General features: G+C 40.8%; 4 protein-coding genes across 7 annotated transcripts; 1 reads left to right on the top strand and 3 right to left on the bottom strand.

The window, feature by feature from the left end:
- Positions 1–4,500: 4,500 nt before the first annotated feature.
- Positions 4,501–6,186, bottom strand: LOC113009296 (transcription factor Adf-1-like). The gene is made up of 4 exons (XM_026147509.1): positions 5,991–6,186; positions 5,593–5,844; positions 5,030–5,119; positions 4,501–4,858 (listed from the first exon to the last, which is right to left on the bottom strand). Exons 1-4 carry the CDS (start codon positions 6,118–6,120, stop codon positions 4,599–4,601), a joined length of 732 nt encoding a protein of 243 aa, XP_026003294.1. The 5' UTR covers positions 6,121–6,186; the 3' UTR covers positions 4,501–4,598.
- Positions 6,187–11,400: 5,214 nt separating this feature from the next.
- LOC113009483 (sorting nexin-4-like) lies at positions 11,401–27,908 on the bottom strand. Of its 3 annotated transcripts, XR_003270186.1 has the most exons (15): positions 27,564–27,859; positions 26,532–26,656; positions 26,218–26,356; positions 23,393–23,542; positions 23,186–23,233; positions 23,026–23,081; positions 22,295–22,367; positions 21,912–21,973; positions 21,307–21,372; positions 21,116–21,205; positions 19,011–19,110; positions 18,266–18,411; positions 18,048–18,162; positions 17,718–17,960; positions 11,960–12,022 (listed from the first exon to the last, which is right to left on the bottom strand). XR_003270186.1 is itself a non-coding variant. In XM_026147793.1 (14 exons), the coding sequence occupies exons 1-14, from the start codon at positions 27,645–27,647 to the stop codon at positions 17,913–17,915; spliced, it is 1,302 nt and encodes a 433-aa protein (XP_026003578.1). In that variant the 5' UTR covers positions 27,648–27,859; the 3' UTR covers positions 16,565–17,912. The 3 variants fall into 3 exon arrangements, 2 of the variants coding, with proteins under 2 accessions (XP_026003579.1, XP_026003578.1); XM_026147793.1 differs by lacking the exon at positions 11,960–12,022 and having other exon boundaries at positions 16,565–17,960; XM_026147794.1 differs by lacking the exons at positions 17,718–17,960; positions 18,048–18,162; positions 18,266–18,411; positions 19,011–19,110 and having other exon boundaries at positions 11,401–12,022; positions 27,564–27,908.
- Positions 27,909–29,598: 1,690 nt separating this feature from the next.
- On the bottom strand, positions 29,599–48,773 carry pnpla3 (patatin-like phospholipase domain containing 3). The gene is made up of 9 exons (XM_026146758.1): positions 48,460–48,773; positions 42,091–42,323; positions 41,944–42,009; positions 39,138–39,347; positions 33,081–33,141; positions 32,794–32,967; positions 32,571–32,703; positions 32,352–32,459; positions 29,599–32,143 (listed from the first exon to the last, which is right to left on the bottom strand). Exons 1-9 carry the CDS (start codon positions 48,644–48,646, stop codon positions 31,921–31,923), a joined length of 1,395 nt encoding a protein of 464 aa, XP_026002543.1. The 5' UTR covers positions 48,647–48,773; the 3' UTR covers positions 29,599–31,920.
- Positions 48,774–49,982: 1,209 nt separating this feature from the next.
- Positions 49,983–67,122, top strand: sult4a1 (sulfotransferase family 4A, member 1). Of its 2 annotated transcripts, XR_003270192.1 has the most exons (8): positions 49,983–50,360; positions 54,723–54,853; positions 57,158–57,238; positions 57,714–57,840; positions 57,955–58,049; positions 59,106–59,244; positions 63,896–63,967; positions 64,094–64,159. XR_003270192.1 is itself a non-coding variant. In XM_026147831.1 (7 exons), the coding sequence occupies exons 1-7, from the start codon at positions 50,192–50,194 to the stop codon at positions 64,204–64,206; spliced, it is 855 nt and encodes a 284-aa protein (XP_026003616.1). In that variant the 5' UTR covers positions 49,990–50,191; the 3' UTR covers positions 64,207–67,122. The 2 variants fall into 2 exon arrangements, 1 of the variants encoding a protein (XP_026003616.1); XM_026147831.1 differs by lacking the exon at positions 63,896–63,967 and having other exon boundaries at positions 49,990–50,360; positions 64,094–67,122.
- The last annotated feature ends 3,851 nt before the right edge of the window (positions 67,123–70,973 follow it).

Here is a 70,973-nt window from a genome sequence, read left to right as displayed (position 1 = left end):
GCCCACTTAAAGCACTGCTTAAAACGACATGAACTGATTCACAGTGGGGTCAAAAAGCACCTCTGTGATCAGTGTGGGTCATCCTTCAACACGGCAAGTAACCTTAAAACACACAAACGAGTCCACACAGGAGAGAAACCATACAAGTGCAGACACTGTGAGAAAAGCTTCTCATGTTCAGGTAGTCGTAGCAAGCATGAACGTGCACACATGGAAGGAAACTACAGCTGTGAGCAGTGTGACAAGAGCTTCAGTAATCTCAGTTCATACTCTGCACACAAACGATCCCACGTTACTAATAAACTGTTTCACTGTTACCAATGTGCCAAAACATTCACTTCATTATCTGCTCTGTGCAAACATCAGCGCGATCACGCAGCGCTGAAATCGTTCCCATCACAGGACGACAGCGAATCTGAAGAGAGAAAAACATCCTCTTCTGGCGTCAGAGTCCAACTTAAAACCCTGGAGATCAGGCTCCACAGAGCTGGGCTCTCCTTAACGTTCTAATGAGGCAATGAATCAAAATGTTCCTGTAGTTCCATGTTAATCTTTATAAATTGTTCTTCTGCAGTGTTTGTGTTCAGTGGTTACCTTTTTTTTCAGTGGTTGGATGAAAAATCAGTTTCCTGTTCTTTCTGTTTTTATTGAATGTATTTTATTAAATAAAGTTCTTAAATAAAGTTAAAAAACTGTTAAATAAAGAATTGTTTGAACGACAAAGATTTTGAGCCATGATGTCATTTCCTGTATTTCAGAGTAAAGACTGAAGTGACAAATGGAAACATGTTTACAGTCATGGAATAAACACCGATGGGTCATTTGTAGGAAGAACTATTGCTGACCTGACAGACTCGACCTTGTTCACAAAGAAAGAAAGGAACTGATGACATGTGTCAGCAGAGGCTTTCAGGGTTGTTTAGAGTAGAGCTGATAGTCTTAAAGAACACGGGGATTATGACAATTTAACACAATGATCTGAGAAAAACATCTGTTTCTCTCATTTTCACTGTATTCTGATCTAATTTCCAACATTCTTTTAATATTTCAAAAGAAACCTGCAAATTGTCTTTCTCCCACTTCCACTCTGCTCTCCTACACTGACGCCTGACTGCTCGGGTGGATTCATTTAACCAGGGCTGTGGAACACGTTTTGGGCGCCTGGTTTTTAATGGGTTCACAGTGTTCAGGGTCTGAGTACAGGTTTCCTGGAACTGCAAAAGCAGCTCATCTGGGGTGGGCCCAATAAGTAATCTCAGGGTCGGTAAAGATTTTCTTTATAAAAGTGGAGGAGAAGAGAGCAGCGGCGGAGTGGAGCACAAGCTTTAAACTCATGCACAAGAGAAACAGGTTTGTGATGAGAGAACACTGAATCCCCAATTTCCAAATATAAAACAGATAAACCATGTGATAACACCAGAGTGTGCTCCTGCTGGTGTGTAGGGCCTTCAACGGACTTTAAAGGTAAAATGACTGAATACATTTAAAAACTCTTGAGCAAGCAGACCATCAGGGCAACAGACATGAATATTAAAATCACCAACTATTATAATCTGATCCTTTTTAGGCACAAATTCAGCCAAAAAAACATGAAAAGTAATTTTAAAAAATCTTTAAATTACTGCACAAACAACTGGTTGAGAGCGTCCTAGTTCAAATATGCCACACAAAAAATGCTGGGTCAAATATGGACCGAGCCAACGTTGGGTTTTTTCAACTGAACAGGGTTTGGTTACTGGTTTGACCCAGCACACTGAGTTACGATAACTGTCCAGAAATTGTGTTAAATTGACCAAGCTGAGGTTACCAAAAATTGGGTCGAAACTTGAACCCATCACAAGGGTTATATTACAATTAACGTTTGGTTTAAAATGTCACAGCCAGGAGGGTCAGCAGGGCGCTGATCAGCTGTTTCTGCCTTTCTCTCTCTCTCTCGTTCTTTTTCTCGCTGAACCTCATTGCGGGTTCACGCCCTCAGCCCACGCCCCTCGGAGGAAGAAGGAGGGAATCTCCCTTTCAGATCATTTCATACACCTTTGTGAGCAACATTTCACGCTTCCATCAGAGCTAAATGAGTCCATGTCCTGGGATTCATGTATTCCTGGGATAGATGCTAGAGAACCTGGGCGCATGACTTTGGGTAACTTGCATCAAAAACAAAAAAAATGTTCCCAACAGTTCTTCATCAATCAGCCTATTAGTGCTTCCCAAATCTGCTTTTTCAAAAACTCCCAAAGGCACTTTTAAGAACCACGTCAGTCTTTTTTAAATATGTACTTACTGCTGCCCTTATTTGTTCGTCTCTCTGTTTCTGCCTCTCTATTGGTCTCTCTCTCTCTCTCTCTCTCTCTCTCTCTCTCTCTCTCTGTGTGTGTGTGTGTGTGTGTGTGTGTGTGTGTGTGTGTGTGTGTGTGTGTGTGTGCTTATATCCAGGTGAAATGGAGTGGAGCATATCAGGATGGGGCTGGTTTGACACTAGGGGAGGAGGTGGAGCAGTGTCATTCTGTCAAAGATTGCAATTACCACAAAACATTAGTCCAAAGCATGCGAGAAGGCCAAATCCTGCACTAGATTTGAAGTGTCTAACTATGATGAGAGAAAATGGTAACATTACGTTTCCTTTGTTTGCAGGACAGACATGCTAACTCTTATGGCCATGCACTGGAACCAACAAACGTTAGACAACCTGGCCACCTCCCTGACCCACCAATATCAGAAGGTCATGATATTGGTATTGTATTTTTAGATGATTACTCCTCTGTGTTCTAAATATTTGGAGTAAACATGTCTTTAATGCTTTGTTTTTTAATCCCAACTTTTTAATGTGGGCCACAAAAGCTGTTCTAAGCCAGCTTCAGTTGGCAGTGACTGACAGTCAACTGGATGACTGTGATGTAAAGGAGCGGGCAGAAGAGTTGAGCAAAAACAGGTTCAAAAATGTGATGCTGATTGCACAATGACTTTATGTTAAGTGCAACTATCTCATTTCTTCTAAGCAGCAACAACAAGCACACGTGAAGCACAAGCTTCAGCTGTCAACCTAAAATCACTTACGACTTCAGACGTTCTTTGCGAACTGATCTCTAACTTTGCTCTAAATGCATTTCAGTCTGTCAGCCTTACCGTGTGTTCACACCGAACGCGATGGGCGCGTGAAAAAACGCCAAAACGCCCCTAACTTGACGCCTGCACATTCGCGACCTCTACGCGTGTCCAAGAAAAATCGCTCGCGCCCCAAAATATCATATTTTCACGCGCGTGAACCGGAAATGTGGGAGGGATGTGGGAGGGATGTGGGAGGAAGTTGTGCTAGACCGGTATCTTTGAAAGATGGCAGCTGTCGAGCTAGCGCTTGAAGAGAGAGTCTCCCTTCTTTATTTACTGTGGAGAGCAGAGCAGCGGCGTAAGAGACGTCCTCGCCGTACCTGGGTCCATCAGGTCCTCGAGACGCGTGATCAGTTTGGTGAGTTTCACCATTTGCTACAGGAGCTGCGCCTGGATGACGGCAGATTCCAGCGATATCATCGCCTGTCACCTGCTGTGGGAGGTGTGGCGCCTGCTGTGGTGGAGCCGTTGCAAGGCCTGGGTCGTGTGGCAGCAAACAACTCCTCCAGAGAGGCTGTCCTGGTGAGGGAGAAGTTCATGGCTCACTTCTCGGCAGAGGGAGCTGTGTCTTGGCAACCAAAGGAGTAGCCTGTTTGAAGTCTGAACGACTTCCCCACAACGGCTCTTTTAAGAGCCACCCACAAACCTCTAAAGAGTGTTCCTGTCTTTTTAACATTTTCTTAATGAATGGAGCTCTACTCCAAAATAAACTAACCTCTTTTTACTCTGCAACTTGTCTTCACTATGTTCCTATATACAGTGTGGTGCAAAAGTTTGGGCAACCTTATTATTAGTGTCTGTGAAGGTTCACAGTCATTATTTTCCTGTATGAATCGCTGTTACAGTAAAAAATGTTACTTACATATATCATATAGGAGACACACACATTGATATACACTACATATTTATGTTATTCCTCTTTTTTTGTGTTGCCAATTTATGCACCTGCTTCATTTAGTTTAAAGTTATTGCACTTTCTGTAAATCCAGTGAACTGCATTTCACTTCTCAAATATCACTGTGTGTCTCCTATATGATGTATTTAACTGACAATTTTTATTGTGACAACCAACGATTTGTACAGGAAAATAATTACTTTTCACAATGTTGCCCAAACTTATGCATCCCACTGTATTAGTATGTTTTGTTATTGGTGTAATATGAAATAAATTCTACTTTTGTCAAGTCCGGTGCCAATATTTGCTGTGTAGTAGAACAAAGACATTTGTCAGTATAAATGTTTATTTGATAAAATATATAAATTCAGTAACAAAAGGATAAATATATGACATCAACTATTTACAGACAGACAGGAATAAAATATACAAATTCAGTAACAAAAGGACATAAATAACATAAATATATGAGATCTAACTATTTACAGAGAGACAGGGATAAAAAGGACCCAGCTTGGAGTGGAAGAGCCTCAGGGAGAAGGAGGAGAAACATAAGAACATTGTTTCTGCCCTGGAGAGCTGCTGCCTCATCAGTAAACTACTGATCATTAGGGTCCAATGTTTCCAAATTTAGCACAGCTGTGCTGTTTTCAAAAACTGATTTATAAATTTGGAATTTCACGAATTCTCGTGTCTGAGGCGGCATGCTCTCCAGAGCAGGAACAAGGCTGAGGAGGAAATGCTCTGTTGCAGACGGGCGTGGCCTCTTTAGGGACTCCAGGATAGCCAGCTCCACCGCCGATGGACCGTCCTGGGACCCTTCCCTCGCCCGCCTTCGAGCTGTCCTCCTCTGTGGGCCTGTAAAACACAGAACAAAACACCACAAAGAAATGAGAATGCTGCTACTAGATTTTTATTTTTAAAATTGAATAAAACCAGGATTTGAACAGATTGGTTGTAGATATTTAGTAAAGGTGATCACAAGGGGATTCAAGCAAGTAAAAAGCGATCAGTGCTTGATGTTCATACCTGTGGGTGCAGCAGCAGGAGTGGATGGACCAGGGACTGGGGAGCCAGGAGAAGCAACAGGAGAGGACTCTGCTGCATGATTACTTGACTCTATCAAGACAATATTAAATGTTAACAGGTTGAAGACAATAGTCATAGAGAATATTATGTTATTATATACTTATTATTATATACAGTGGTCTCTCATTTATTGCAGCACATGACCAGTAGTCACAGTTCTCACAAGTTGATTCTGAAAGTGCAAACCAAGTCAATTTTAAAACGTTAAAGTATGCTGCGCTTTTTCTCTGTCTGCGGCGCCAATTTTGTGCGCCTTTTTTGCTCCCAGTGCAGGTGCCTATTTCCGAATGGGAAATAGGCACCTGCACCGGGAGCAAAATGCAGAATGCAATGCGCATTGTTGAAAGCTGTACGGTGCAATAAAAAGAAAGAAATCAGCGACAGGCGAGGCCGTGACGGATGAACGGCGGGACTACTGTATACTGTTTATTACTAAACAAAATATATTCCTGTATGACAACACGCATTAATTAACTGCCTACATTAATTCATTGTAAATATACCTTCTGACTGACACTCCCCTGCTGCCTCTTCGGGCTGTCCCTGGTCCTCGGGGGAGAAGTTCTCCACGGTCCGCACCATATTTCCGCTGGTCTCCCGCGGAGTGAGGAAGGGGTCCAGAAACCCCATGACCGTGAAGAACTTCCATCTCCTCCCCGATCCTGCTGCCGACCCACTCCTCTTCTCCTTCTCTGCCCTCTTCTCCTTATTATAGGTGTCCCTGAGGCCCTTCCACTTTCTCCTGCAGATGTCCTCTGAATAAACGCATTATCTGGTTAGCGGAAAGGTATTTGTACAACAGTGGGAAAATCGCGGGACAGTAGGCAGGCTTGCTAGCTTGCTAGCTTTTGCGCGGCTTCATCGGGTCAGTCTGAAAATTAAAAAGTAGGAATGAACTTACCAGGTTGCCCGATCTCCTCACTGATTTGTCTCCAAGCTAGGTCCTTTTTATTCCTGTCTCGGTAGAAATAATAGGTAGCATCGTATAATTCTGGATGATTTGCCACAGCACTGATTAGTTTCTCCTCCATTTTGAATGCAGAATGAATGGCTTTGGCTGGATCTGCCCCTTTGAACTAGGTAACAGCCACGTCACCAGGCTCCTGATTGGTTGTCGCGGCGCGATTTTACGCTGGAGTTCAGATTTTTCCAACTCGAGCGGGGGAGGCGAAACGCGCGTATGCACAAAATGCAACACATAAACTCACGCGCGTGGATTTTTTCGCGAGTCAAACGCCTGAAACGCCCTACACTCACGCGCGTTTCTGGCGTTTTTGCGTTTTCGCAACGCCAAAACGCTTCCGAATTTTCGCGGGGGCCGCAATCGCGGGTCAGCGCGCCTTTCCATTGACTTTACATGTAAACCTGACGCTCCGCCTGCCTCTATCGCGTTCGGTGTGAACACACCGTAGAAGACTCGAGGAGGAAAAGAAGATTGTTGTTAGAGAGATGGACCATCACTGGAAATCTCTTTCAACTTATGATGATACCCTGAAAGAGCCGTCCTGCCAGTGACATATTTAAAAGTATGTATTTAAGTTATGCATACATACAAAATTTCAGTCAGTTCAACTGCACATAATAATCGATCAAAGTCCAAATGCCACCATCTCTATACACTAAAGACAATTAATGTATTGGTCATTAAATTATAGCATATTTCCATAAATTATGTGGTTTAACGTATTTGTCATGACATCCTAAATTTTATACTACTACATAATAATAATAATGGAAACTTTAAGTCTCAACATAAAAAAGTACTACAAGTTCGCACATCTCAATGAACCTTAGATTTTTTTATTTTGACTTGCAGTAGCAGTACTCAGTATAATTACACCAGCCTTCATAGTTATAACTAAACAAAATACATGCTTCTAATGCCAACTTTATTTGAGAAAGTACAGGAAAGAGAGTGATGGGTTTATGGGCTCAGTTGCTGGTTTCAGATCATATTCATGGCAACATGACACTGACTATGTGAATTACAGCCTCCAGTACAGTCAAAGGGACCCGGTTAATGCAGTGATGCGAACCACTTTTCACATTTGACACTCACTTTTTACAGAATGTAGTGAAAAAACAAATGTTGTACAAAACATTAAAATCTTGAATTAAAACATTCAAGAATACAGAACTACTGTTGTAGGTAACAACATAAGATAAAGGTTTTTGCATAACACAATGCATTTAAACAAGTATAAATATGTGTCTAACATTTCTAACCAATCAAACTGCTTAAAATGAACACAGTCAGTTCACCTGTCAGTGAACAGCAAAGACCAATGTGGTATCTGGATGTGTGGATCTTTGGTTCCACATATTTTTGACACTTTTCTCCATAGACAGTACACAACTACAGTTTGCAGGCATTATATTTTACTTGTTTGTAGAAAAACAGTCAACACAACATCATGAAAAGACTTGCTCAGTGGCTGAAGGAGGTGGCACATCAGGCATGGCAAAGTGGGGGATGTAAAAAACCCTGAAATCTGCTGGCAGTTGGAGCGTTGGCAGACCGGACCGAGTTTCGATGCTTGAATCTTTTAGTCTTTATTTTTGGTCCCCACTATTTAAAACTGATTTTCCTCTCAGGCAAATTCGGTAGCTAACTTTTATAAACTACCCAGCGAGACTCTGTTGACATATTTGGCAGGTGTCGCAGACTATAGGTTAAACGGTTATCTGAAAGGTGGTAGTGCTGAGGGCTCAAGCTCGAGCAGATCTTTTCAAAACTACCAGGAGAGAATCTGCTGATATATTTGGCAGCTGTCGCATACTTCGGAAGAAGACACACTAAGTGGAGGCAACTCGTTTAGTGTACGAGTCAACGTTAACTAACAGTAACGTTATCATCACAAAACCGTCATCTCAAAGGTGGTAGCTGAGGGGTCGAGATGACAGAAAAGCTGGAACAGATTCTGTCACAGCCTGACATTGAAGTTATTCAGCAGGTATGATTAAAGTTAACGTTAGCATTACTTTGCCCGGCTACAAGGGAACTTTTTGACACGGCTGCTGTAAATACGCTAGCTGATGTTTGTTAAGTTTTGGTTAGCTAACTGTAATACCACTGGTACTGATATTTAACACACTGGGTTCTCATATTAGCTGTTTACTGCCTGAATAGTTGGTACCTTAAATAAAATTCAGGCTTCGGTTCAGAGTCAAACATTTAGTAAACAATTAAACAAATAAAAGTAAACTGCAATAAATTACAGGTAGTAATAAAATACACTACTAACTATTTTACGCTACGTCCCCACCTACACGGGTATTTATGAAAACGAGGCTGTTTCTATGTGTTTAGGCCTTTCGTCCACACATAAACAGCGTTTCGAATCACTGAAAATAGAGATTTTTTAAAACTCAGCTTTTGTGTTTACGTTTGGACGAGGAATACAGAGTTCGTCACGCAACGTCAAAGGTGTGTGCCTTTTTTCACGTCACGCTGTGCGCCAATTGTTGTTTACATGAGATGAATTTAATAATAATAATACATTTTATTTATGAGCGCCTTTCAAGTCACCCAAGGACACTTTACAATAGGATAAAACACATAGTAAAACAATGGCAGAATAAGAACAATAAAACAAAAGCACAAGACAAAATTAACAAACAGTGGATTCACAGTGAATATGCAGATTTGAACAGATGAGTTTTGAGTTGGGATTTAAACTGGGGGAGAACCAATATTTCTTATTTCTGAGGGCAGAGAGCTCCACAGCCTGGGAGCAGAGCAGCTGAAAGCTCTGCTTCCCATGGTGGTGAGGTGGAAGGAAGGTACAGCAAGCTGGATAGAAGAAGAAGATCGAAGTGAACGGGCAGAACAAGTTGTGGTTAACAGGTCAGAAAGGTAGAGAGGAGCGAGGTTAAGAATGGCCTTGAAGGTGAGCAGAAGAAGTTTGAATATTATCCGGAATTTCACAGGGAGCCAGTGAAGTTCCTGAAGAACAGCAGCAGAGTTCTGAACCAGTTGAAGCTTATGGAGGGATTTTTGGGGGAGACCATGCAGAAGAGAGTTGCAGCAGTCAATACGGGAGGTAACAAGACTGTGGACAAGAATGGACGTAGACTGGGTGGAAAGAGAAGGAAGCAATCTGTTAATGTTACGTAGATGGAAGTAGGCAGAACGGGTGAGGTTATTGATGTGAGATTTATAGGAAAGCGAACTGTCTAGGATGACACCAAGGCTCTTAACCTGAGGAGAAGGGAAAACTGTGGAGTTATTGATGGTGAGTGAGAAAAGGTTCGCCTTCAAAAGGTTGGATTTGGTGCCAATAAGGAGGATCTCAGTTTTATCCTCATTGAGCTTTAGAAAATTAGAGGTAAACCAGGATTTTAACTCGGATAGACATTCTGTAAGGGAAGAAGGTGGGAGGGAGGAATCAGGTTTGCAAGAGAGATATAACTGGGTGTCATCAGCAAAACAGTGAAACTGAAGATCAATCAATCAATCAATCAATCAATCAATCAATCAATCAATCAATCAATCAATCAATCAATCAATCTTTATTTATAAAGCACTTTTCATACAGAGAAAATGTAGCACAAAGTGCTTTACATAGTTAAAAGCAGCCCACCCCACCCTCCAACTCACTCCCCACACTCTCAATACACATATATCCCCCCACCCACACACACATACACACACGCGCACACTTAAAGAGTAAAAATTGGGCTGGGCTCGCATGAGCCAAGTGAGGAAACACTATAACAGGGAGCCGTCTGCACCGGGAGCCGGTCACAGACCGCAGCCTCCAGGCTGGGCACACAGCAGGAGGGAGGCAAAGGAGCCCCCCAGCCAGTCTGAGAGGACCCCAGAGACCCAGCAGCCACGGTCAATAACAGCCCCGGTGCAGAGAGCGCCCTCCGAGGAAACACTGGAGATATGACGCAATACAATATATATAGGGTAAAATGATAAAATAAATAAGAACAGGATACAATATAAATATAAATAGAATAAGAAGATTAAAAAACGAATAAGAATAAAATCAAACAAATATTAGGTAAATCCTAAATTAATAATAGAATAACAGGATAGAATAAATAAGCATTAAATAAATAAACGCTAAGTAAAAGCTAAATTAAAAAGGTGGGTCTTGAGCCTGTTCTTAAAAACATGTACGTTCTCTGCGGCCCTGAGCTCCTCCGGCAGGCTGTTCCACAGACGAGGACCATACCACTGAAAAGCTGCCTCTCCGTGAGTATGTGTCCTGACTTTAGGGACAATCAAAAGGCCAGTACCAGAGGACCTCAGGGTCCGCGAGGGTTCGTATGGTAAAAGCAGATCTGAGCGATAAGAAGGCCCAAGACCATTAAGACATTTAAAAACCAATAAAAGAACTTTAAAATCGATCCTGAAACACACGGGGAGCCAGTGCAGCGATTCTAAAACCGGTGTAATGTGGGCCCGCCCTCTGGTCTTCGTCAGCACACGAGCTGCCGAGTTTTGCAAGAGTTTGCGGAAAATGGTACCTAGAGGGAGGATGTATATTATCAAGAGAAGAGGGCCTAAAACTGAGCCTTGAGGTACACCAGAGGTGACGGGGAATAGACGAGAGCGGAATGATCTTAGTTGAATAAACTGGGAACGGTCGAGGAGATATGATTGAAACCAGGCGAGGGGTGTGTCAGAGATGCCGAGAGAGGAAAGTCTGCTTAGAAGTACAGAGTGAGAAATGGTGTTGAAGGCTGAGCTCAGATCTAAAAGGACGAGAATGGTGAGAAGACCAGAGTCAGCTCCGATTAGAAGATCGTTAGTGACTTTAAGTAGAGCAGTTTCTGTACTGTGACATGAGCGAAAACCAGATTGAAATCTCTCGTAGATGTTATTATTAACCAGGTGTACATGAAGTTGAGCTGCAGCCACTTTTTCGAGTATCTTAGAAATGAAGGGTAGATTGGAAATCGGATGGAGGTTGTTAAAATTTCTACAGTGGCGGATAGAGACAAAATACTGTCAAATATGGTCACCCTAATATTTCAGTTCAAAGTGGGTATAATGTTCCAGGACATAAAATCTATATGTAACTTTCTATCTCTGTTTAGAAACTTTTTCGACCCGGGGTAGTTTTGATACAGTGCAGACAATGCACTGCCTAATTCAGCATGCTGGTATCCTGTATTACCCTGGTGGTTGTCCTCGGTGGGATTCTCGTTGCACACTTTGTGCTGAGCTTGACAAAACCCATGGCTCCAAACACTCCCCTGCAAACATCCTCATGGGGAAACTGGGGAGAAAAGAAAGAGAGAATACCGCCCCCCCCCCCCCCCCCCCCCCAAAACAAAGCATCAAAACTACAGCTTACTGGGTGGGGCTGCCAGACATACAGACATAACAGGTTCAACGACTGACCCTGACATTATGGCGGAACCAACAAGGTTTGACCCCTAAAAAGGGACACTGTAATGCCAGTCCTCGAGGCCAAATAGTAAACTATTCCTGCTGTCCATTATTGCCTTGGTCAGTAGCAGGTATTCTGAGGTTAGAGGAAACACCAAAAAAGGTCTCTAGAGGGGGTTAAGGTCACAAACCTCTTGTTATGAAAAGACCAATGAACCACCATATCACTTCCATATCACAAAAGAACAAGTGTGTTAAACTAAGATATTTTTGTCAGAGCATTATCAACATATCCTTTGAAAAAGTAAAGTATTAATAAAATGCTACAGGCACAACACCTAGCAGGAAAACATTTATTTTAAGGAAAGGGTTTTTAATGTTTATTACACACATTGGGTTTTGGTGTGAGTACTTGGAAGAAGATGAACTACGTGTGTGCATGTATGTGAGCCTTACCCAGCCACATCATGGATATCTGTCTCTTTGTCATCTTCCAAAAAATCCTCTGTATTTTTTTCCTCATTGTTGTCGTCATCGTCATCACCGTCCAGCAGAACAAACGTCTTGTCCTCCTCAAGCTGTTTCTGAAAACAATAAAATAGGAGGTGGGAAATTAAAATACTTGTTTTAACTGGGAATATTTCAAACACAAGCACTACAGCAATAATTTCTACCATGATGCCTTCACTGGACTTCAGGGACCAGTAGGCAAGTAAAGTGTCTTGCCCAAGGACACAACGACCGAGACTGTTCAAGCCGGGGCTCGAACCGGCAACCTTCCGATTACAAGGCGAACGCCCAACTCTTGAGCCACGATCGCCCCTGAAGACCACAACAACACAATACAGCGGCTTGCAAAAGTATTCGGCCCCCTTGAACTTTCCCACATTTTGTCACATTACAGCCACAAACATGAATCAGTTTTATTGGAATTCCAGGTGAAAGACCAACACAAAGTGGTGTACACGTGAGAAGTGGAACGAAAATCAGACATGATTCCAAACATTTGTTACAAATAAATAACTGCAAAGTGGGGTGTGCATAATTATTCAGCCCCTTTGGTCTGAGTGCAGTCAGTTGCCCATAGACGTTGCCTGATGAGTGCTAATGACTAAACAGAGTGCACCTGTGTGCATCTAATGTCAGTACAAATACAGCTGCTCTGTGACGCCTCAGAGGTTGTCTAAGAGAATATTGGGAGCAACAACACCATGAAGTCCAAAGAACACACCAGACAGGTCAGGGATAAAGTTATTGAGAAATTTAAAGCAGGCTTAGGCTACAAAAAGATTTCCCAAGCCTTGAACATCCCACGGAGCACTGTTCAAGCCATCACTCAGAAATGGAAGGAGTATGGCACAACTGTAAACCTAAACTCAAAGGCCGAACAAGGAGAGCGCTGATCAGAAATGCAGCCAAGAGGCCCATGGTGACTCTGGACGAGCTGCAGAGATCTACAGCTCAGGTGGGGGAATCTGTCCATTCCCCCACCTGAGCTGTGGGGGAATGGACAGAGGGGGGAATGCAACACAGAGCTGCTAATTAGCGCTTAGTAACAGACTAATAAAAAAACAGAAACTCTACAATTAGCTCATTTAAAAGCTTTCTTCTAATAATAAAATTGTTTCCTTCTCTGTGTTTCATTAGCTTTTGCTGATATCTTTCTGTCAATTACTTTAAAGCACCTTGAGTCGATGTAGTCAGATGTTTTTTTCCCAAAGGGTTCACAAAAAGCTTGAGAACCGACACCGAGAAGAGCAACAGAAAACCTCATTTAGGAGCTAAACTCTAGATTAACTAAACTCAGATTAAAGTTAGCTCACTGAATGTCTCTTCCCTTTTCTTACGTCCTTAACAAATGCCCTACCAACTTTTCAAAGAGGTTAGGAATTGGAGATCATAGGTACTTTTGGCATGCACTCCTGGTCTCCACCACTACTCCTCACCAGACTGTTATCCTGATGATCTGGTTGTAGCGCAGAGCTTTTACATACCTGATTTCTCAGTGTTGATTAGCTACGTATCTTTGTGGGAGGTTAGGTTGCACTGTGGCTAAGTTGGTTAAAGTGCCAGCCTAGAAAGCAATATAGTAAGCAGGAGGTCCTGGGCTCAAATCCCAGTAGTTCCTAAAAGATAGTAGATGCTGTCTGTCTGTTCTTAGTTGTCAGGTCATTGTACAGAAAAATGATGGGACTTCTTTAAGGGATAACTCCTGTTAGTGTTAAAAAAGCAGCCTTTTGCTTTTAGAACTGAAGAAGCCTCTTGGATGAGAGGTCTCATTGTTTCTTTTATTTGTTCACTCTGTATAATGAGAGCAGGTCATTTCTTCTCAGGTAGGACTGTAAGAATCAGAACACTATATTGCTCACCAAACTGAATGTAACAGAGCTTTTAACTGAGAATTCATTTGTTTGAATTATTTTTTTCTTGTATTTTGGAAACTTCTTCTCACATTTGACCCTAAATAAGGTGATCAGTGAACAGCAGCTGCCGGTAACATAGGTAAAACACTGATGAGACCTGGATCAATTGCTAACTAAACAAGGACTGCATAAATTTTCATAGAGTTAACTAAGGACCACATGGTCTCCTATGGAATTTGAAAGCAGGCCCCCTCTCACCCAAAGCCAGAATCAAATCTCTAAACCAAACTGACAGACCTGTGTCACCAAGACAGAAGCAGACTCCGGGTGGACAGGTGGAGCACTCTCAGCTCAGTTTTTATTCAATGAAAACTGCTTCAGCAGCAGTTTAATAATTTGTAATAGCTCCAATAATAATAATAACAACAACAAATTGCATTATTTCTGCAAATATTGGTTTTGAAACATCCTTAAAAAAGACAGAAAAGTTTTGCTTTAATGTTCCCAGTGTAAGCATTCACACTTTGATGTAATAGCCTCAAGAAGTGTTTCAAATTCATGGATATCAAAGGATTGAACAGTGAATGTTTAAGTTTATTTATAAGACCTTAAGTTCAAAATTACATCAAATCACACAAGACAAAGGAAAGAAAAAAACAACAACCAAACAAACCCCACAAAGCTTAGTCAGTCCAAATCAAAAGTACAGGAGAAATGCAAGAGTCTGAAGAAGATCTTCTGTGTTCGTTAGACAGGGCAACAGAGAGTCCACAGAGTCCAGAAGAGTTTCTACAGCACTACAGGTGCATCAGCACAAAAACCCACAGACGCAAGAAGTTTCTTCCCAAAGGCTATAACCACCCTGAACTCACACATGCACCGATAACACATTTCCCTCTATGAACCACCACTGTGCAATACCATATTCTATGTGCAATAACCCAACTGTATATACATAACAGTATTTATTACATATTTACTTTTTTTTTAACACCAGTTTGTATATTTGTACATTTTATTTAATTTCTCTCTGTTAATACTGTTCATATGTATATAGTGCTGCAGAACTGCCAATGAGGTTAGGGAGCAGCCTAGCACTGCAATTAAACTATCTATCTTTACTCTTAAGCCATAAATCAGGTTATATATGTTAAACATATTTAACATATAATATAAGTTGTAATCTGGCATTTCATTGGCCCATCAAGCGTCCAATATCTCTGCTTCCATGTCCTTAACCAAGCATCTCTGCTGTGGTGCTGTAAGTGTACAACGTGTAGTAAACTGGCTGATTAGGTAATAATAATGATAATAAAAGTCACTATGAGCAAGGGGCTGATCCAGATGGGAGAAAGACTGTTTAACAAAATTCCTGATAAGTTCCTGATTTGTAAATGTTGAAATAAATGAGCAGAGGGGAGCATAAATTTGATTGCTGCTGAGCAAATGAAGCAAACAATTGTCGATGTAGACGTGCTTAATAGTGTGAAGACCTAAATCTGACCAATGCTTATACACGGGGTCCATCAAGCCAAGTGAAAGAGAAAGGTTTTAAGTTACGGGGGTAAAAAAATGATAGGTCTGGAAGGCACAGAGCATCCCTAACTTGCTTTAAGATCCTGACTGAGTGACCAAGGACAAAATCTTTACTCTGAAGTTTGGTAGGTACGGTAGGTTTAGAAAACAGAATAGCATCAAGCGATGTACTAAAAATGGATTCAGGTATGTGCGCCTCTATAAAAGGCCAGGAAGGACCGCATCCCTTCTGAACCGCAGGAACAGCTGAAGCATTATTTCAGAAAACCCACGTTCTGGCATTGCAAGCCCAATAACATTCCTGAAAACTGGGAGGCCTAATCCGCCCTCTGAGGTGGGTTTCTGTAACTGTGCCTTTACAATTCTACGTGGTTTATGTGCCCAGGTGAAAGGCATCTCAACTGAACAGTCTGCATGCATTAGCTAAATGTTAGTGTTTTATGTTCTATGATTATTTGTAAAAACATAAACAAACAAAAACACATTACAGGCATTGTAGGACAAAAGTATTGTTTTCAGTCCTCGTGTATTTTTGATAGTGTATTTGTGAAAAACTAATATCAAATGTCAACTCTTAGCCTATATACAAGGGCAAATTATTGTTTTAGCTGTTTGCATTGCAGCCAATTGTACAACTGGGAATTTTGTACAATGGGATTCACAGGAAGTGGAACTGTGCTGGTAAATTGGCTTTGATATGATGCCGATGACAAAACAGTTCTGCTCACAGTCACCAGCACCATCACCAAAAATGATTTAAACCATCAAAATGAACAAAGATACAGTTTGCAGTGTCAACCCTTTTTATTCAAACAGACCAAACAGGGGCTACACCTTCACTCAGCTTCAAAAGGAAACATCGCACTCACAAAGCTTTTAGTGCTGGCAAGCATTTCCAACAAATCACATGTTGTTTAAATTATACACCGAATATCGAAGACAAAACCTTCAGAGAGTTTCAGTCAAAGATATCGTTAGATCAGAATCAGAGAGACTTTATTGATCCCAGAGGGATATCATACAGAGCTCAACACATTTATTAGACCTGTCATAAATTTGAGCCAGCGCAGGAACGTACAAATGTATTAAGCATCAGTTCAAACAATAAAACATTTTTGTCTGTTAAGGAACAAAAGTGAATAACTGCAATTTTGCATTGTCAAAAAATTTGTTGACAATTTTAGTATTTAACATTTTTTGGTTGTTTTTTTGAAAAAAAAATATTAGTTTAAAAATTCATGGAAAAAACAAAAATGATACATCAGCATTAAAAACGATTGTTTCAGTTAAAGAGCTTGTGCATACGTGTGCGTTAACCATAGCAGAAATCTAAAAAGGATTTCGGTAATTAGTCGTTAATCTACCCGTTAGCTGTGGCACACACCTCACATTGGGTGGTGGTCTAATAAATTGTTAAGCACGTATGTGTTGTTGCTACTTCAACATCCTGTAGCCTCTTCCTTTTACAGACAGAGCAAGAGAAAACGTAATGTGACTTTGGTTGTTTTAAAATTAACATTTTGTATTTGTTCAGTACAACATGGACTCTGGCTTCATTAGTCCAATACATGTGCTTTATATAACCTCAATATTCTGACCAGTCAGCTCCCTTCACACGTGTAGTTCAGTTGGTTCAGACCAAGAAAAAACATGACACACTGTTGCCTGGTAGCACTGGTCCCCACTGAGATATAATGAGAGATATACGACAGAAATGTCTGACACCATGATGGAAAGGCAACTTTAGCAGTGTGAGCTGTAGTTTTATTATTCCACATGGCAAAATACACATCCCTGTAAACATTTATTCATGTTGTAACCAAAGACTGTAGATAAAATCAACTGATTTTGATGTTTTTCTGCTTTCATGTAGAAAAACGGAGAAAAAAGAGAGACTGGAATGCGAGGAATGCTGCAACTACGAGTAGCAAGCTTAGTTAGCAGGCTGCATTCATGAACTGCAAAAGCGCTACATAAAGACACAGCTGCTCGTTAGTGATTAAAAGCACATCAATAATATTCTTGTATTTCACTCATCCAACCTCAGTCTGTGTCACACAAACATTAAAAATGCTTCAAAAGGCACAAAATCCAGGGGAAGGTTTGGAATCATCAGTTATCAGGTGAAGTTACTTTATCGTTTCACTATGTTTATGCCTACTTTACTTTCACAAAAATGAAACAAACTGCACTTTGGTTCAGTTGACAGGTTTCAACATAAATCAAACCTATGGGATGGTCCAATGCAGAATTTGAACTCATAAAGTGGATAAAACAAAGGTGCCTGAGATTCCACCAAGGTTTATGTGTGGATCTAAACACCACGTATTCTTACATTTCTTTGCCAAACATGACTTTATCTGCCCCAAAGCATACTCACGCATCCCATCAGCAGTTATCCAGCTTTAAAAACTGAAAGAAGCAAAGCACCAGTTTAAAGTTAGAAAAAACGTCTCAGTTAAGTCTGGGAAGATTACACTCCAGTGTTCAGGTCTTTGAATGATCCACCGCCTCCTGGCGTCATTTTCCCAGAATCATCCTAGAGGGAGAAAATCTTCGGGATATTTCCTCAGCCTCACATCTTGAGGAAACATTCCTTGGCATTGCTCCAAACCTGGATTCCCTGCAGTTAGAGAGCAGAAACAAAATCATCCAGTAAACTTGAGTGCCAGTTTTCCTTTCAACCTTAGCTAGCTGATGTGCGACGTACCTTCTTGCACATGCTGATCTGCATGACAGCGTAGTTGATGAGAGCTTCCCGTAGGTCTTTGTCTTTCTGCTCCTTGAAGCGCTGGATATCCACCCAGGCCTTTTCCACGTGCTCTCTGCAGTCAAAGATATATCATCTTTAAATCCGCGTCGATCTCGAAACATTTCCAACTGCTTTTACCCAAAACCTTCCCACACCAGGCAGCTTTCAACACTCACGCGCGCTCAATCGTTTTCTCCTTGACAGTCTCTTCACCCTCTGCTATCAGATCCTCCAGCAGCTTCAGCCTGGCCTCCCTCTGCTCAGGTGCTTCTTGTCCAAAAAGCTTGTTGGTCATGCCTTTGAAGGAGAATGTCCGCACGATCTGAGGAGGTGAAGGGGAGAAGGGACAACACTGAAAATTGCAGGTGTCTCCTAAAACTAGATCCTCCTCAAACTCGGAATCTTTAACATTTTAATCTTTGCTCAAGTGCAACTGAAGAGCGTCAGTATTTTCATGGATCAGGTTTCTGGCATGCAGTTTCCTATAAGCACGTCTTATCCTGCAGCTGATGGGTGTTCAGTTACTTGGAATGACAAGTTTCTATCAGAATGAATGTGTAAAAAGCAGAGATGGATGCTCAAAGCACAGTGACAAAGCTTTGGCTCTGTCCTCTACTGGGGAAATTATGGTTCAGCAAACTGGGAACCTACTGGGAGTCCACAGCTTCAGACTGGTCTGCTTGGATTTACCCAGGTATACAAACTCAGCGATAAACCTGAAGTTTCCAAGCTCTGCGCTTGGTCCAAAAGTTAAAGACATAACACAGTCCCAAAAGCTCACCATCTTGTTCTGCCTTTAATTCACAGATAGGTAAATCACACATCTGCAATGTGAAGGATTCCATATATGTTTCCTATGTAGCCGTGTGTAAGTGTTAACAGGCAAGGAAAAGGAATACATGTAGAACATGAGCAGTGTACCCCTGTAGCCAGCTCTTCACGCTGCTGCTTCTTCGAGATGAGATCCTGCGAGGCCATCTCCAGCTCAAACTGGGTCAGCTCATGTTTCCTGCACACTGCCCTGCCAGAGCGAAATACACAAGAATGCATCATGAACTACATGCTGCATGTTCAAACAGGAGCCTTTGGCATTGTAGAGGAACGAAAAAGAGGAGAGATACATAGACATATGTGACACATGCTACATCTGACTCTGAGATGCTCTTCAGCATCATGGAGAATCCATCACCACAGCCTACGCAGTAAAAGGCTCATTGGCCCACAGAGGAGAGCCTTTTTACCTGCGGTAGAGCTGGGCGATATATGTTTTTTTTCATTTCAGGCGATAACGATATCTATCACGATATCAGCCAAATAACTATATTTGTAAGATTTAAATGTGCCGTTGCTCACAAGTAAAATGTGAAATAATCAGCAGCTTGTTTTGATTTAAATATTTATTTCCCATAATAAGTTCAACAGGGTAGATGTACTTAAGGAACACGAGACTTTTTCAGATAAATAAAGGCAAATATTGCAAACTACACAAAAGGCAGCCGCTAAAGCGTTTAAGTTTCAAAATAGAACAAACGAAACAGACTAAACTGTCAATTCCACTTAGAAACAAAATATTAATTCTAAAAATAAATCTTAGTTTGTTTTACAGAAGAACAGACAAAAATGACTAACTTTTGTCAATATCAAATAAACTGAGAACTAAAAGGAAATTCTCGATCTCTCCTTGTTGTATAGCTGAGCTTTTCAAACAGTTGTAACAGTTACTTCAGTCTGACAAAAGCCGAATGACGAATCAGTGCTTCCAGTCAGAGACTGAGCTGCACCGCTTTATTGTATTTCCAGACTTGCTTTCGGCACATTTACAGTGCAGCTGCTCTGTTTTTGTCAGACTTGAAATAGCAGAAATACCTTCACACTACGGGACTTCTTTGGCTCTTCCGTTCGACAATCTCTCCGGCGTTGGAACCATCATCTGTTTTCTCTTCGGTAACCTTCGGTCACGCTCGGTTGATTTTTCTAGTCGGCACACTCATTTCCTCCGTTACCCGGGCGGCACGGCGGCTGGCTGCTTCCCAAACAAATACACATGTGCGGCTTGGCACTTGTGCTGTACGTAACAAGTCACCTGACGTGACGCTGCAGCTGTGATTGGTTCGGCTCTGCGCTACTTAATTTGGATTGGCTGTTCTTTTTTCTTTTTAAGAGGACAAGAGCGGCGAGGTCTATCGCGACAGTTTAATTTTTCTGTCGAGAAAAAGTTATTTCGCAACACATATCGTTATCGTTCTATCGCCCAGCTCCAACCTGTGGCTATTAGACTGTAAGACTCTGATTTTAAAACTCTACACGTGCACATCAACATGTTAGAATAGCATATATATAAAACATATCATTGTTTTGGCAGCACTCACTGGATTGACCGATCTTCAGAACAATAGGAAAGTAGCTGCCATCACCAGTGTGTGACTGTGTGTGTGAATGGGTGGATGACTGGTTGTGTAAAGCGCTTTGGGGTCCTTAGGGACTAGTAAAGCGCTATATAAATACAGGCCATTTACCATTTAAAGTCCAAGGAACTGAGTAAAAATCTAAGAAAGTAGGAAGGTTCCTCAACAACTGCTTATTCCAACATTGTCAGTTCAAAGATCTTCAAACCTGACTGAAATGTCCCGCTGCCCATGTGGACATGCCAGATGCCTCGTGGAGAAATGTTCTCTGGTTAAACAAGACAAAGACTGAGCTATTTGGCCACAATGACAGGAGGGATGTTTGGAGGAGCAAAGGTGAGGCTTTCAGACCTAAAACACTGGCAGCTGTAAAGAGCAGCGGTGTTAGCATCGTGCTGTGGAGCTGTGGTACTGGTACAAAGTAGACGGAATAACGAAGAAGGAACACCTTAGATTCTTCAACTTTATTACAGATCAACAGCTAAATCATTGCAACTTGTGCACAACTGGATACTCCAACAATGATTCCTAACAAATACTGAAACTGGCTTTGGAATGGGTAAAACAGGCTAACACGGAGCAGCTGCTGGAAAATCGCTCGGTGTCGCAGTTTGGTCTTACCTCAGAGCTTCGGCATAGAAAAGATATTCTTTCAGCTGGTCTGCATAGTGTTCCTCCTCCTCTAGGATGTCATCTATTGAAGCAGCATATCTGCAACCATGTGACAAAACACAAGATCTCACTTCAGCAGAAACACAGCTGGTGGTAACATCTGTAGCACTATGTGGTAAATCTATGTCAGGGAAACGTACGCATCCATATGATGACCCGCACTTTGCAGTCCATCTCCCATCTCTTTTTCAATGGCACTCCACTCACTGCAGTGAAGACATGGATGTGCACACATAAGTATAAACAGTACGCCACCCAGTGCAACATCTGACAACACAGCATCTTAAAAATGACGTTTTCTTTCCTTTTACTTAACACAAAACGGCACGTGAGCAGGGTTAGAAGAGTCTGTTACTCTGTTACTAGATACATCGTTAGAGCCATTCATCTCTACACTGCAAACCGGCCCACACTATGTGTGACAGCGCAACAAAACCACGCTATCATCCAAAAACGCCTCTGCCACTCGGCTTCACACAGGAACAAAGAAGACAAAAACATACATAATGTGAACATGCGTTCTACATATACTCAAGTAAACATTGCCAGTAGATTGTTTAGTTAAAACCCCAAATTGGCTCCAGTTTGAGGATATAAGGACAGATGGTGCAGCTTGTGAAGCTAAAACTCAGGATTTGTATTAAAACCAACTGAGAGAATGAGAAATTAGGCAATGAAACTTGAACAAATTAACGATCAGTACATTTTTTCTTAGCCTTGCAGACGCATAATAAACTTGTCAAACCTGAAGACTCGTCCATAGTTTCCATGAACTTTAAAAACACCGTACAGTCGGTCAGCAACCCTCTACAAGAGACACACAGAAGGATGTTTGTTAACCTTAATGTTCCTGAGGTTAAGGACGAACTTTCACTGTTATTTTTGAAGTTCAGTATAAGTGACTCATTGATTTTTAAGCAGCTGTAATCACAAGTTCACCTCATCATGTCTGAGGCTGGATGATGAAGATGTCACTGTTGTGTTTAGAACTGGCTTCAGATATTTCCAAGGGGCAAAAGATTCAGTGTGTGTGTGTGTGTGTGTGTGTGTGTGTGTGTGTGTGTGTGTGTGTGTGTGTGTGTGTGTGTGTGTGTGTGTGTGTGTGAGACAGGCAAAAGTGAGACTTACTGCTCGTGCTCGGAGCAGCTGAGATGTGTGAGACTGCAGCTCATCGCTGTAATGCTTCATCTCCATGAAGCATCTGAGTGATAAAAGAAGAGAGACACATTTACACAAGATTCATATTTTTATTTCGTTTGATCAGCTCCTTACGAAGAACAACATCGATGCAAATGACCACCAAGTGCCTAAAGGTCCTTCCGCACACAAAGTGGCGTGCACTGTGGGAACTGCTAGGTTGCACAAACATCCTAAAACGTATCTTGCAGCTGATGATCGGCCTGCACTACGTCGTGGTTTGAAGTCGCTCATGGTCTTGACATGCATCACATGCACACTGCTGTCATCCTGCATTTCTATTGCTCATGCGAGAGTATGTCATACCCTGCCGTTCGCTCCCTGGCCAGTGGACACTGTGCTTTGCTCAATGCAATGGGAAACAATTTTTGCGTTGCATTAGTCATAAAAATGAATGTTATTGTTTTTTATGTGAAAATCCCTTATTGGTTACTTAAAAATATCTCAGAAATCATCAAAGACTGGGCTTAAACATGCAGGAAGGTCCAAACTAGTGTGTGTCTGTGCACACCCACAGACACACACTAGTTTGCGTATCTGTGGACATTTAGTTTAGGCTTCTGGCTGAGTGGTGGCAGAGTCTGTCTTATTTCTGTGTTGATGCTTTAAATTAAATGTTTTTACAAAAAGAAAATAAGTCTCTTATTAAAACAGCAACTTACTTATCTGGATTTCTCACTCTGAAGGTGGCACTGAGAGCCCTGAGCCTGGAATCAGCCTGCAAAAGGAGTTCCAGGAGATATTTACACTTACTGAACACTGAGAATATCTGCACAACTGTTAGTACGAGTTCAGCAACAGATGCTCGCAAATGTCCAGTACCTTTGCCTGAAATCCTGTCTCGTACACCGCTTCTTTCCAGCCATGCTCCTGACACACACACACACACACACACACACACACACACACACACACACACACACACACACACACACACACACACACACACACAGAAGAACAGGTTAGTTACACTTCAGGAGTTCATCTATAAAAGATCAGCTGAATTTGCCCAGATGCCGCACCATGTACCTCAGTGAGGAAGTAGCAGAGGATCTTGTCATTGCAGAGGACTGGATGAGAAGCCACACGAAGAAGAAAGTTCTCGAGTCCAACCCTGCGTCGCTCCACAAAGTCAGGGTCCATGTTGTCTGCAGACAGCTTGTGCCACACAAACTCTGCCTGTATACATGAAGACCAACCATTTTCACTCGACCTATTCACACATGCATTTGTTTTTGACACTAGGCTTCTGTTTACATATATAAAGAAACCCCCCTTATCTAAAGGATCACTCCAATCAAGTTGTAGCTCAGGCGGTAGAGCAGGTCCCCTACTGATCCAAAGGTTCGTGGTTCAATCCCTGCTCCTCCAGTCTTGGGCAAGATACTAACCAAGTTGCTCTCTGATGCATCCATCAGAGTGTGAATGTGGTTAAACCGCACTCAGTTTAGAGTCAGTGCTTGTGAGAATGGGTGTGACTGGGTGAATGTGGCATGTTGTATACAGCGCTTTGAGTACTCCGGGACAGTAGAAAATGGCTATATAAGAATCAGTGCATTTACCATTCCATCCAAGTCAAGCACGTTAGCATTAGTTAACATTAACAAGCAAGAATGAAATATTCTGGTGAGACATGCTTCATTAAATAAATTAGCACTAGCTACATCTAACTAATGCAGCTAGTGCTAATTCAGTAGCAGTTAGCTAGCTACTCTTAGCTTGTTTGACTGCTAACGTTATCGCTAGAAAAATCCTCTTTGATGCCACGTCACTGTTTGCTTTTCTGTCCTACTGTGGAATCTGCTTTGGAGTGTGGGTTGTGCTATTAAGTGGATGCTAGTCAGAGGTGGGACCAAGTCATTGTTTTGCAAGTCTCAAGTAAGTCTCAAGTCTTTATCCTCAAGTCTCAAGTCAAGTCTCAAGTAATGTCAGGCAAGTCAGAGTCGAGTCTCAAGTCACTGGTGTAAAAGTCCGAGTCAAGTCTCAAGTCTGAAACTTTGAATTTCAAGTCCTTTCGAGTCTTTAAAAAAAAAAAAAAAAAAAGCATGTTGCAGTTATGCTAAATGTAAATATTAGACCATGTAATTTTAAAATCTGTGTTTTTCTCAACACATGACAAAATAGTGAACTTAGAAAATATACACAAATTGTAAAATTGCACCTCTTTAAAATGCAGCTCAATTAAACCTAGCTCCAAGAATAATTTTCACCGACGGTTCTGAGATAAGCTGCATGTTATTCTTGGATGCGGTTGTAGGACCAGCTTTAAAATCGCATGACAAAAATATCATACACATTAAAAAAAACTGTATCACCAACGTAGCCTGGACAACATTTGCTAGTTAGATGAAGTCAGCTATCTCATCTTAGCATATTTATATGCATATTTATAATCATACGGTTCTTGGAGTGAGTGCACACACTCATGAAGTTTAGTAACTTCAGGTCACTGCAACAAGCCCAGGTACAGTTTACCGACGGATGGGTGCAGGACCTTGAAATGCACCGTGTAGAACGAAAGACCATCGTACATATCATAAGTTTACCAGTCTCACAAATTGTCGTCATAAATACACATTCGTTAACCGTTTATTAATAGGACCTTTGAGCTCAACGGTAATTAATTAGTAGTGGAAATAATTTCTGGTAGCATCACAGAAATGTAGCAGTGACAATAATACTGTATGCTGTAATCGTACTGGACAATTAGTGATACAAAAAACCTGTTTTACCCTGTGAATAAAAGTATATGTTTTTGTCAATGTACCATAATAACAGAAGCGAAACGCAATATTGTGTCAGGACAATTCACTATTTATGCACAATAAATAAAGGAGCATAGCGCGACAATTTCTGTTCAGCGCCAGACTTGCTTGTAACCTATATCACCAATTATGTTAAGAAAAATGACGCATTAACTACAACAGCAGACTGACCTTTGTGTAAATGCTTGGAGCAGACTAACCTGTGAGCTGGAGGGTTCTAGGACGTTATATTTGATCTTTGAATGGCTGCAATCCAGGCCATCCGTCGCGTCTTTGTTACTTCGGAAACATGGCTGAACAATTTCTCCTCAACGACGTAATCCGATAACAACCGATCTCTTTACCCGTCGGCTTCCCGTGGCTGTCATGCGACCGGCTATTGCAGTTAATAATACAACGGCTTCTTGACATTTTTGTGTTTCTTTTTATCGCTGTATAACTGATTTTAATTGAAAGCCTAGTACCGCTTGCCACGAGTTCCCAGAATCCTTTGCGGTTCTACCCGTGAATGACGTCACATTTTCAATCTCTATATAATATGCATGTTAAATTTTATATTTGGGGTAAAATATCAAGTCTTTTCAAGTAAACCGGTTCAAGTCCAATTCAAGTCCCAAGTCATTGGTGTAAAAGTCCAAGTCAAGTCACAAGTCTTAGAACATTTTTTCAAGTCAAGTCTAAAGTCATAAAATTAATGACTCGAGTCTGACTCGAGTCCAAGTCATGTGACTCGAGTCCACACCTCTGATGCTAGTCATTAGTGACATTAGTGATTAATGAGCAGGGCCAAGGCGGTCTGGAGGAAACATCACATCCTTCACAAAGAAATTACTCTACAACTTAATGTTGCATTTTGACCCATTTTAAAATTCAGCAATAAAAAGATTAATACATGACAAATCATTATATGTCAGTGTTATGATGGTATTAATCATGTGTCATGCATTGTATGAGTAATGACAAAGATTTTCAGCTCAATATTGACTAAGCCTTCAATTGCCAGAGTTAACTGGAAGTGCTTACACTTGTGTTGTCATATTAGATTATATATTTCTTAAAAGACACTTAACAAAGTCACACTGGACTCACCCTCTTCTCAGGCAGAGGAGGTACCACAATGTACGGATAGGTAACTATCAGGTAGTTCCGCAGCAGTTCAAACTCACTGTACCTCCTCCACAGGCAGTCGGGGGCTGGGTTATGGCCTTCAGCGACTGCATCCATTGGCCTTTAAAGAATGGACCACAGTAGAATTTTGTTCTGTTTTTGCTGAGCCAATAGATGCAATTCATGCAACATCACAAGAGGAATTACAGATAAAATATATACAGTGTGAAAACCTCACAGCTTAACCCACAGAACTTCCTTTCATACCAAAGAGGCTAACAGCATGCTGTGCTCACCTTGTTTCGATCAGGTACACAGTGAACGTCTCCTGCATGCTCACTGCATTTTTGCCGCTCCTCTTCTCGGCCTCAGCTACGCAGATCTCCATCCTGCGCATGAGGGTCGAGCCCTCTTCCACCATCTGAGTCGACACAACAAAAGAACACATGATTTGGCCCTGACACTTAAACCAAGAAACACAGAAGTCAGTGAGAAAAGCTGAGGTAACATTAGTCAGCGAAACAACAAAGCCTCAGACGGGTATGGTGTTTTATCCTTCAACACTTGATGTTCTTTACAATGACAAATATGAATGAGTTGATACCACTAAAATCTTTTGGTGTAAATTTAATTACGAAGAGTTGGTAGGAGCAGGAACCAAAAGCAAAGAGGAAGTGAGAGCTGGAGTTTTATTTTTTACACAGATATTGTCACATGTTCTGAATATGCATGACGTGCACCCCACCTATGCCAGCTGGGTTATGCTCCAGCCCTGAATTGGACAATTAATGAAGAAAATGGATGGATGACGGAGTGTATCCCTGACACAGGTAGACAAATTGATTCCATTAAGTTCCTTAAATGAAAGACAAAAACGTTTTAAACAGACTCCGTGACTCTCACATAGTAATTCGTGTTTGTTGACTCGTAGGGTGAACAACTACTCTGACTGCGCTGCATCCCAGGAACATGCACAACTCCAACCTTGTGTTTTCCTTCAGCTGTCTCTAAAACATGCGCAGCTCGATCATCCATCAGCTCCATGCTCCTCCCTACGCTAACAGCTGTTTATATGACGCACGCGATCCGCTTTTATAGCCAAATTAACATGGTAATATCCGCAAAATGAGTTAAACGCAAAAACATTACTGAGCACAGTGATATGCTGACGTGTATGGTCCTGCATGTGCTAGACTGTATGTAAGGAGCCTCTGCCCTGAGCTTTAGGTCAACGCTAAATGCCATGTAGCGTTGAATAACGCGCAATGACAAATAAAAACGAAACAAATGAGCAGGTCAACCGGGATAAAGAGAAGCTACGGTCTCACAGTGTTGTTCAAGCTGCCATCCGCTCCCGTTTGGTCTGAATCATCGTCAGTCCCCAGCGACTCTTCCCTTCCATCATCCGCCATCACCTTTCTCTCCGTGATGTTGATGTTGATCACGGCGCATGCGCAACACGTCCCTTCATCCTCGAACTCCCCCGTCCCGTGGTCGTTAGAGCCGTGCCAAGCAAAACGGGTATTTTCTGAGATTACACAGTCACATATTGATGGAAATACGAAATGTGTGTTCAGTCAGCGAATCGCGATTTTAAGGAAACACCAAGCTACAAGCTAGTTTTCATCTACATGAGTGGTGCTCAGGGAGAAGCAGGGGTGTGTCTGGAGTGAGAACTAGGGTGCCACTGACCCCTCCCACCATCACCACCAAACCTTAAATTAACACTTTGCAAAAGTGTTCTTGGGCCCTTTATGCCACTCCATTTCAAAAGTCCTGTAAACAGCCCTGGATACCTCCTGGATGTTTAGTAACATTAACAAAACTACTGACACAGCAGGGAAAATCAGCTGTGATACAATACTGACTCTGGAAACAAATGAATAATTTACATGGGAAGGGGTCTATAATTTGAGGAAAATGTGGAATCATTACTCAATGAATCAACTGGTTGGGAGTCTGAAGTTTGATTTAATGAATAGTGGAGGTTCTACGTTCCATTTTTATAATATAAGGGTGAAATCTTCTGACAAGAATTCGTGGAGACTGCGTGGTCCTGAGAACTGAGACTTGGGTGGACTCCTGGACTTATCCAGGGAGTTCCAAAAGGTTGATTCTGTTCATCTGGACGTAGCGTTTTCAGTGGGAAAAACATTGACTGAAGTATACACTTGGATGATTGACCAAACGTTCCTCCCACTGAAAACATCCAGATGAACAGAATCAACCTTTCTGGATTCACCTGGATGATTGAGCATGCATCAAGATATCCAGGGAGTTGCCTTATTACAAACGATTCCTTCCTGTATGTGTAACAGCTGACATGTAAGAAAACATTTCTGTCAGATCTTTAGTTGTTTGCGTGTTAATAAACATACTATCATTTTGCATGAATTCATGCATCACTCTGGGGTTGTCTGCAGTGCATGAAACTGAATTATAATTATTCATTGGGGCTACTAACTCACATGCAGATAGGAATCCAATGCAATGTATTTTATAGTAGCCTAAGAATTGAATCCGTGTCTGCACATGGTAATCAACTGGCTGTCAAATAAAACAAAGAAGTTACAGTCCAACAATAGTTTTCCATTTTCACACGTGCTCTAAATAAAGCATTTGATTGGCTTAGTAGGGCCACGTGGGAGGAGTTGCAAGGCAAGAGGTCTGTGTGTTTCCTGTGTACATACATTTATGGTAAAGGAAAAGGCTGCACAGATTAAAATAAGGTAATCAGAGTACAATACAACATGAACTATTTTTATTGTTTCCATTAGAGTCAGATATTAATCAGATTTGCTTTAGCGCATGTCATGTCACAAAGACAAACTTTGCCTTAATAATATTAGAAAACAAAAAATAAAAATAGTCAACAAACTCAGGAACATCAAGAAGTATTCTAAATCAAATAGGGCCTGGAGCTGAAAGGTGTTCTTCACCTGGAGAAAGAGGAGAGCAGGTTTTTTCATGCGCTGCATGAAGAATGAGGAGGTTTGTTTCAAAACTATATCAGCCATCCAGTCAAAATCACTGCACTTGTGCAGGAACTCTCCGTGTTTGACTTTATATATAGAACGTGCATATTTTTGTTGTTTTGTGATCATATTTTAGTCACACTTGCAGGTGTCTGCTCTACCATACACACTTGAATTATGGACTGCTCCTGAGATTGTAATCCTTCTGGGACTTTCTCCCGTTGTTGCGAATGACTTCTGAAGTTCTCTTGTGTCAGGATGAATCTTTGTGTTTCACAGCCTCATGTGCAAATGTGGCTGAGACCACATGTGGCTTTATGTTGTATAAAGTGCTTTGAGTACTCCAGGAGAGTAGAAAAGTGCCATATAAGAATCAGTCCATTTACCATTTACAGCAATGGAATCAATTGTTTAATCTTGAAATATCACAGTGCCTTAACACAAATTACATTTGCGGGAAACAAAACATTTCAATATTTCAAGGTCTGACCATGTAAATACCAGCAAATCTCTGGGAAATAGCACATTGAGTTGATATTTTATACTTAAAAGAAGGGAATTAAAACAAGCCTGTCTTCAAAGGTCATTGCACTGTTATCTTTTAATTTTGAACTTAATAATATAACAAATAAAAATTGTGACTGTGACATGTGCAAAAGTTTGGTCACCTTACAGAGGAAGAAGCTCAATAACCACATCTGATGGCGGTTATTGAGCTTCAGTGTTGGAACCATTAGCAAAGGTCTGCCGCTGGCTTTATGGCTCAAAATGATTTGAAAGTGAATAACATGACTTGTGCTGTTTGGTAGATACATCTCAATATTTAACATTACTTTTCCATTTCAAGTCAGTCACCCTGAAAGTTATACTTACAGTGAGCTGCAACTTAGATATAAAAGCCATTATTGTATGGCGGGCTTCAGGCAGCCGACTGTTACTTATTTAACACTGAATTATATGTTATGGGAGAGTTATTATCGCCTACAGAAGACAGTTTAATGGCATGTCTGAATACTGTGCCTGTGCAATGTCTAAAGTGTTAAAAGTTTGTAAAGTTTTGTGGTGTACTGGACCATGTCTTCATCCATGCTAAAACTGTGCGTTTGTCCTATAAAAATGGAACGTATTGGCTCCAGCACGGTACTGTGTCGGTGCTACAGAGCACTTTGCAGATGCAAACAACTTGACATTGCTGCTATAGTTTAAAAACATACATGTACTGTTTAATAACTGGAACATGGGCCACTCTTGTTTGTGGTTCTGTTGGTCCTTTTGCTGGAATTACAGAGTTCATAGTGCACAAAGAAATTCTTTGTACTGCAGATTAAGGCTGTGGTCATTCCCTTTTCAGTTTACGCTTCCTTTCAGCCAATCAGCATTCAGCCTATGCACTGCATTATTGGCCAGAAGCAATGGGCTGATGTGACTTGTACTACTGATTGCATTCCCCTTTGCCTAGCTGGCCCAGGACCAGAACCAGCCTTTAACCTGAAAATGTCAGCTTCAGTGCATTTTCTCTAGCAGAAACATTTCAGGTTTCAGTGGCCGACTAGTAATTTGGGCATGGGTCATTACTACTGCACAAAACAGCTTTGGCTGCCTTCTTCTCTCCCTTGAACATATCTACAGACACCGCTGCCAAAACAGAACCACTAACATTCTCAGACACTCATCACATCCAGGTCATCATCAGCTTAGAAGAGTCGCCAAATAATAGGCAACCAGTCTCAGGAACAGCTTTTTACCCCAGACCCATCATCACACATAACTCTGCCCAATCATGTGAAATAGCCTCTCCTTATGCAGTAGAGATTTACTAATACAAGACAGCTGCAATGACGAAGAGTTAAAAGTTCCAATTAAGTGAACAACTTGGTTTTACTCAAAAATCCTGGAAAGGTCACCTGGATTAATGCTAAGGATTGTTGCACCAAGATTTGTAATATTAGAGCCTTTATATATAATAAATAGATTTCAGGTTTAAAAGGCAATAAGGAAGTGCCTTAAACTTGCATTCTCCTTAAAGGCCACCACAGACTGACCCCTGTAGTTGCAAAAAGTCTCTTTTTAGTAAAACAGCTTTCAGCTATGACCTAAAAAAAGACTCCTGATGACTTTGAGGTCTCACTCCCTAGTTTCACATTATACTGAATACAATCAGTCTCTCTGGAATTTGATCGCACTGAGAACCAAAGGACACCTTCACACGGTAGCCCCGCCTTCTTTGGTACCCGTTTTACTCTGTAGAGTATTAATTATTTAGAAAATTAAAATCATTATATACTGAAAAAAACTTTAAATTAGTGATTGGGACCACAAACCTTGGACATATCACTCAACGGTACAAGTCCATCAGCGTGGTGAAATGAAGAAGGAGTCAATATTTGAAGGGAAAGAAAGAAGCTGTCATTGAATGCACTGGGATGGTTCCTATGAATGCATATTTTAAACCTAAAAATATTTAGGGAAGTAGATAGATATCATACTGTGCTGCGCACCGATTTAGGTCATAAAACACATCACAGAAGTACAATACTCTTTGCACTGGATGGAGTGTTCAGAGTCAGTGTAAAAAACAGATACACACCAGTGAGTACTGGCTAAAATTTCTACCATCCATCGATCCATCCTTGTCTCAACAAGAGAGCTGACATTAGACCGTGTTTCTGTTAAAGTTCAGGTCCTGGAGCATCTGACTGTTGTGAACGTTCTATGGTTCATCTTGGATGCCAACAAAGAAGCAGACATCCTGTGGGGAGGAGGGATCGATGGCTGGATGGCTCTGATGAGACGCGGAGAAGGCAGATTTGGGGATTTCCCAGTAGTTGCTGTGGAGCTCGACAGAGGAAAGAGCAGGTGGGATATCTTTCTGACTGGGCCCGCACTCCGAAGATAGCGGTGGAACACTCAGGCATTTCCTCAGGCAGGGCTCACTGTACAAAAAGCAATGGAAACAAGATTCATGTATAGAAGTGAGAGGTGATCTGGACTCCACAATGAGAATAGTGAAAACAGAAAAAAATGAAGACAGATATTTTTCCAGCTTTCAGATTATTAGAAAGAGGACATGTCTGAAAGCGTCTGACGCTAAACCTCTAACGTTTGTTTGAAAATGACTCTGTATGCCATATTTTCTGTCACCTCATAGCGCTGGCTTGTTCTCCTTTCCAGGCCTGTCTGTAAACATCACCTGCCACCTCAAACAGCCAACGGACATCAGCGGGCACCTCTGGGATCCACTCTACAAACCTGGTCCAAAGCAAAGTGGTAATGGTCACGGATTTGACACCAGCTAATTTTAAGTTCAAAGCTCATTTGGTTAAAAGTGATATACCGTTATTGATGCGACCTCTGTCTTACCTCTGGGCCACTGAGTATGCTGACTGTACAGGAAGTGTGTATGGCATGAGCATGTAGGAGGCCACCCTTACTGGCAGCATCCCAGATACCCTGCCATACAGTCCGGATCTCTCTTGGCAGGCCTCACAGAACACTGACAGCCACATACAGAATAGGATGCAGTTCTTTAAACATTTTAAAGAAGAATGATTCAATCTGTGCTTATTCTGGGATGATACCTTACCTTTCTTGATTGAAGTAGGCAGACTAATGTGTTCATCCACCCCACAGTGCTGTTTACGAAGTAGTCGGAGCCTTCGGAGCACCCACTCCTTGGTTGTTTCAGTATTGTTGCAGCAGCTGATCGAGCTCTCTGGCAGGGAAGGGCCAGCAGTGGGACACTCCAGTGCAAGCAGGTCTGCAACCAAAAAACACCACATAGGTAACACAGTCCAAATGTCAAACTAGAGGCTGATATGAAAGTGTGTAAGTTGGAGAATGACCAAAGCAACCAAGGAATAGAGGACTCACTGTTCTCTTCAAGAAAGCGTAGAGCATCTTTATAACCGCTCTGACACATTTCAGCCAGCACCTGTGGACGGGAGGCAGAAAATATATCTAATAAAGCTGCAATTCATTCAAAATGGAAAAAAGTTAAATATTTACAATAAGACATTTTACTTCTTCATAAAAAATATCATCATAGATATATCAAGATCCACCCCCCACCAATTTGCATGTTCTCCCCATGTCTGCATGGGTTCTCTCCTAGTTCTCTAGCTTCTCCATCTCCGTGAAGTTAGTGGGGTTAGGTTAATTAGTGATTCTAAATTGGCCCTAAGTGTGAATGTAAGTGTGAATGTTGTCTGCCTCTCTCTTATGTCATCTAGGATATGCTCCAGCCCCCCGGGACCATGAATAGGATAAGAAAAAGATGATGGATGGATTTGAAGGCATAAAAAAGCTAGGATGGTTCAACAAAGGGTGGAAAAGTAGGTGGTACTAAAATGAAGTAATTAGGTTGATCGACAGCAGGTCAGTAAGCGATTTGGTATAAAAAACAGGATGTTAGAGAAGCAGAGTTTAAGAACGCAAAGATGAGCAGAGGTTTACCAGTGTGCAAAAATGTTTCTACAAATTATGGTATACCAATCTGAGCACGCCCAAAAAGAACTAGTCCATGGGACAACTTCAAAATAGTGATCTTCAAGGTGAAATTCTGAAGGCTGACTATGTCATTATTTACAGCTCATAATGTTATCAGAAGATTCAGACAACCTGGAGAAGTCTCTGTGTGCGAGGGACAAGGCCAGAACTGAATATTGGTTGCCCGTGATCTTTGGGCTCTCAGGTCGCACTGCATTAAAAACAGATATGGGTCGTCCATGTCTCTGAGTCGACTCTGGAGGAGAAGTGTAGTCCTTACACAAAGTTCATGCAAAGAAAAATCCACATGTGAACATTGTGGACATTATTCCAGAAGCGGCACTGCCTTCATATATTTAAAATCTTCCTGCAGCATCTAATCATTGTTTGAAGTTCTGCTGTGAGTGTGTACATTTCATAGGCGAAGATTGACACTGTAAGTGCAATCAGATGTTTCTCTCTGGCTGGCCTCACGTCTTATTATTGCAGTTGTTGTCTTTGGTATACTTGCCAAAATCTCAGGATTTAATTTTTCACCTGATATGACTGAACCGAGGTAGCTGGAAGTCTTCACGGTTACCAGCCTCCACTGAATATTTGGTCTCAGTTGCCTGGGTGTTGTTGGTCATGAACTTTGTCTTCTTGGACCTGAGCTCCATACCACAAGCTGCTCCATTAAGATATTCCACTAAGCAAGCAAGTTCATTTCATTCCCTGCATGTCTTTCCTCTGATGGGAACTGTGACTCATTGCTTTCTATTGGCATCTTCCATAACTGTCATACAGTACTGTGTCTGAATCTGTATAACTCCTAATTTATTTATATTTTGCTTCCAAGGAGTCAGACTTGAATTTTTTAACACTCTTGAGCAACAGTTCTGTGGGGTTTTGAAGGTCTTTAAAAGTTTTTCTTTGGACATTGGCTGCTTTTTCACTCACTTTCACTCAAGTCCTTGTACCTGAGTACCCGAACAGGTGTTTTTTCTTGTTTGCTAAGCCACTTGAACCTGAGCTGTGAGTCATTCAAGGATAAATAAGCACCTAACTCAAGGGATGAACCTGTGTTATGTTTATACTAGCAAAAAACGTAGAATCTCTGTCATAGATAACATCTTGAAAGGTGTCAAGTAGTACTTTTGTACCAATAAAGGTGATTCCAAAGAGCTATTAGCTGAAAACTTGGCATATCATGGCATGGTGTGCAGCGTGTCTTTGAGGAAAGTGGAAGACAAAAGAAGAAATGGCTGGCCTATCTGCAGCAGACACTTGGTACCTAAATGTCATGACCTTAAGAAGTAAACAAATCCTGCCAGAGGACCTGAGAATTGCATGTGGGCTTTCAGTTGATCCATCTATTGTTCACCAAAGCCTCGTCAGAAATTATCTCAGTGAAAGTCATTTCAAGGAAAGGAAATGGGGAAAAGAAATAAATTACATATCAAGTGAACTGAAAAGGAGTCTTGGAATGTTGGAAGCCAGGAGACATGTAAATATGAGTGTATACAGCAATCCGTAAAACACGGTCTGTCATGGTTTGACGCTGTATTTCAGCTACTGGCGTTGATGATCTTATCAAAAATGAAGGAGTCATGAAGGTGGTCACACCAAGACGTTGACTTTTAAGCTTGTTGGAATTGTAATACTGTAATATTGACACAATCTCCCTAAAAAGGTCAAATACTTCCTAATATACAGTTTAGCATTGTTAAAATTAAATATACATGCCTTTCATTGTTATGCTATTAAAGTGTTTTGGCAAGTGAAAGGTACAGAGTCGTGTCATTAGGTCTACTGTCAGTTTGTTTTATTGTGTAATAGCTTCAATACCAGCAAGCTGTGACATTGTTAGGAGATGCTCATTTCATTGGCTGGGATGGTCAGGCCACAGGAGACACATATTTGCCAAGCCTGTATGTTTGTATTAAGGACTCACTTTGTTCAGGCATGTAATGTGTGCACTTGTTTTTCAGGTGAAGTGATATAGTGATGTCATTCCAGGAAAAAACACACACATCCCCCAGACACAGATAAGTGAGCTCATTGACAAAATCATAGGACCCAGATAAGGGGGTGAGGCTATATAGCAATGATACAGCAAATAGATGTACTGCAACAAGGTCAAAGGTCACCTTATCTTAGAGGTTAACTGACAGTCATCACAGTGGCAGGAAATAACAAAAGGAAACTTGGCTTCAGTTTGAATAATAACAATTACATTAAAAAGGCACTTAAAGGCCTAAAACCAAATCTGAGAATTTTGGGGAATTTCTGTTCAGGGGATATTCATTTAACAGATGTTTTAAGATTTAGGTTAATGTTGCATTCAGCACCATAGGACCTCTGTGGCACAGACATCAGGAAAATCAACTGTACATAGTGTTCACTTGAGGCACTTAGAACAACTACTGTAATAAAAATGAAAGATAGTGTACAACACCACTTTGACTTCTCCTGCAGAGCAGCCACTGTGACAACAGTTAGTAGGTAAATGTTACAATATACAAGCACAGAGAGTCACTACAGATATATGACAAATATTTAAAGATTCTCTTAGGTAATGCAAAAAAGCACAAAATCCGACAATAGGTAGTCTGAGGTAGCGCTGAGCTTCTAATGACTTTGCACCATATTTTGTTGCAGATATAGAGTTATAAGGTGGACTTGCATTATTTCTGTCTAGTTGTTGTAGATTTTTCTCATTGTTTATCTGAAGCTTAACAGCGTTACATTGACGCTGTCTATTAACCGTCAGCAGAGCTAATCAAATTAGCTGCCCAGCTCCCACAGTAATTTTGTCAGTTTACTATCAACCATAGCTGCTAGCTGTTACCTTAAACATAACTTCACAGGCAGCTAATTCTGCTGTTTTTTGCGTGTTAAACAGCTAACTTTAATGTTTCATGGGGTCACGTCTTGAAACATGATTTCCTTAGGGATTATTAAAGTATTCTGATTCTGAAATTCCTCATAAAGTGGTGTTCACATTAAAAGCACTGACATAGAGTTTGGTGTCTTAAACCTGCGTTCCATATAAAAGCCACCATATGGTGACAGCTGTGGTTGTGTTCACGTCTCTAAACATTTTTGGTCATACTGAATATAAATATTTAGTACATTTTGAAAATATGATTCAATTTATCTGTTGCACAAAGCCAGCTGGTTAAAAACTTACTGGTTAACAAAGGGCTAACACTAGTCAGCAGCCAATGAGCATGCGGTCTCAGAGTAAGCCCCACCCCCTTCTCGTCACAGCTTTTTTTGCAACAAATGGCAGCAAAGCTCATCTCAGTGCTTCAAAGCAGGACTTTTGAAACCGGTGGTTGAGTCAGAGCAGCTCCTGTATGCCTACCTGCAGGGAAGCTGTTAGCTGGAAGAGCCAAAGGCTGCGCTGTTGGTAACGATACTGTCGCAAATGAGTCATTTTTAGTATTGATTCGTGTCTGCGTATCAATGTTTTCACATAGTTATAGTTCATTTACTCTGAATTACTCTGAATTAGCTGACGGGTTTGTAAACATGTAGCTTTTTCCTGTGCTTTGGTTCGTTTTCACACAGAAAAATCAAGTGAACTCCAAGCAAACCAAAATGCGACACTTCAGCCTGCTCAGTGGCCAGATGCTTCTGGGGCGGGAGCAACAAAGGTAAATACAGGAAGAAGGTGTTGTGCTCTAGGCTACTAGAAAACACAGAGAAAGTGGTTTACACTGGGTCCGAGGCTCAACCACCAGTGCTCCCAATGTCTCTTCCATCACACTGCACAGCTATGTTTGGTTTGAGGCCATGGCAGAGGTGTGTGGTGCAGGTTTTACCTTGCTGCTGGGAGATGCTCAAACAGCACTTGAGTGGTGCTTAGTTTGCTGGCAGTGTCTCAGAGCTGCTTTACACACGCTTTCCAGGCTTTGGCGACTCCATCAAATAGGGCTGCTCAATTAATTGAATTTTAATCACGATTACGATCTGGGCTTTCAACGATCATTAAAAATGACTGAGCCGATTATTAGCCCCTCCCTCATTTATCCGCGACACCTTAAAGGCCAGTCCGTGAAAATATTGTCGGGCATAAACCGTCCGTGGCGCAAAAAAGGTTGGAGACCGCTGATTAAGAGGACCCGAGGGAAGCTCGGAAAGCTAAGCAGAAGTTATTTGGAGAGTGACTGCCGTTGGTTGAAAAGAGAGTTTAAAAGAAAAAAACTTCAGTGGTGTTGCACACTATTTTATATTATTTTTTAAAGTCATTGTTAACCCTTTAAAACTGATCAGAGCAGCACGCTCCGTTTTGTGTAACTATTTTTAAATCCCTGTAGAACCTGAACCGTGTAAGCTAGCGCAATGATTTGTTTTGCATATGAAACCGGAGGAGTTGTACTTACATCTGATGCCATCAGCTTGTCCTCGGTCACGGTTTCCTTCCACATATAGCTTTGCAAAAACTGCATAAAAAACTCTTGCAGGAACAAAAACATAATATTCCAGAAACACGCTTTGCCGTTCCTATCAGCTGTTCGTAACACTTCCCACAGTGAAATGATGCACCTGCTGTTTTCTTTGCAAATTTGCATCATAGGATTGTTTTTTGTTTTTCCTGCAGTATATAAAAATTGCTGTATCTCCAAAATAAAACTATGAAGACACTCAAAGTAAATTTCCCGTGGTGGGAAACTATTTTTTGCAACTTTATTGTATTTAAAGTTTTGAGGGATAAACCTCTTGAATTTCTCCAAGTAGAAATATATGTAAACAAAACAAAAGCGATTTTCAATTTTTTTTAGTTTATTGCACTTTTTTGCAATTTATGTAATTACTATGGACTTAATGCATACATATTATTAAAATATGGGCTATAACAGTTGTATTGATGTATAGCAACTTGAAATGCTCCCACAAATGGCACTACAGCATGTAAAAAAAATAAATAAAATAATATAAGCTCTGGTGGACTTGGTTCTATAGTAGGTCTTAAAGGGTTAAATAAATATCGTCAAATAATCGTGATCTCAATTTCAGTGAAAATAATCGTGATTATCATTTTTGCCATAATCGAGCAGCCCTACCATCAAAGACCGCCGCTTCTGAGGTTCTTGTCTGGTGACAAAGGATTGACCCTTTGCCTACGCACAGATGCTTTTACTACTATTGTTAATCCTTGTAAAGGTGAAAGAATGATTGATTTACTGTTTTGTTATTTTAGATTTTCAACTTTAAAAGATGAAAATCTTAAGTAGGGGTCTCCTTCCTTCTATTCTCTACTTAAAAACATGTGACAGAAGCGACTATCAGTGAGAGTGCAAGATACTGCTGATTGACATATGGCCTGGTAGTAAATACATTACATGGCCTACGCAACCAAAGCCTGGAATGTCTGCAAGAAACTGACCATCAGCTTCAGTGCAATGCACAACGAGTACATCGCCTCCAGTGTGCTAATGCTGCACAGGTACCTACCTTGGGTTCTGGTGGAAAGAGAGCCCTGCTGAGGCGGTACATGTTGCCCATGTTCATCTGGATGCTGGTGTTAGTGAAACGCAGCTCATGAAAGCTGGTGGACTTATCCCGTGGACAGATGTCACTTTCGCCAGAGAAAGGAGATATGGTGATGGTGTTCTTCAGCTCTGACTGAGGCAGGTTATCACTGATCCCACCGTCTACATAACGCTGAACACACACAGACAGTTACCAATATACCTGGAATAAACACATCACTCTTGGTTGTCATTTATAGAACAGGCCACAATGAAGCACAAGGAAACTATTCATTTCTGCTATACCCTGATACCTGGGCCATGCACAAACTACAAACTTTTTTGGTATGCACATTTTGATCCACCATCTAATTTTTCCTGTGGCTGCTCTCACCTACCATCACACAGGACACTTACAATATTAAAACCCAGGCTTCACATTTCACACAATTTTAAAGACTTTACCCAGTTTTTATGTAATGAAAAATTCTGATTACATTTCATTCTCTCAACCAATGGGATACGAAAGCAGGGTTTTCTCATTTAAAGCGCTTAAAAGCGTGACGGAAAGTAGGTCAGTAAGGGAACAGTTGACTGTGCACACAGAGTAAAAACATGATGTTCTTTTTAAATGAATCTTTGCTACACGAGTGTATTTAATTAACTTAAATATGCTATAATTACTATTTTGTTACAATTTTGTTATAATTTCCTTAATAGTAATAGCTAAAGGTTTTAAAGGTTTTAGCACTTTTTATTTGTTTCTTTAGTATTTGGAGACATCCGACTGGAGTCAGATCTGTGGCAGAACAACGTTCCCAAACATTTCAGGCAAAGTGAAAAAAAAGAACTTTATTAGAAAACTACACCTGATGTTAGACATCTGTCTGCATGTGCATACACAACCAGCCGTGGAACACACAGTTCAGTGAAATCGCACATTAGCTTACTGAGCTGTACTCCCTTTTCTGTGTTCACACTGAACTTCAGCACCAAGTTTCAGACAACAACGTCTACACAGGGTGAAAAGAAACCAGGTGTCCTGTTTTGTTGTTTGGATGGAGTTTACAAATCTTTGACTGTACCAACTGCATTTGATTTTACACATTATAAATGCCTATATTCATTTACAACACTGAATTTTATTTTTTTAAGTTGGACCCTGATTTTTGTCACTGTGTTTATCTTTGATTACAAAGCTTTTAGATTTTGTTATCACACTGACATGTCAGCTGCTTCAATTGTAAATGAGAATTTAAATAAATTTTAACTGACACAATTTATTTGAGGATTTTCAATATTATTTGTTTTTTCTGTTTTCTTTAAGACTTTCATTCCCTTTTGTAAATCAAAGTACATTCTTGTTATTATTAATCCACCATGTCTGCTAAACATGGCATTTCTATAACATCAGTGTTTGTTGTTGGACTCTTTTCATTTTTAATAAATGAAACATGTATGAACTGTAAGTGTAACTGAAAATTGACATTCTCTGATAGTGGGAATCTGATTATCACTAAACTACAAAAATGTGGAGTAACTCAGCCCTGCTGTCATTTTTACGACACCAATATCAACTGAACTTCAGTATAACTCAGTATAACAACAGTCAAGTTTCTTTTTAGTTTCACTTGTAGTTTTAGTTTCTCTTCTGAATGACATTTGTAGGTGCAGATTTAAAAAGTTCAGAACAGGCATTTTACTGTGAACGTAACACTTACAGTCATTTAGATATCTCACTCTAAATTAACACACTGTACGTTGTAAGTCCCAGCAAAGCCTGTGCTTCCTCAGACAAGTGAAGAGCCGAAAGGGAAAAGTCCAAGTAAGTCCCTGAAAGTGTGATATCATTCAAGGTTACTAGACGCTGACTCCAAAGGAGTCTGACTCTAAACTCTGCCATTCATAAAGCACTGACTTTTCTCAATACATGTTACGTCAGCACATTCGGCTAAGTCAGTGAAAATCACTCCTGAATACATTTCATTCTTTTGAAAATATTAATCATCTGTTTATTAAATCAGAGGCTTCAGAATGTAAGTCAACAAACCAACAGCTTCTACATTCATTTCTCTATATGGTCGTATTAATTATGTGATTAGTGTTACCATAGCTGTAATTTGCCAGATATCTCCATTATTTTTAGCATAATCCAGTCAACACACTTAATGTTTGTGTATTCGTTAGGCAATTTCAAGGAAATGGGGTTGAATTCTAGAAGATGTTACATTTCTTGATTTGTTATCAGGTTTATTATTTTTATCTGCTGTGACTATGATGAACTCCACTTTTGTGATTTTGCTATTATATTATTCTATAACTGGATCTAAATCCAGTCATGAGTGTCTCAATTATAATTGTGGTAATAGGAGAGTTGAGCTGATTACTGAATGAGATTGCTGCCAAAGTCCAAGAGCTGCTGATAAGTCACAGTAAAGCAAACAGCTATATGCTGGGACCTGCAGCTTCTTTATCACTGCTCAGATTGACTACTACACAAAGCCATCCCACAGTCTTTACTCTGTATATTAAATGTGTATTTTCCTTCTTCATGTTTAATGCTTAAAAGAAGCTAAAATCAAATGTGATTATACAAGACGAGCCACGTCTCAATAACATTTTTTACACTCTTTTGCATCCACTCAGCGCTTTTCAACTTTGCTTATTGCTACATTTTTTCTTCACTGCTCAAGCTTCCTTCTTCTTTTTCTGTTCTTTTTAGTCACATGTGTGCGTCTGCTTCCCCAAAGCAGAAACACGCATACATACATGTAAAGAAGCAAACTTACCATTCCTCTGAAGCACGGAGGAATCAGTCCACAGTAGATGGGGATGAAACAGCTGCAGATGAGCGCCTGTGGATAGAGCACAAGGTTAAACTACAGAACACCCATTCCCTGTTATGTGGAATATACCCACCACCTCTTTGTCCTCACCTGAATGAGCTCCTCCTTGGAGTCAAACTCTGACACGAGCACATTCTCCCCATCACTCACTCTGGTCAGAGAGATGCACAGTTGCTTTGAGGCCAGGGTGTGTGCGTCAGAGGGCAGGTTGCGATTCAGGCCAGACCTTAACACCTTAATCAGGTTGAAAGTTGGATGCAGGGGGCCCAGGTTTCTCTTTCTGGCCTCCTTAGCCACCTCAATCACATCTTCACAGCATTTAGCTGGGAATGAAAACACACTAATTAAACCTGTATCAGTATTGTCTGACGCTATCGATGATAACCTGGGCGTCAGTCTAGGTTTACAGATGAGATCGGTCTGTAATGATTGCTTCATCATGAGAAAGAAAGTGAAAGAGTGCCTCTGACTCAAGCACAGTCATGTTGTGGTATGAGCCAGTCCCATTTGAACACAACCTATACATATATATACATGTATATCAATGAAAGACATTCTCTGCCTGCTCTGTATAAGCCTTGCACATATATGAATTGCTGTCTTAAGTTTATAGTACTACTGGTCTCAAGTTACTGACAAGTAATATGTAACCTTGAACAGAAATTAGCTACTAGACTATTACACTCTTAGTTGTGCTTAAGGGGCGATGGTGGCTCAACCCATATGGAAAAGAAATAGTAAAAACTGATATGTGATTACTCATGAAAGTGGCCACTTTCATGAGTAAATCATATAAGGCTTACATGATTTACTCATGAAAGTGGCCACTTTCTCATTACTTTCATACATTGTTTTCGTAAGTATCCAAAACATACAAGTTTCATTATATAATTTTTCAAGGGATCTTATATCTGTTTTCACTCTTATATGCTTTACATACAAGTTTCACACAAGACAGATACAAACTTTATAAGATTTATATATATCTTTTCCATATGGGAAGAGTTGAGAGTCCGTCTTGTAATCGGAAGGTTGCCGGTTCGAGCCCCGGCTCGGACAGTCTCGGTCGGTGTGTCCTTGGGCGAGACACTTCACCTACCGCCTACTGGTGTTGGCCAGAGAGGCCGACGGTGCGATATGTCAGCCTCGCCTCTGTCAGTCTGCCCCAGGGCAGCTGTGGCTACAACTGTAGCTGCCTCCACCAGTGTGTGAATGAATAGTGGAATTGTAAAGCGCTATGAGGGTCTCGAAAAGCGCTATATAAATGCAGTCCATTATTATTTATTATTACAAGTGAATTTACAGTACATTTAATGTGGAACATGTGGAACTGCCCCAATGATCCGGTTTAATAGCTTTACACTCTAAAAGGTTATATATTTATTTATTTATTTTTATCTTGGGGGCTTCATGTGATTGTTTTGTTTTGATGTTTTCTCTCCCTTTTTTAGGGTTTCTACTGTTTTCTACTGTAGAAATCTGAAAGGTTCCTTAGATATAAACGTTTATTATTACTTTATTTCATATATCTGCATGCTAACATGTAAATGGTTTTAACTATAAGTAGCCTATGTTTTAAACAACGTTTCGTATATACAAATATTTCATAGTATATTTACAATGTATACAACTTTCTACTAACTTATGGAACGCCAGGACTGCCATAATGAATTAATTAAATACACCATTAAATAATTAATTAAATGTGTCAATAATTAATTAAAATTGGAATTAATTAATTAAATAAATAGTTATGACACATGTAATTAATTAATTATTGACACATTTAATTAATTATTTATGTATTTCACATTTTAATTAATTATTGACACATTTAATTAATTAATTATTGACACATTTAATTAATTATTTATGTATTTCACATTTTAATTAATTATTGACACATTTAATTAATTATTGACACATTTAATTAATTATTTAATGATATATTTATTTATTTCATTTTGGCAGTCCCGGCGCCTGGCTCTCGTCATGAAATAATTTTATCTGTCAGCCTCACCCATCAAACTCAGGGGGCGGGGTTAACGCTGCCCATGCAGCTTCTCTAACATTTGATTGGTTGCCGTGCAAAGTAAGTCAAAACAGGTCGATCCTAGATAATCGATTGCTTGTGTAGACTTGGGGCAGCCAGTTATCCCAGAATGCAGATCAAATCACAGGCAGCAATGGTGGTGGTGTAGTTTTAAAATACCCCGTTTTTCTGTCACCAGCTACACTTTTAACAGTGTTTTAGCCGCGAATGTCGCGACGTATGTCTGGTCAGGTTGTCAACATAGAACATGCTTGCAAAAGTGCTCAGATGTTTTCAGAGATTTCACTAGCTCTGCTAACAGTTAGCATGCAGAGCGCACCGAGGGGGTACATTAACCGGTTTGTTTACATATTCCACTCTCCGTGTTCCACATGTTGCATTCGCAGATTCTCATTTTCACCGAACGATCGTCTCTTTCCGCCTGGTCTTGTGTCTCTGTGCTTCTGTAACATAAAGAACGAGCTGACATTTTTCTCACGAAACCAGCGATCAGCTCAACAGACCCTCAGTTTACCTGCATGCATCCTCCTCCTCATCTGTCAGCTGTTTAACACCTGCTGCTAATTCAAGAAACAGGCCTACGTTACCTGGTGATAGTCACAGTTTTAACTGGGCAGCCGGTGCTCGATATAACGCAATGTCAGCGCATTTTTCTGCACAAGATAAGTAAATATAGTGTTTTCCCCGAGCGCAGAGCTGCTGGAGCTCGTTTCCTTACAGAGCACTTTATAGGCGAACAGCTTCATCAGCGGCTGATGTCCAATCACCAGCACACAGCTTTCAAACCTCAGCTGAGTTTTAGCTCTCAGTGGTTAAACGCTGGACTTCATTCACTCAGGTTCTGTCTGTCGGGTCACGTTTACTTCGCTGTTTTATTTACAACTGAGCAAATCGGTTTGGCTGAGGTTAAAGTTACGTTTCATAACTGCATAGTTTCACAGACGTTTAATGGTTCACTGGCACATGTGTTAGACTGAACTATCATCTAAATATCATCTGTTTTTTAATAGTTATTCAGCTGTATTCTAAGCACCAGCTGTCTGTTAGAATGTGATTTTTTTCTCTCTCTGTTGGCAGAGGTATAAAAATGCGCAGGAAAATCTGACGTGCATGGCGAACTTCACCGACGATATTTAGGGAGGAATAAACACACATCAAACATAAATGAACCATTTGTCTGTCTCCATAATTGAGAGAATTTTCTCTTCTTATATCAACACTCTCTCTCTCTCTCTCTTTTTTTTTTTTGCTTTTTCGGTCATGTTATGTTTACCTGTCAAAGGCTTGTTACAAACTATGAAACACATTGTGCAGACTTCTGGATGTTAGAAGAAAACGAATACTGCTCATGAATGAGACTAAAGGCAGGAAGGTGTCCTTTAAAACTAAACATGTTAATAGGACCTCCCTGTTTATATCATAGTTTATGATATAGCACGTGTATTTCAGTAATAGCCTGCTGAGGCCACTATACGTGCTGGCCTCATATCAAATGTGAAGGCAGACTGAGTCTATGTTTGACGTTTGTTTATATCTAATCTTCCTTTTCAAACATTTAAACAGCAGCGAGTCTGCAGCTGAGGGAATACAAATTCAAATTGTCGGAACAGGTTTGCTCGTTTCTTGGATTCATTTGGTGATTTATTAAATGTATAACTGTAATTCTAATCTGCTGCTGAGTCTCTTACACTTTTCTTTATGCTGTATATTTTCACGTCTCTGGAATAGTTGGCAGTTAGATAGTCAGCTGGGAAACTCATGGAGCTGAGGATATCGTGGATATGCTGACCTCGCTGCGTGGTGTACAGAGCGAGGTCAGCATGATTAATATTCACAATAAAAATATTAGCCGAACATCATGAAGTCTGTATGTGTTTCATAGTGTCGAACAACCTTTGTACAGTTAAAGCCAGCAGTTACTACATGACGGAAACACCAACGTTATCTCTTTTATGTGTTTATACACAGGTCACGCTGATTACTGAACAAAAACCCAAAGATCAGATGTTAAACAGATTTGCTCTCTCTCCTCCTTAAACATTGTGGCATGAATAAGGCACGGCGGGACCACAGAGCGACGTTCAGAGCCAACTTTATTTGATTCACATCACACCACACCACCACCAACCCCTGAGTCCCCGTGTTTTAACACGGCGGGCGTGATTGCGGATGCCGTGCAGGTGCGTCCGCACGGCCCCGCAGACCACGCCCCACCACATACCCCCATCGCCCGATTGAGGCCGGGGAGTGATCCGGCCAAACCTACTCCCCCCCGCGACCTGGGGCGAGACTCGGCCCCTACACATCGGCGCCCCAGCCCCGACCAAGCGACGGGGAAGCGTCCGTTCTGGTGGCCGCCCGCGCATCCAGCGGCAACGGCGAAGCTGGTCCGGAGGTCGGCCGCGTAGCAAGCGGACACGGCCCCACCGGCATGGCCGTGTGCTCCTGCACACAGGCGGCTGGGCAGACGCCAGGCGCGCAGAATCGACTGGTGGCAGCGAGGCTGGACTAGCCAGCCCGCCGATCCCCGGCCTAGCGGGGCTGTCCCGCTCCTCTGCCTCCAACTCCGGCTGCACAGGCTGCCCTGGAGCAGGGACCTCCGTCTCCCCGCACAGCTGCTCCGCCACCGCCTCCGCCACTCCCGTTTGGAGCGGCTCCCCGCACTGCGCCTCCGCCCCCAGCAGGCACCGCCCCTCGCCCCCCTCCGGGTGGAGCGACTCCTCTGCCTCCGGCAGGTGTAGACCCTCGCCCGCCTCGTCCTCGGCCTCCGATTGGAGCGGCTCCTCCACCGCTCCCGGCAGGAGCAGCCCTTCACCCGGCTGCTGCTCCTCCTCCTCCGGCAGGCTCGGACCCCCGCGTGGCTCGTCCACCACCTCCGGCTGCCGAGGTGACCCACACGGCTCCTCCACTGTCCTCGAGACACACTTGTGGGGGTGGCGCCCAGGCCCAGAGCAGCGCTGCCAGCTCTGCCATCTTCCCCAGGTGGCGTTCGCTCTCCTGCCGCAGCTCCTCCTGTTGGCGACGCACCTCCGCCGCCTGCTTCCGCTGGGTGGCCGCTATTTCGGCCACCATCTCGGCCAGCTCTTTCCTTTCCTGGCTCTGGTAGGTACCCGCCATGCCGCCTCCTGGGTTTCGGCACCAATGTGGCATGAATAAGGCACGGCGGGACCACAGAGCGACGTTCAGAGCCAACTTTATTTGATTCACATCACACCACACCACCACCAACCCCTCAGTCCCCGTGTTTTAACACGGCGGGCGTGATTGCGGATGCCGTGCAGGTGCGTCCGCACGGCCCCGCAGACCACGCCCCACCACAACATGTTTTTAATGTTAGTTATAATTCAGAATTGGCGACTGAAACACGTAGGACACATAAGAACATCAGGAAATAAAACACCGATAAATATAACCTCAGTAAAAGAAGTCAGCGGGGGTTACTACAGCTGTGTACCGGGGCCTGCGCTTTGTCGGTGTGATTGCTTGCGAGGCGAGCGGGTCTATCCCACGCTTTGCCGTGAGACTGGGACGACATCTCCGAAATCATCGAAACACTTTTGCAAAGAGGCTGTATCTTGACAAACCGACCAGACACATGAAGATTAAACCACTACATTCTCGGCTAAAAAAATATTAAAACGGTATTTGGTAACACACAAACAGGGTTTTTCAAAGCTCAGTTCTGTTAGCTTCCACATGCCGGTTGTTGTGTGCTAGAAACAATGGCCACCAGGCCAAAGCAATGGTTTTGACTCGATCAGCGTTAACCCCGCCCCCTGAGTTTGATGGGTGAGGCTGACAGATAAAATTATTTCATGATGAGAGCCAGGCGTCAGGACTGCCAAAATGAAATAAATAAATATATCATTAAATAATTAATTAAATGTGTCAATAATTAATTAAATGTGTCAATAATTAATTAAATGTGTCAATAATTAATTAAAATGTGAAATACATAAATAATTAATTAAATATGTCAATAATTAATTAATTAAATGTGTCAATAATTAATTAAAATGTGAAATACATAAATAATTAATTAAATGTGTCAATAATTAATTAATTACATATATCATAACTATTTATTTAATTAATTAATTCCAATTTTAATTAATTATTGCCACATTTAATTAATTATTTAATGGTGTATTTAATTAATTCATTATGGCAGTCCTGGCGTTCCATACTAACTTTAAGGTTCGTGTTGTTTATGAAATCGACCTAAATCGCTCTTGTCAAGTGCAACTTTCTTTACGCCTGCTAACTCTACAGACGCCTGCTATCTACACAAGCTGAACCCATATTTATACATATCCCCAGCAGGCTATCAGATCATATTCGGTAATGAATATGATTTTAAGTGTACATTATTATTCAGGCTACCGAGCCCCAGCATTGTATCTTACCTATGGGTGCCTTGCTGGCGAGCATCGAGGCGGTCAGCGCACCGGCCGAAGCCCCATACAGCTTAGTGGCCTCTTTGATAAGGTACGGAGCTTTCTCCAGCAGGCAGCTGGCTACTCCGATATGGTAAATGCCCAGGAACCCGCAACCAGCGAAGGACAGGTTCCAGCCACGGCTTAAGTCGAACATAGCGGGGCATTCCCTCGCTGGGGTATTCTGACAGGTAACGAAGACTGAGCAGGACACCAAGCTGTCAAGCCTGTCACCGCCGCGCGGCCAGAAGGAACGCACGCAACAAGTCAACAACCAGCTATAAAAACAAACTGTGGTGCGTTCAATGACTGTCAGAAAAAGCGTTACGAAACAACGCAACTATGTCCCACTTATCGATTTATTTGTATTATAAGTACATATACATATGTGCATTTCTACTGTCACTGTTTATTAAAAAGGCGTATTTTAACAAAGAGTCATCAACTCGATCATTTTATTCTACTTAAATGACATGTCAAAGCAATATAAAATATGATGTCGTAAGTAATTTGAAAGTCTTCCTATTACCGAGTTAGTACAAAGGCAGCACGGGTTACTGAGGCTTGTCACATGAGCCAATCCATCCAATCAGTAGAAAGGTTTGACTCCGAGACGTCACAACACCTAAAAAAGGTGACAACAAAGTATAAGTTAAAAAAGACAATGGGCAACATTAACAGTATATGAAAGTTCTTGCTTTAAAATCATTTCACTGTGTTTTAGGCTTCGTTTTTATTGATAAAATGTTTTTGAAGATAAATCCACAATGGTAACATAACATGAAAAGATATAGAACTAAAAGATTGCAATGTCTTATCTGTTCTTTGCGGGAATAAAACTGACAGATGAAGTGTGAATGCATGTTTCACAAAGGGCTAGACATTTCTTTTTTGACTTTATTTTCCAAAAAAAATTTTAATTTTTTTTTTATTTTTATTTTTTAAGAAATGTAAGAAAATTTCAAACTAAAATGCCACGTTTAAATAATTTAGTAGTTTCTAGAAATCACTTTACCAGCAGTAACACCTTTCAGTCTTATTATGTAAGACTCCACAGGCTTTGCACACCTGCATCTAAGCAGTTAATCCTATTCTTCCTGATAGATCCAATCAAGCTCTGCCATATTAGATGGAAATTATCTATAACCTGCTATCATCAGGTCCTATTTAACCACACAGATTGAATAACTTTATCATGCAATAACTCGAGAAGTGTTCTGGTTGTTTGCTTTAGGTCGTTGTCTTGCTGAGAGGGGTGCTAGTGCACCAGTCTCAGGTCACTGCGCTGTGGAGCAGGTTTTCTTTTTTGTGTTTGGCTCCATGCAATCTGTACCCGAAGTCATGCTGTATCAACACAACATGCAGTCATCATCACCAGCCTCATAGCCCAATAGTTCTCTTTTGTCTGTGGAACGAGTTTGCTTCTGCAGGGAGCGCGCATCCTCGAGCCTGCTGAGTGGTCCTGATGCTGGTTCTCATGCACGCGTATTACATCACTTCTCTGTTGCGCCATTGGCTGAGGGTCAACTCCTCCGCCCTCCGCCGCGAGCCACAGCATCCCGACGCAAAGCAGCGCTGTTTCAAGCAACCTCATCACGGTCATCATCTTCTTACCTTTAAATACATCAAACCACACGTACACAAAGCTGTTCACGTGGGTGTGCGCGTTTTCTTTTTCCTGCACTGGCGGCTCGTTTCGACGATGGCCGAGAGCGAGGCAGATACGCCGAGCACGCCGATTGAGTTTGAGAGCAAATACTTCGAGTTTGATGGAGTGCGGCTGCCGCCCTTCTGCAGGGGAAAGATGGAGGAAATCGCCAACTTCTCCCTTAGAAGTAGCGACATATGGATTGTGACGTACCCAAAGTCAGGTAAAGGAGCCACCACACCACCCTGTGCACGAGTGTCTTCGTGCCTTCGCATTTCTTGCTGCTCGCTACTGCAGCAGTTTCTGCAGGCCTCTCTTGTTATTATCAAAGTTTAACAACACGAATAAAACACGAATGCACAGGTAGCCCGTATCTAGTATCAGTCACAGGGTTCATTTTGCGTAGCACGCAGGTATCACGGTATCGTGAGAGTTGCAAATCCGTTCACTTTATTGCAGTGGGTGGATGACGATATCTGTTTATGATGCTTGTGCAGTAGAACTACTTTTTATAGGCCTCTATCAAGCATGTACACGTAGCATCAGCAGCCCGTACTTCATACTCAAATATCAGCAAATAAACGAGTCAGACTGATTAGATCGATTAATGGCTGGCTGAAACACATCAGTGCAGCCTCCACAACTACTGTGGCCTTCATCATCCACCTCACTCGCATGAGCACTTCTAGAAGTTGGTGTTTACATCTATCCCCAGAGTGTCTTTGCGCAGCGCTGCTGCATGCGTCGTGCCCTGCTGTGCGCTGGGTGGGTCCGGTCATGTGACAGGTGGTGGGCAGCTGGAGCAGTGCTTGCAGAAGGCCAGAAGGAGTTTGAATATTCAGAGTTTAGTTGCATTTCTATGTAGCACAGCAGAGGAAAGCAACCCAAAGGACGGGGTGGCGACCATCGGGGATGTTTTGAAAGTTTTTGGCACAGGGTGGTTGACGGGGCCCAAAGGAATCAGAATATCTGATCATAAAAGCATTTGCCAATGAAGCAGAACCTTTGAGGAAAAATCGAATTTTACTTATTATTAAAAAGGTTTTATAAGCAAAATATAGTTATACTACTATACACTATATACTATACTATACTATACTATACTACACTATACTATACTATACTATACTATACTATACTATACTATACTATACTATACTATACTATATACTTTGGGATCATAACTGTTGCTTTATTACAGCTTCATTAAAGTGTGTGTGAAACATCACATTTTAATGTTGTTGTCCATAAGACTTACTTACATAAAGATAATTAGCTTTAGCTGTAATAATATAGTCCATTATAAAATAGAACAATGTAATAATGTACGATTAACGGTACTCTAGACCAATGACATATTAAAAGGGGTGGTTTTCATTTAGTTTTGCCTCTTTAACCACCCTATACGCACCTACAGTGTACATCTGGATAGATGCATGCATAGAAGAGCATTACAGATAGCTGTAAGCCACAGAGGCACTTGAGAGGAGCACATGTCTTCTCAGATCTTGCCACTGCACTATTTTGTTCAATGTCAAACATTTTTTGATCCAGTGTGCTGTCAAGACAAGAAACACTGGTATTGCACACATTTCTTAAAAAAAAAAAAAAAAAAAAACAGTCACAGGAACACTTCAGAAGAACTCTACAAATTCAGCACAGCATCATTAAATTAGTTTATTTGTTAGTGCCTATTATACAGTGATAATGACTCAGAAGTTACAAATACACCCAACAACCCAACACACTCACTTAGAACTGAAGCACAGACTCAGAAATCTCCAGAGAACACTGGTGTGATTTCAAAGTAGTGATTTTTTCCCCTGGATTAGAGCCAGTGACATTTGATAAGGTCACCAGAGCTAAAATTATTGGGAACAGCAGTCACAGATGCCAAGAATGATCCCTTTCATAAGTTTATCACAGCAGGATCAGGAATGATCCGTCACATTTGTACACCAAAACAGTGCATGTTTGAGCAGAACTTGGTGTCCTTGGCACGCAGCTGGTCTCCTGAGGTTCTCTGCAATATTCTGCAAATATTCATTTTAACCAGTTACAACTTTGTGCATCCAAGCAATCTTTGTTTTTAAGCTTAAACAAGCTTTATATATCTGTAGTCTTTTGGTGCATAGGAGAAAGAAAGCACATGTCAGGCCACATGGCTGGGATGCTGCAGAGCTATGATGCCATTGGCTTACATGTGATCATCTTAGCCAATAGGATTAGCAGCACTCCATAAACCAAAGGGAGGGCGTGAGCGATATGATATTACTTAGGTCTGTTTCATATGTCATACTGTATACTTGCACATCCTTGAAGTTAGTGGAATCAGGAGGTCTGGCTCCACAAACATATTGAACTTTTATCAGGGATTTTGTTTCCCCTTTTTAAACCACAGCTGTCTTTAAGCCATGACTGTTCATTTTCCTTAAAACATGCGTTAGGTAACTTTAGGCAAAAATTCTAAACACATGGTCAAAGGAGTTAGAAAGACTGGAAAACAGCAGAGTTTGAAAGAGGTGAGCTGGGAGAGTCTGCAATGTGCTCCTGAGTATCCTGCAGCTTTATGCTCCATCCATTTAGAAACTCTATGTCAGTTTGTGCTACACTGATTTGGTCTTTCTTTATTTAATCTGTCTCTAGCATTTCCATCAGCTTTATGGGAATCCAGTATCAAAGTCTCATATTAAACATATGATGAGTGAAATTTCCAAACATAATATCCATATGCTAACCATACATATGTTCACTTATAATCAAGTGAAGAATTTGAAATAAAGATAAGGACTTTAATTCTTTACTAGGAAGGAGGTATGAAATATGCATTGTGATGTATTTAAATTAAAAACCTGCTACTGATCTGGATCAAAATTTAACAAAAATGCATCCAGAAAAAAGAAACCGATATAATATCAAACATAATATAACACAAACTCAGCACAATGCTTCTTGGCAGTAAATCTTATATCATTGGAGAGCCTGTTTATTTCCCTCAAAATCGTGCAACATTTGCAAGGAAAATGCAAAGTTGAGTACGTGAGTTGCACCTATGAAAAGCTTGTCAAATCTTCTCTGGCAATGTCAAACAGTTTATTCTGCTTTTGACTCTTGTTTTAAGCTTCTGGTACCCCAGGTACAGACAATAAGGTGCCCGATAGGCGCCTGTGAGCATGAAGTATTTGCTCCAAGCAGTTTCCAATGTTTCAGTCACAGCAGCTATGTGACTGAAACATTAAGCACTTGTAAAATTAGGCTGCTTACATGCTCAACCTTTAAACACATTGTACTAGAAACATAAACTGGTAACCCGTCCTGGTTACCAGTTATCATAGCATGACAGAATGACATCATATTGAATGAGGATCCAGTTTGAAAATGAACTCATTGCCATTGCTGCTGGTGCAATCCGGACACATGATGGGCTCCAGTTTTCATCTTTCACCAAGACTTACTGTTTCAGTTAACAAAATCAGTTTATATTATTTTATATTGTTTAATGTGTCATGATCTGCATTCAAGCTTAGGTTGCTTAGGCTGATTTATACACTCCGTGCAGGCAAATTAATGCTTTCCATAAAAATGAGTTCTTTATGATTTTTTTGCAGAATCTCTAGGATTTTTGATAAATTATTTTCATTCTTTGTTGCTAAATTAGATGAAAAAAGTGATTCTTTTGTACTTACAGAAAAAAGAGATTTTCAAAATGACCCCAAACTGTTGTGCAATTGAATACGTGTAAAAATCATCCATCATTTGAATCTCAGAGTTATTATGAGAACAGTGTTCTCTGTTAATCTTTGTATCACAGGCTCCTAGAGGTTTTTTAAACTTTTAGTTGTAAGCCGCAAATGATTTTTTTCATCTATCAAATACAACTGAACCCTTTAAGGAGTGAAACACACTACATAACTGCTGCTAATGGGTTATAAAAATGTTCTTTTAGAACGAGAAAGCTTTTACTGAAAAACTTTCTTATGCAATTTATTCGGTTTCAAAGCCAGTATGTGGCTAACTTCACTTTATTTTTCTCTAAGTGAGAGTAGTCAGTCTTATTCATATCACTCTGTAATGTAGAACACTGGCAAGCCTTTAAGTTATTAAGAAACAAGCTGGGATGAATTGATTGCATCGTGTTAAAATGCTGACTTTTTCCATTGCTTAACAGAGAGGCGTCCTTCAAGTTTCACATGGTGTGATCTGCATCTGTGAGCCAAACTGCCCATAAATCTTTGGACTGGCAACAAATAAGACATTAATAATGTGAGAATGGTAATGTTTTGTAACTAGCGATTAAATGGTTACAATGTAATTGATTAGGGTGACTGAAAAAGTGGAAACAGTAAATAATTTCTTCCAAGATGTCTTTTAGTGACGCACACACTTTTACATGTGACTCATTGAGTTCCCATGGACGAATTAAGGCCTCAAAGACTGTTTGGGTGTTCTGTACTGCAGTACAATAGTTCAGTGGTTAGTTTGTATTAATCCAAGCTCATCAGCTGTGGATCCAGCAACTTTCACTGTTTCATGCTGAAGTTTGACTTTTGTCATTGTCCCCTGATTGTCTTTTCTGTCATTGCAGGCACCAGTCTACTTCAGGAAGTTGTGTATCTAGTGAGTCAGGGAGCAGACCCTGATGAGATTGGCCTTATGAACATTGATGAACAGCTGCCTGTTTTAGAATACCCACAACCTGGGCTGGACATCATACAGGTAGAGTGAGTCACTGACATCACAGTAGCAGACACTCAGCACCATAACCAATTTAGAACTGAGGCAGCAGGTGAGATTAAATTATTCGATCTGGTAAAACAATGCAAAATCTAGCCTGCTAACTTAGCCTTCCACTGTAGCCATGTTAATGGGTAACTGGTTCAAGACTTACTGTCATAAGTCTTGCTTATAAATGCAGATAATTTAGAAAATTTAATAAAAAGCAAAGTCATCAAAAGTTTGAATATTACATTTCCCACTTTTACCTCCCAGATATACTGTTTATTTGCATTAACTGAGCTGAGACTACAAATGGAAACTTGAAAGTTAAAAATCTTGTCCCCTGGATATAGATTCCTCACAGGCATATATCTGTTTATTCCTATAGATTTAGGAATGAATAATTGTGTGGATTACATTATGACAACATTAAAACGAACTAACTGCTGATTTAGATCAGCCCATTCTCACTCCTGAAGCGTAACATCCTGACGATTTGTCACGTCCCACGGCGTTCCTGAGGAACGCGAAAGGCGACCTTCGGCATTCTTAAGGTACGCGCCGGGTTATGGGTGAAATACAGTAGAATGACGGTCCCACGGTAAAAGACGTTCCAGCCACGTATTCCAGCTCTAACCATAACCTTACCCCTAACCTTAACCAGCACTGTAATGACGTGAAATAGTGTTTTCCAAAGCGATTTGAGGAAAATGAACGAACATGTGTGGATGGATTCCAAATGGTTCTCACATTTCCTCATTTTTCCGATCTCGTCATTTGTTCACACTGCAGGTCTTGATGCTCAATTCCAATGTTTTGATCAAATCCGATTTTTTTGTCTGCTTGTTCACACTACAATTAAAATGTGACAGCAAACGCGCTCTAGTGTGAACGCTCAAAGCAGCCGCATGCGCAAAAGAAGACGTCACACACAACGCGCTCTGTTTAGACCCAGACCAAACAGCATTGTTTGACTGATGTTGTTTCGGACTTTACGTTTCCCAATTTTGCTTTAAGTTAAAGTTATTTTGTTATTTACATATGGCCTAATAACAATCCTTATTGCTGTTTTAGAGGAGCGGTGTTGTAAAGTATTCAATTCAATTCAATTCAATTTTATTTATATAGCGCCAAATCACAACAAAAGTCGCCTCAAGGCGCTTCATAGATACAGAGAAAAACCCAACAATCATATGACCCCCTATGAGCAAGCACTTTGGCGACAGTGGGAAGGAAAAACTCCCTTTTAACAGGAAGAAACCTCCAGCAGAACCAGGCTCAGAGAGGGGCGGGGCCATCTGCTGTGATTGGTTGGGGTGAGAGAAGGAAGACAGGATAAAGACATGCTGTGGAAGAGAGACAGAGGTTAATAACAGATATGATTCAATGCAGAGAGGTCTGTTAACACATAGTGAGTGAGGAAGGTGACTGGAAAGGAAAAACTCAAAGCATCATGGGAATCCCCCGGCAGCCTACGTCTATTGCAGCATAACTAAGGGAGGATTCAGGGTCACCTGGTCCAGCCCTAACTATATGCTTTAGCAAAAAGGAAAGTTTGAAGCCTGATCTTGAAAGTAGAGATAGTGTCTGTCTTGTGAATCCAAACTGGAAGCTGGTTCCACAGAAGAGGGGCCTGAAAACTGAAGGCTCTGCCTCCCATTCTACTTTTAAATACTCTAGGAACAACAAGTAGGCCTGCAGAGCGAGAGCGAAGTGCTCTAATAGGGTGATATGGTACTACAAGGTCATTAAGATAAGATGGGGCCTGATTGTTTAAGACCTTGTATGTGAGGAGCAGGATTTTGAATTCTGGATTTAACAGGAAGCCAAAACAGGAGAAATCTGCTCTCTCTTTCTAGTCCCTGTCAGGACTCTTGCTGCAGCATTTTGGATCAGCTGAAGACTGAAGAATGTTTTTGGTCATAGCGCCCTGCTCTACTCGGGAGTGAGAACGTGTTGTTTAGATCTATAACATAAGGAGATGCTGGTAGTGGTCTCTATGTTTGACCAGCACCATCAAACTGATGCTAATGCTGCAGTAAGGTTATTGTCTATCAGGCTGCTCTTTGGTTTGTTTTTGTTTCACCACCAGTAACAATGACCTCATCTGGTGTTATTAAGATTTTTATTGGGGGAACTTTTGTAGGACCTCTTCCAGGGTCGTAAAATGTTATATGAGACACTCTATTGGCTAAAACTCAAACACTTCAGTCGTGTCAAAGCTGCAGATTTCTTGGACAAATGTCCAGAGTTGCACATGATGGGAAAAGTTCAGTGCAGATTCACTGTGTTTGTCTTTCACAGGAGCTGTCGTCACCTCGTTTGATCAAAAGCCATCTTCCCTATCGATTCCTCCCTACAGCCATGCACAATGGAGAAGCTAAGGTTAGTTCTCTAAGAGGCTGAGTTCATCAAATCAACAAGTAAACAGGGAGATTCAGCAGTCATTATTATTTCACTAAAACACAGAGGTAATATATCAACCTAGTATCACGACAAAAAGTCAAATAGACCGCTTTGCCTCATGTACATGCACGCAGGAGCTGCAGTAAAACATCAGATGGAGATATTCCATTTCAAGCCAACATGAAAATAATCACGGGAAAGTGTTCAGACATTATTAACACTCTTACATGTAGATACATTTTAGCTGCCTAGCTTTATCGTTTCTGGCATTTGAGCACCCTGAAATGTACGCCACACGTCTTTTGCTCAATGCAGACTTTAAATATATTATCTCCCACTGCTGGTAATCCAACTTCTGTCCACGGTGGACCAGCGTGTCTGTTACACGCCTTGCTGTGATACTGGGTTAAATCTATACTTCCTGTTTACAGCGAGTACTGTTGCCCTCTTCCAGGTGATCTACATGGCTCGAAACCCTAAGGATTTGGTGGTATCCTACTACCAGTTTCACCGCTCTCTCAGGACCATGAGCTACCGGGGAACCTTCCAGGAATTCTGCCGGCGCTTCATGAATGATAAACGTGAGTATACAGATTAATAGAAGATTTGGACATTTCATGTAATCCACTCCATAGAAGCCCTGTCCTGTTTTGTCGAGTCCCTGTATCTCACTGATTGATACTTTTCCTTTATAGTGGGATATGGTTCCTGGTTTGAACATGTTCAGGAATTTTGGGAACACCGTATGGATTCTAATGTCCTTTTCTTGAAATACGAAGACATGTACAAGGTAATATCACAACTGTTTTGTGGGCCCTTTTAGCATCTTATTGCTAGTTCATGGAAACTTACACCCAGCTGTCTGCCCCTGACAGATGACTTTACTGAATTTTGTGTGCAACGTAGGCAGTAAATTAGGGGGAAATTGCTCCTATGGAGCCTGGATTTTCTGAGCAGGCATTCTGGCCTTGAACATACCCATATGGAAAAGAAATAGTAAAAACTTACATGATTTACTCATGAAAGTGGCCACTTTCTCATTACTTTCATATATTGTTTTTAGGAAGTGTCCAAAACATACAAGTTTCATTATATAATTTTTCAAGGGATCTTATATCTGTTTTCACTCTTGTATGCTTTTCATACAAGTTTCACACAAGACAGATACAAACTTTATAAGATTTATATATATCTTTTCCATATGGGTAGTTTTTGCCCTCTTAGTATACTAAACTATAGTTTGACTAAGGAACTCAATAGGATAAAAATCAAGAAGCATTGAATATTTCCAACTAAACCAAAAATCTATTTTAATAGAAATGTGTTTATATAATATGTTTTTGATATTTCACATTAATTTGTTATCTATTTGACATTTATGCTCTTTTTTATGCTCTATGGGCGTTAAACTTACCAGCCTGTATCAACGCATAAGGGCATAGATAACATCAGAGGTTCAAGGCACCAGCTACTGATTGATAAAACAGTACGTCAGGACTCTAAGATCAGGCAGACCAATCTTAGAAGACACACAGGATAGCTGCAAGTACCAAGTATCCAAATACATTTCTACCGTTCATCAGGCACCCAGCTGGAGTAGTAATCTGAACGAGTTCAATGTCACTGATGTCACAATATGAAAACTTTTCACGATGCATGGAGGCTCAACCTTCAGCACACCGAGGGTATACGGGCAACAGAAAGAGGGGGAGGGAGGATTAATGCGTGTCAAATCCAGGAGGAAACAAGCAGAATCACGCATTAGCGTTATTTTAACAACAAAACATTTTCTCCGTGTTTGTTTGTTACATTTGCTTTCATAGATTTTTCTTCCTCTCCTCTTCAGGATCTGGGGACATTAGTGGAACAACTGGCACGTTTTCTGGGTGTCTCCTGTGACAAGGCTCAGCTGGAAGGCATGGTGGAGAGCTGCAACCAGCTCATTGAGCAGTGCTGCAACTCAGAGGCACTGTCCATGTGCAGAGGTGAGTGGGAGAGGAAAGCTCAGTTATTTTGTTCTGGGCACAGACAGCATAAAACATGCACATACCGACTGAGACATCAGCCATTGGTTTAGGACTCTACACTCTGAGTAGAGGGAGCAGTGCTAATTTAAGAGCTAACACTAGTTAGCTATATTCACAAGTTGTCTCCATAAACTGTATGGGTGCAACAAAAACCCCCCACATATAGTTACAGTCTAATAAAGCAATTGAATGCACCCACCAAAACTGCAACACAATCTTCACACAGAAAGCCATAATTAGTCAAATCATGCAAACACAGTGAAGACACCCATCTTAGCAGACGCCCATCAGAACCAGCTACAGACACTCATTAATCAAGGCCACTAGCTCAAATATCCAGGTGGATGTAATTCAGGTAAGGCTCTTATAAAGAGGGGATCTTATCTATCGGCAAGTAAAGGGAACTGCAGTTTTTGTGATTTCTATGTTCATTTTACAGCTCTGGAGGTTGTTCATTGAGTCTTCTGAATAGGCAGTTTAACTGTATGTATGGTGATTACCTGCATAGATATGATGCAATATGTTAGTTGATTAATCAGGAGAAAATCAAATGTGTCTGATGTTATATTTTTATCTATTATTTGTATTATTTTGAACTATTTTCCAAGTGTGGCTAAGGGTAACACATAAATACCAATATAAAAACAGGACATGCTAGTTTACAAAATCCAAGCACAGAGCAGGCAGCTGTAATATGTCACCGCCAGTGGTGGCTGTGTAACATCTTAGAACAGGGGTCCACAGACTGTAGGCCAGAAGTGACCCACCAAAGGGTCCATTCCACCCCCACTGATATCGCTGTGAGTATGCAGAGGAATAGAGTGCAGGAATATCAGACTGTTGGTGCTGCTGCTCTGAGTTTGTGCATCTAAACCTAAAGCAATGCCTCCCGTTGTTTACATTATGTCTGTGTGTAGTATGAAGAGTAAAATATTACTGGAAAAATGAATGAACACAGAAGAACAAATTCAAACAAATGCTGCAAACAAGAAAGAGTACCAGGAAAACACAAATCTTACAGGACATTGCCCACTTTATATTTCCATGAATAAGTGCAAAAAATGCAGTTTCTGGTAGAAGATTGGGTAAGCTCATCGTGGTAGGATTGCCAAATGCCCGAAGCAGTGGAGGAGAATCGAATTTTATGCGTTGCTCACGTCAGTGAAAAGTCAATTATATAGCAGCTTCTCTTTCAAAATCACTGCCCTTTCATGCTACTTAATGCTACTAAAGAAAGTAGCAGCTGGGTCAGATCTTTTTGGTCCTTTGCTCTGAGCTGTTTGCTGAGAGTTGTTAGTTTCTTACAGTGCTTACCTCCTTGTTAACTCTTGTGGTGATACTACAATATTGTGTAGTTCGATTTCTGTATGCTCCATGTAGGTGTATTCAAACCTTTTTGTTTATAGCAGTTTCATTGTTTTTCATTCTGTTCCCATTAAGAGATTAGCTGTTCCCATTAGCTGATAGAGGTCAGGATGCAAATAATCGAAGCTAATCATATTTGGGGTCAAATTCAATACAAGCTAGTGCAGACAAACTCAGACAACAACTAAATCACTAACTATAACTCTCGACTGCTGCAACGGAAATGTGTAGCATTGCAGATTACACATTTCCTAAAGTCAACCACACCATAAATTATTTAATGTACACTGAGCTTATAGACAACATTTTTTAAGGGGAGATAACTACATTGATTTGTGTTGGTTAGTTATTAATGTCCCTGGAGACGATAGTTATGTTGCAAGAGTTTGTGTATGCAGACCAGTCTCAGGTCACTGACCTGTAGTAAACAGAGCAAAGGCTTACCCATGCAAATTTACCTAATACTAATAATATCTCACAGCTGGACTAATAATCTGATACAAGCTAAATACATCCACGTCTAAGTTGTTCCTTATGTGAACTATGGTAAATGGTAAATGGCCTGTATTTATATAGCGCTTCACTAGTCCCTAAGGACCTCAAAGCGCTTTACATATCCAGTCATCCACCCATTCACACACAGGTGATGGCAGCTACATTGTAGCCACAGCCACCCTGGGGCGCACTGACAGAGGCATTACAATGAGATTAGGACTTTATGAAGAGAAACACCTTTCTGTTTCAGGAGTTTAGATCATCATGCAGTGTCATAGTCAATACTTTACACTGCAGGTTAGCACAAGGCTACTTAACGTTAGCTTCTTAGTAATTCAGTCACTCAGAGCTCTTGGTGCACAATACTACTTTAACTCATGTAGTCAATGATTTATATCAGCGGTCTCCAAACTTTTTTGCGCCACGGACCGGTTTATGCCCGACAATATTTTCACGGACCGGCCTTTAAGGTGTCGCGGATAAATACAACAAAATAAAACCAGTACCGGTACCGAAAAAAAGAAGATTTATTGATAACACACGTGAAAAGACCCAGGAAAACCGAGTTAACGATAAAAACGATAACAAAATGACGCTGAAAACCGATAAAAACCCTGAAAACTATACATTTCACACCTGAGCCTCAACTCTCGCGGCCCGGTACCAAACGACTCCTAAACTCCTAAACTCTGTGTCTAACACCTGCCCCTTGCTATGTGAAGACCTACTGTCAAGAAGAACTTTACACTTCTATGGGTGCAGCTTTGGAAATGCTGTTCACAAACACATAGCTGACTCTGTACTTCTTTGGACAAACCCTGAAAGCAGGTTTTTGATGTCATAAGAAAATTGTTGTTAAATGTGACCCTTGTTATCACAATGAGAGCTCTGATCACTCGCTTCATCTTTATTAACTTTACTGTATGAAACTCTCTTAAACTGACAACTGAAGTTATTAAGCTAACTGTGAATTTATGATTTAAAATGGGCTGATCGCTCCATCAGGTCTACACCTCTGATCAGTAAATGTTAACATACATGCTGCATGAGTTGAGAGGTGAATACTATGTTTAACTATGTTTAATTATTTATATACTGAGTTTTAAACGAGTGAATGTTAAATTGTTTGATTAATGCAAAGACAAGTTCTGTGAAAAATATATAAATTTGTGAAAAACCTTTTGACTGGAAGGATTATGAGCTTGGTTTATTAACGTGCCAATGTTAAGATAGTTAATTTACAGGTTTGGTGTTTTCTCAGTATGACCAAATATTAAGAATATGGTTTCAAAGAGAAACACACACTGAGCCTGCTAACAATGCTTATACTGGCATTTAAATTTATACAACTTTCATCAATAGATGTTTCTGGTTTGCCTCACACACTACATAGTTTCATGGTCACATAGCAGCTAGTTAGTGTGTGCTTGTGGGTCAGTCAGTGCCTCCTATGACAGTTATAGGTGATAGCTACCAAGGCTCTGTGACAATCAATCACAGCAACTGTAACAAATTGCAGCTGGTAGGGAGATTCTCATTTTTTAATCAGCGGGTCGATGTAGTCACCAACTGATCTCCGGGTCTGTGTGACTGGGACCTAAGAATTTAACGCTTAACTTTATCAAAATGATCGCAGAAGAAAACAAGATGATGTGATTCAACTGTAGGAATGACGATGGTTCGAATACAGAACCAAGTTATAGTTAAATTAGTTATGGCGTTAATTTAAATAGTTTTGGTTAAATTAAAAATGAGTTGTGCCAAGGTTACCTGCATGACATTTCATATTGCATGACTATGTGATTGAATATTTTTGGATTATTACATAATGCATTCTGATGAAAACATTATAGCACCAGTGTGTCTGACTCTGCACTGCAGACTGTAGTTTAACACTGGAGTGTTGTGCAGGATGTGACTGCGTTTGTTTTGATTGAACCTTTCATGAGTTCCATGTACAGTCATATGAAAAAGAAAACTGTCAAATGATGATTTATTATCTATTAGAACTATTTTAGCAGCAGTAACTTGAAGTGTCCCCTGTTTTCTGTGTGACCTCCAGTCCCTTCAGTAGTTGAGGAAATCTGGCGTACTCCTTCATGTCATTGTTCAGTTCACTGAGGTTGGAGGAACTGTGTTTATGCATATCTATCTTAAGGTACTTCCACAATCGAGTTGAGCTCTGGACTTTGACTGGGCTATTGCAAGACCTTGACTCTTTTCTGTTCCAATCATTTTCATGTTGCATGACCCAGTTTTGGCCACGCTCTAGCTGTCGACCTTACATTTGACTCTAGAGTACTTTGGTATACAGAAGTCTACACGGTGACTGCAACAAGTCCAGGTCCTGTAGCTGCAAAACAAACCCACTCATCACCTCTCCACTGCTATGCTTGAAGGATTTCCACTTGGTCTCTTCTGTCCAAAGGACGTTGTTCCAGATCTGTTGTCCTTTGTTTCAGAGAAAGCTTTGCAAATGCGGTCAAGTTCATTTTAGAGAGAATAGGCTTTTTCCAAACAAGCCATACTTGATCTGTCATTTTGTAATTGTGCTTTCTGAAGCTACTTAATTCCTACAGAAACAGTAAGGGTGCGCATAGTTTTTCACATGAGTGTACATGTGTTTTACATTTGTTTCCTTATTTGTTATCATTTTGGTTTATGTGTATATTTAGTTTTTTATGTTCACTTACAGTTTCTGTCATCTGTTTTTGTTCTATGTTTTTCCATCTGTTTTTTTTCCTTTTAGTCTAAGGAAGTCTGGTGTTTGATCTGCTATAGGTTAGAGAGCTGACAGTCAGTCACATACACACTGCAACTGGTGAGTCACTGCCGTGCCGGGCTGCATTCAGTCTGCAGCAGAAATACGCTCAATAAGTTTTGGTGTTTTGAGCACAAATAAAGACGGTGCTTATTAAAATCCTTACTACGCTCCATTTCCCTGCAGGTCGTGTTGGTCTGTGGAAAGATATCTTCACCGTGTCTATGAATGAAAAGTTTGATGCGGTATACAGACAGAAGATGGGGAAGTCCGACTTGACCTTTGACTTCTGCCTGTGAGGAACGCCTGACCATCTCTCCGTATCGCCTCCCGACTCACTTATCTATGCTAGCTCATTTCCTGTCGAAACCCAAACTCCTACATCTTCCCTCAGTCAATCTGAAGTTCAATAGTTCAACCTAACAGTGAGCTCTCACTAAAAGACTTTTCACATATGCAATCCCATGTCAGCAGAAATCAGAAGTCACACTGTTGTGGAGATTACCGAATTTTTTAAATCAATAGTTAAACCAAATCTCCCTCAGCCCCTACCTCCACTGCTGTGTGTGTTTATAGTATATATCGACTAGATTAGGGTCAGCCACTGAACTGAAGTCTTGGTGGGTGGATTCATAACAGGAATTTAACCTGTATGCAGATATTTGTGATGAAAAACGTTGGAAATGAACGGGGAAAGTTGTTATAGCTGTCCTCAAACATGCTAACGACAACACTAACGATGTTGAGTCGGCACTAGTTGAAGGAAAAAAACGATACTTTGAACCACCAACTGTTTGGCAGCATTATGGACACGACCTCGAGCTGTTGTCAAAGAGTTGTATGTTTACCATAAGTCCAGAATATTCAGGAGCCACAGTCATTTATCGCTGTGGCCATTTGACAAACATAAGCTCTGTTTTGGTCTCCGCTAAAATAACGATGAAAAATATCAGGTAGACGAATAGTGCTCGCCATCAACTTGTAGGTAAGACTGTGTGAGGACAGTCGATAGGCGCAGCAGCAGCGTATTTCTGGAAATGGGTTAGAAAAAACCAAAACGATGAGCTGCAATGCTAAAAACGTCTTCATCGGGTTGTCGCTATGAGCCACAACTTTGAGATTACACAAAATGTTTTGACCAGTTTTTACTGTAAACACATTTACCACGCAGTCTGCCAGATCTTGTATTTGTGGTCTATATAAAATACCTTTATTTAAACAGGGAAGGCTTTGAGAGCAGGCTCTCTTTTACAAGGACCCCCTGGTTATGACACACATGAAAAACATTTACTTTGACTCATTACATAAAAATAATATAAAGAAACCTCTTGAATTATGTATAAAATCATAACAGATAGAAACTGAATAAAACAAAAATAATATTGCATCAGAAAGAAGCAAGTATGATGCAAATATCCATAATCGATTTATTGCAGCAATTTCCTACATTGGTATTATTGTGATAAATTTAAAGGACTAAACAGTCTTGGTACCAAGTATAGTGTGAAGTTGAAATATAAGCAAGAAGACACATCCAATATTCCCATGAAGTTTGCCAATAAGAGCTCTGTAAATAAATAAAGTCCAGTGTTGTTCTCGTCTCACTGCCAGCAGCTGCTACCTTGCTTTCTTATATAAAGCATTGTAATGTTTTCTAAATCTGCTCCCAGATTTGAAACTGAGGGTGGACTGAGGCCGAGTCAGGGGAAAGCATATCGATGATTTCAACAGGATTCAAAACAAATAAATCGTTTGCTTTCTGCATCACTGGGAATACAAGCCTTAATTTATAGAACAATGTCAGCTTTTCTGTGAAAGACATCTTTATTCCACTAATATAATTTGAAAGCATAACTTGTCATTAAGGCAGAAATCTGGGTATTTACAGCAGGTGTCCTGGTAAAAGTAGTAAAACTCACTACAGTGTAACTATTAACCATCCTCCTGATGTCAGCAAACATTTGGTGCGAGTTCAACAATTATTTTTAGATTAATTAACGTTTAAAACTGCTTGGTGATTAGAGGGCTCTGCTCTGCATCAGCTACAGATATTTGGACACGTCTGATGTGAGTGTGTATGAGATGTGGAGAGGGACAACTGTCTTGTTAATCCTCAAACATGTCACCCGAGTACATCAGGGCCCCGTCAAATTCATTGACTGTGTCTAGATCCACACAGTAGTGGTCGGGTCAGGTCTGGAAACATTGACATAAATGGATATTTATGCCATCAAATTCATCTAAAACAGCTTTTGTCACATAAAAGAATTGCAATACTGGATTTAAAGAAGAAGTTATGTTATCTGCAGTTTACCAGCATTTAGCTGAAAGTAATGGAATGTCGCCCTCTGGCGGTCTAAATGGGGAGCTGCACTCACTTGCACATGTCGTGTTTTGGAGGCAGTTTTGGGCATCATAATTGATGTTGGGTCACCTGGGCGGTAAAACCTGATGACAGAGCTGACACACCAGAGCTGAGCTGAAGCATAAGGATCATTTGGAGTGCATTATTTCTTTTTAAATTACTTTTAAGCTTTGACAAAAATCGGTGTTGGGGACACAGATCTGTTGGACTCATCGGAAATTCCTACTGCTAATCCCACGCATTTGATCTTATGCGTGGGGCCAGTTGTTGCGACATACTCACAAAATTTAACCAGTTTTTTTTCTCTACAAAGAAGGGAACACAAAGGGAATCAAGCCTGTACCACCACAGTGGACAGTAAAATGTTTTTTTCTCAGAAATGTCAGGTTTAAGAGGGGTGGGCAGAATATTAACCCATAACCAGCATTAACTGTGTTCTGCTACTCAGTGTAGGGCAACAACAGCACCACTGTCTAACTGGAGTCAGACTGGAATCAACCTGAGCATCACTTCCAAACAGTATAGCACCTTCTACTCCTTCTCATCCTCTGTTGCTGCAGTAGTTCATGCAGACTAGTCCCTGCGCTCTACCTGACACATGTGAATGTCTTTATTGTGTGGATGTACACTACAACCTCAGCACAACTCTGCACATTCGTTTTTTCATTGTTCTTATTTCCTACTGTAACACTGTTTACAACCATTGGCAAGGCTTTAGCAAGTCCAACTCCACCTATCCTTTTATTTGGGGTTTTTATACATGCCTGTCTCTGTTTCAGGACATCCTTTTATTGTATTTGACATGCTTTGCTTTGCTGGTTTATTAATAAAGTAATGTCTTCATGTGATATCCGATGGATGGAGAGTCTTTCTTTTAATTGCTATAATGCAATTTATTAAAAAAAGTTTAGTTTTAAAATACTGTTACTGGACAAATGGGGAATGAGAATCATTTACTCAGTTGTTTGCTCAGAAATCTTTGCTCTGAAAAAAGAGGCTGGCCACAGACATCTGGAAAGCACTGGGCTTCAGCACGTGAGGCACATTATTCCTAATGACTGCATTGAGCCTTTTAGGTTCTAAACGGACATTTTTCTATATTTTAAGGTCAGCTGGTAAAATGTTTAAACATGCTTGTTAGATTAAATGGTGATTGGAAATTGGCAACAGGTAAAAGTGATAAATTACGGTACATTGCTACTTACAAGTAACTGTCAAGTAAATATCACATATATGGAGGTTACATCAGCCATCGTAATACTGCTGTTCAACTCTTCGCCAGTGTAAAGCTGGTATAAAGGTGAAAGACCATCAGCAGGTTAAGCTGACTCTTTCCAAAAGCAAGTCCCACAACTCAGCAACACATTATCGAAATTTTCATTTCTGTGGTGAACAGGACATAAAAACTGCATGTACAAAAATATTCTTGGCTCAAAATCATTTGCCCCTGTTAAAGTTATGCTTCTACCACCATCTTTGATGTTGCAGATCTCACTGCTGGATGCCACATGGCTTACATGAAACCCATGAAATCGTAAAACAAAACAGAACAATTACAATTGTTTTTATACAGCACCAAATAACAACAACAATCGCCTGATGGCACTTTATATGGTAAGTTAAAGACACTACAATATTACAGAAAACCTCCAAACCAGATGATCCCCTTTGAGCAGGCACTTGGTGACAGTGGGAAAGAAAAACTCCTTTTTAACAGGAAGAAACCTCCAGCAGAGCAAGGTTAGGAGACATCTGCTGCAACCAGCTGAGTGTGTGGCAAGCAATACAGGACAAAAGACACTGGCTGTGGAGGAGAGCAAGACATTAATAATAACCAACGATTATTAATGAAAAAAGGTCAGTGACAAAGAAACACACAGTGCATCGTGGGAAGCCTCCAGAGTCATAGGGTCACCAAAATCCAGCCTTAAAATAATCAAAATTGCAAATCAGAAAGTTAAAATCAGCCTTACAAGAATATTTTGACCTCTTTAAAACAATATCAGCTGGGTCTTCAGATTGTGACTTTTTGTGGATTATTAGATTTTCTTGAAATGTGAAATATACTTATTAAATGTGCATATATTATTATTTCGTTAAATTAAATAATATCATTAATATAACATCAAGATATGGCTCACAAAGATGGGTCTTTAAAGTTGGACTGTCTTGTGTGACATCCTCCAGAAGATGGCAGTAGAAGCTTTTTAAAGCATCTGAAAGGGAGCTGACATTGATAAATGAGGCTGAGTGGCTGTGTGGCCGGTCAGGCAACAAGTCAGTCTAACAGACGGTATTTGTTTCACCTCTGTTGCATTAGCTGGCACTAGTTCTTCCTCTGCTACAGCCCACTGGCTTACTTTGTGCTATGTTTTATTTCCTGTTTTCCTCAGCAGCCTGCAGATGTTTACTAAAAATAAAGGTATAAAAAAACCTTTGGACTATAAAAGAGGTTGCTAATATTTTGGGTGGTGTGTATGTGGTTTTAAGTCATTACTCTGCATCCACAAGGCCTAATGAGAATACGAGGCCTTGTATCAGGATGTTTCTCCTCTCTGGCATTGATCAATCGAGCGTGTGCGTCTCTGTTGGTGTATTTGGCATCTGTGTGTGGTGGAGTAATTCCCGTTCTCCCTTCATCTTCATCAGTGTGCGCCATGCCTCTGTCACTCTGCTTCGCCACTGTAATCGTCTCCACTGTTCTTCTTTGTTCCGTCTCAGCGCTCACGCCTGACAGTTTGACTGCCTGTCTTTCCCACACAGATTTCTTCCTATAATATCAGCTCTTTGTGTCCCCCCGCCACCTCCCTAACACATACACAATCACACACACTAGCACAAACCCAACCTCACATTCCTCCATCTCCTACCCATCTCCCAACTCACTGTCTTATTCATTAAAAACACTTTGTGGGTGAATGCATGTGTGTGCTTTCAGGAGAGTTGGGGAAAGTTTACTTTAAAGGACTATCACCGGAGCAGCAGCTGTTGTTGCTGGTGACATTTTGATGTGGAAGTCGCTTTGTGCTTGAGGGAGCGACATACCACAAGCAGCTCCACAACCCAGTCGAACGACTGCTTCTTTTAAAATCAACATTGAGAACTAGGGTGAGAGCTTTGCTGTTAAATATGGATCAATTTTTAAATGTGTCCTGGTGTTTGTGCTTGTGGAAGAGATGCTTTTTGGATAATTAGAGCTCGTATAGAATGAGGAAGGGTTAGTGAAGAAAAAAAAGAACGAAAAAAGACCCCATAAAATATTTTATAATTTTGACTCAATGGCCCTCATTTTTTTATTTTTTGTTTCCAAGGAGACAGACTTCATTCAAATTAAAGTGGTCTTGGGCAACTGGCCTTCCTGAGACTATTTAAAGGTTTTATTTGGACATTGGTTGCGTTTTCATTCATTTTCAGTCCAGTCCTTGTATCTGACCCATTTATTTTCTCTTCCAAAACCGACTGTCTATAATAAATAAATAAATAAATAGCAGGACCCAATAGATGCGTCCGTTCAAAAGCATGAAGCATCTACTATCTTCCGTCGCCTCTTCAGAAATGGTGTCAATGGGTGACTGACAAGAAGCAATTCTTAGGAAAGGGAAACTGAAAAGAGAGGAAGAAGAAAAGGTAAATGACAGCGGGATGCCAACATACACACGACTAACACTGAAAATCCGTAGTAGTGGGTCTGATGGAGCGATGAATGCAAATTTTACACTTTTGGTTCAAATCATCATCAATACCTGTGGAGGAGGTGAGAGGAGGGGGGTACAAAGTGAGTGTCTACAGTCATCTGTAAACCATGGTTTGAGGCTGCAGTTCAGCCAGCGGTCTTGGGGATTTTCCCAAAATGGATGGAAGTATGAACATACGGCACTGCATGGTGAATCCACTGCAACTATGTTTGCATGTGTCAGGAAATTATTACACCTATTTCCTATTTTCCATCATAATATAAAGAAATAAGGAGTGGCTCAAGACTTTTGTACAGGACTAGGATGTTAGGATGCTACAGTTTAAAAACAATTGTAATCCCACATTTTCAGCCATGATTTTCAAGACATTGGAGAATCGGTTCCAGAATTATACTGTAAATCTAGATTTGTAAGGATTATTTGTGTTTGTGTTTTTCTTTTTTGTTGCTTTACTTTAAATGAATAATGGTTGAGATCTCTTTCCATGCTAATTCGTTTCAATAACGATTCTATATCCGGTCTTTAAATCTGACGTCATTACCCGTGTCTGGGCCCAAACTCTGCTGCTGGTCCGTAAGTCAAGCGATCACTGCGGCATCACTAAGAGTTAAAAACTGTCTAAATTCTTTCATCTGTAATAAAATGATCAGCGTTGCTGCTCTACCAGGTGTAACAATTAAGTTTAACATCCAGGCATCCATGAAAACAGAATTTATTAAATGTAACGGAGTTAGAAGTTAGAAGGAAGTTAGCTCACTAGTTTCCACCTAAATATAATATAGCATGTCCTGACTGAGGGATTTCTGAAACAAATTCAAACGTACAGCTCTGCTATCACTTCCAACATAAATGAAGACCGAAAACTAAACAGCAGTGACGTTTGTAGGGTTACTGAGGTTTGGCTAGCTGGTATATGATCGCTAGCGACACAGCTATGTTAGCATAATATAAACAGTGAAGCTGCAGGATGAACGCTAACTTTTTTCACCGCGATAAAAGTTAACGT

This window comes from Astatotilapia calliptera, chromosome 17 (assembly GCF_900246225.1).
Source record: "Astatotilapia calliptera chromosome 17, fAstCal1.2, whole genome shotgun sequence".
Classification (NCBI taxonomy): Eukaryota; Metazoa; Chordata; class Actinopteri; order Cichliformes; family Cichlidae; genus Astatotilapia; species Astatotilapia calliptera.
The sequence above is the reverse complement of the archived record's forward strand: the minus strand, read 5'-3'. Positions and strand labels throughout refer to the sequence as shown.

What these genes read in the sequence shown, in the direction of transcription:
- LOC113009296 (XM_026147509.1), bottom strand. Translation starts at nt 6,120, where the DNA reads ATGGAGGAGAAACTAATCAGTGCTGTGGCAAATCATCCAGAATTATAC. An exon ending in AGGGGAGTGTCAGTCAGAAG is followed by an intron (nt 5,120 to 5,592) that starts GTATATTTACAA and finishes TTGTCTTGATAG; the next exon opens with AGTCAAGTAATCATGCAGCA. An exon ending in TCCTGCTGCTGCACCCACAG is followed by an intron (nt 4,859 to 5,029) that starts GTATGAACATCA and finishes TGTGTTTTACAG; the next exon opens with GCCCACAGAGGAGGACAGCT.
- LOC113009483 (XM_026147793.1), bottom strand. Translation starts at nt 27,647, where the DNA reads ATGGCGGATGATGGAAGGGAAGAGTCGCTGGGGACTGACGATGATTCA. An exon ending in AGAGTGAGAAATCCAGATAA is followed by an intron (nt 22,368 to 23,025) that starts GTAAGTTGCTGT and finishes TTTATCACTCAG; the next exon opens with ATGCTTCATGGAGATGAAGC. An exon ending in GTGAAGAGCTGGCTACAGGG is followed by an intron (nt 18,412 to 19,010) that starts GTACACTGCTCA and finishes TCACCTCCTCAG; the next exon opens with ATCGTGCGGACATTCTCCTT.
- pnpla3 (XM_026146758.1), bottom strand. Translation starts at nt 48,646, where the DNA reads ATGTTCGACTTAAGCCGTGGCTGGAACCTGTCCTTCGCTGGTTGCGGG. An exon ending in CGCCAGCAAGGCACCCATAG is followed by an intron (nt 42,324 to 48,459) that starts GTAAGATACAAT and finishes TTTCATTCCCAG; the next exon opens with CTAAATGCTGTGAAGATGTG. An exon ending in TCTTTCCACCAGAACCCAAG is followed by an intron (nt 33,142 to 39,137) that starts GTAGGTACCTGT and finishes TCCCGTCCACAG; the next exon opens with GTGCTGGCTGAAATGTGTCA.
- sult4a1 (XM_026147831.1), top strand. Translation starts at nt 50,192, where the DNA reads ATGGCCGAGAGCGAGGCAGATACGCCGAGCACGCCGATTGAGTTTGAG. An exon ending in TGCACAATGGAGAAGCTAAG is followed by an intron (nt 57,239 to 57,713) that starts GTTAGTTCTCTA and finishes GCCCTCTTCCAG; the next exon opens with GTGATCTACATGGCTCGAAA. An exon ending in GGCACTGTCCATGTGCAGAG is followed by an intron (nt 59,245 to 64,093) that starts GTGAGTGGGAGA and finishes ATTTCCCTGCAG; the next exon opens with GTCGTGTTGGTCTGTGGAAA.